General features: G+C 26.4%; 1 protein-coding gene across 1 annotated transcript; it reads right to left on the reverse strand.

The window, feature by feature from the left end:
• Window positions 1–6,063: 6,063 nt before the first annotated feature.
• On the reverse strand, window positions 6,064–19,339 carry LOC145834590 (peptidylprolyl isomerase domain and WD repeat-containing protein 1-like). The gene is made up of 14 exons (XM_082942060.1): window positions 19,183–19,339; window positions 15,833–15,976; window positions 14,762–14,846; window positions 13,135–13,393; window positions 12,425–12,665; window positions 10,957–11,022; window positions 10,727–10,800; window positions 9,926–10,047; window positions 8,941–9,077; window positions 8,640–8,724; window positions 8,196–8,247; window positions 7,771–7,902; window positions 7,011–7,163; window positions 6,064–6,429 (listed from the first exon to the last, which is right to left on the reverse strand). Exons 1-14 carry the CDS (start codon window positions 19,332–19,334, stop codon window positions 6,275–6,277), a joined length of 1,857 nt encoding a protein of 618 aa, XP_082798186.1. The 5' UTR covers window positions 19,335–19,339; the 3' UTR covers window positions 6,064–6,274.
• Window positions 19,340–72,089: the final 52,750 nt, after the last annotated feature.

Consider the following 72,089-nt stretch of genomic DNA (forward strand, 5'->3'; position numbering starts at 1 on the left):
AAGTATTCTTAATAATAGCTTAAAAAACTTTTCATTTTGAAATAACAATTTTTCTACTGCGGAGGTTAAGTTAGTTATTATCAAATTATGTACAAAATATGTTTTTGTTATGTACTTACTAATACTATAGTTTAAGAGTCAATAATATTTATTTAAGTTCTTAAACTTTGAGAAAACTGGCATAAACTTTTTCTCTTGCTTTTACCGGACAAACTGAAACTTATTTACAAAAGAGGAAAATATCAAATGTAATTTTAATTCTTTTGCTGTGTTTTGATGTTTGTCATTAATATTCACGTGTAGAAAGTAAATCTATCTTGAAAAATCTATCTATTCTAGCAAATCAATTTATCCACTTCAGATACATATATAAATTGAAAATAGTTTGAAGGATTTTAGGAACATTCTAACTATATTTTAATCAGTATACAAAAAAAAAGCTTATATAACACTAACAAATTTACCAACAGCTAGTAGTTAATGACTTTTTTATGTGTATATAGATAAACACAACTAACTTTAAAATAATAAAAAAAAACGTCTTTTTAGTTTATTTTGAGATACGTAGAAAGTAGAAATGATTTAAAAAATCACAAAAAAATATACTGTGTAGACGGCTCTCAGATGAATACAAAATAAATAAATTAAAAACAAGGTAAAAAGTAGCTTTCAATACTTAATAATAGCAGTATGACTTTTATTACAAAAAGATTAAATTGAACAAACTAAAACGATATTTTGAATTTATTCGGAGAATTTTAACAAATTATGAAAAATTTATATGAACTATTTACTGTTTATTGAACGACAAAAATAAAAAAGCGCTCAAAAAGTTTTGTCCAAGGACTTGGTGCACGAAAAAACCTTTAGGTTATCGAATCCTACACCACGGATACAGTTTTACGTCTTGTCCAAGACATATTATAAATGATTTCTGTATGATAACTATAGTTTTAATTTAAACTAATACCAAAGCTAAAGTATGTAGTCACAACTCAAAAGTTTATTAAGAATCCTTAACACAAAAAAAATTGCTTAATTTATTTTTAAGCACTAAAAGCTTTGGCCACACAGACATAAAAAAAAACAAACGACTTTAAACTAGATAATTTTAATTTACCAAAGTTTTTATAAAATTCTCACTCAGGGTTTATATGTGGTTTTTTGATGGGTTTCTCGCGCAAAACATCGCTTTTATCATCCTTTGGAGGGGTGTAGTCTACCACGGGTGCTCCGAAGGGACCAAACTTAAAATTGGTGGTGAATTCTAGCGTTTTCTTACATTTTTGTCCTTGTGTGACAGAGTCCATCTTTTTTGTATTAGACCAGGGGTCGGCAAACTTCGGCCCGCGGGCGAAATGCGACCCTCAAATTAAAATCTGCGGCCAGCGAAGTACTTTTTAGCTAAAAGCATACCTTTGAAAAAATATAAAGGTAAAAGGTTTTGCATTAAAAACTTACAACTAGGCTTTTAGTTTGGTAGACACTCTTTTTAGCTGCTATTTTATTGGTTATTTTGAAAAATTTTTGGTTTAAAGTAGTATTTTATTAGTAATTACTTTATTTTTTTTGAAATAACTGCGGCCCTCGAAGTCTTTTTTCTAGATAGTGCGGCCCGCGAGCAATTTTTACTGAAAAAATCGCCCGCGAGTAACAAAAGGCTGCCGACCCCTGATTTAGACTAAACTTTTGGAGCGAACTTTTTGTCGTTAATGAAACAATAGCAATCTTTTCTAATTATTACGGCTTAAAGTTATTCATTTTCAAGTTATACATCTGTTGTGGTAAGATAAAATATTTGTTGTAATTACCACTTGATATTATAAAAGTTTTTCTAAAAATCTATAGTTCCAAATAAAGTAGGTTAGGAATTATGTATCAACTGTTAATACTTATATTTTTGTGTTTGTATAGAAATAAAACATTTTGATGTAAGTATAAAAATAATACAAAGTAAAATTTTACTTTCAAAATATAAAATAATTTATATATTTATGTTGCACAAGGCTCAGCAATAATATTTTTTTTTATTATAAGTTTTTAAATCACAAAAAGGTTTTGTTTGGGTTAAAATATTTTGAACTAAAAAACAGTTTTTGATAAAACTGACTATTTCTAAGAAACAATTTTAAAGAAAGTGTAAAACCAAAATTTAAACTTTGTTGATAAATTTTTTGAGGAAGTTTGAATTTAATATTGATTAAATGAGACACTTACTTTTCTACACGAAATTACCAATTTTTAAATTTTCGATGTTTAACTTCTAAAAAAAATTTTTATAATCTCTTTATAATACAAACATGGTCATAAATGGTAGACTAAGACAAAAATTCTTGAATACTTTTTTATACGACAATAGTAAAAATAAAACAGTAACCTCAGATTTTGAAATAGCCTCACTTTTTAACAGAAGTTTTCAGAAAGTTTTTAAAAATAAAGATAACCACTAAAGTTTTAAAATAGCTTAAAACACTGTAGTAAAATGCTAATTTTTTATAACTTAATAAGGCATTAAAAATTCAGTTGACCACCTAAAATATAAAATCATTACAGCCCAGAAAATACCTCGACCTATTTTTTAAGAATGAAGTTCCATCGAACATTTTTCTACTCTCATTGATTTTCAATTGCTCTATAGAATTAGCTGAATTACCAAAACAATTACAAATGTATTTTGTCATTCCAGTCTATAAGGAAAATAACAAACTCTACGCATTAAACTATAGGCCAATATTTTTAACTAGAGGATTTTTTCGAATTTAGAACAAATTGTATCTGTAAAATATTATTTTTTTTGACTTTAATTTACTATGTGATAAAAAATTTGGTTTTGTTCCTAACCGCTCGTCAAAAAATTCAACTATTAACATGCTTACACTCATGGATAGTTCCTTATCTCAAAAACGAGTATATCAAAGTAGTTTACACTGATATTTAAAAAGCTTTTGATTCAGTATCACACAAACGATTGTTAAAAACATTGAGTCAGTATGGACTACATGAATCCTTAGTGAATGGTTCAATAGTTTTTTAATTGGGTGACAAAAAGTGGTTATTAATGACCCGCTCTCAGACCAGTTATTGATATATAGTAGAGTACCACAAAGTAGTGTAATTGTTTTTTAAGTTTACATTAACGATATTAGTTCAAACTTTGGTATTATAAGTAACTTGAGTCTATTTGCAGATGATACAAAAGTTTTTAGTGAGTCAAATATATTATTACTATCTATCTTTAATTCTAGATAATATCTACAAATGGTTAAAAACAAGAAAACGCGGTTTAAGTCCTTAAAAATGTAAAATTCTGACATTTAAGAAAAACAAACCATTTGACCCGGCTGACCCATTAATCAATAACACTAAGATACCAACAGTTAAAGTTTTTGAGGACTCAGGGATATATGTATCAGAATATTTAAAATGGATCTACACATAAATTATCTATATAATGTTGCACAAGTTTCATTCTATCAAATATCAAAAAGTTTTAGAACAAATTTAGCTACTATTCTGACAAAACTATTTAAAATAGACGTTCGTCATTAGCTTGTATACAATAAACAAATTTGGTCACCCTATTTAAAAAAAAATTAACAAAATTGAGTCTGTGCAAAGAAATTTTGATTGTTTGATATTTAGCCGTTGTAACATATCCAATACATCATATAATGATAGATTGGTTAAACTTGGATTGAAATCTTTAGATAATAGAAGATGGGAATTTTGTTTATTTACGTTTTATCATGTTATTATAGGTAATAAGTTTTTTAAGTCAAGTTTTCAGTTTTTCACATAATAACTATCATTTAAGAGGAAATAATAGAAAATAAAATGTGAACACTATTACAACAACAGTCAGTGGCAAAGTTAATTTTTTTCACAGAGCAAAGACTATGTGGAACAAGTTACCACAGGATGTATAATCGTGTGAGAGGGTGGAAAATTTTTGCTTATAAGTAAAAATACTTATTTTAAATTGTGTAAATATCAGTAACTTTCCACAAAAACAATAAAGAAAAATAAATAAAACTTTTATAACATTTATCCCGTCTAAGTTAAGTAGTGGTTTCATCATTTTTCTATTTGTAATATTAATTAGTTTTATTTCCCTACGCCTCCCCCCAAACTGTTTATTAATTTACTTTTATTGATTTTGTACAAATGTGTTTGTGTGTACTCAGTTATCGCCTTTTATATCAAGCAAAAAAGTTGAAACTTTTTAATGAGATTTTAGTAATTTTAACTTTGTTTAATGTTTATTTTTATGGTGAATATTATGCATTTTATTTTTTCTCATTATGTGTTCTGTTTAAGTGGCTCTGGTTTTGATGCCTTAGTCAAACAGTGCACAATAAACAGTATAATAAATACTTTTCTTTTGCACATTTTTTTTGTAAAGCGTAATAAAAATCATAGTTAAACATTTTGAGTACTGATATATAATAAATATCCTTAGTTACAAATAAGCATAACTTAATTTGTTAAAGTGTGTCTTTTTTTTTTGCAAAGCTAATTTAAGTTCAACTTGAATTGCAAGAAAGCCTTTTAAGGTTTTGTCTCAAAACCACAGCAAATAAAGCGTAGTTTTGATCACAAGGGATTCATAGAAATGAAAGTATTTTATTTTTCACTTAAGTTAGACTCTCTAAAGTAGGGTTTTCAAACAGACAAAACCCTTTTTGGGGATATTTAAGAACTTTAGGGGCCATAATTTGAAACTTACATTAGATATTCTTAAGTTGACGGTGAAGAGCAAAAAAAAGGTCTTAGGCGTGTTTAGCATTGAGAGGGACAAAGCTTTTTTATTTCTTCAAAAGGACCTATTGGAAAATCTGCTCTATAGCATGCTTTCCAAAAACTCATTTTCATAATTGACCTTATTTTTGACTCTTCATTTTTTACAAACTTAAGTATATCTAGTTTAAGGTTCCCTGATAATTGTACATTCAAACTTTTTTTGCTAGATACTTAATAGGGTAAACAGAATCTACCAAAAAATTATGTTTAATTTTAACAATTTCAAAAGTGTGGGTCATTGTATTGCCGAAAATGATAAGTATAATTATTCATATATATTTGACAATTTTTATTTATAATTAGAAAGCTATTTATTTAAAAAATTCAACTTTTGTAAATTTATTTTTCAAATAAACTTTTTTTTGTACAAAATAAGTTTAACTTAAATCAACCAACATAAATCTTTAATTCTTGCTTTATATTACAAATAAATGGTTGACTAAATTTAGCCTATTAAATGACTAACTTTGTTTCAAGTTTGAACAATACAAACTTGTTTGTTGTTTTTTATAAATGATGTGTTTTTTAGAGTGTAAAATTTTCGACTGGCAAGTACTTATTATTAGATATACTATTTTTAAAATATTTTGTTTGATTAGAATAAAATTAAGATTTAAAAAAATTAAAAATTACTTTTCTTCTTTTAACACTTTAAAAAATATAATTTGTAAAAAAAATGACGAATTACTTGTATTTGGTAGTTATATTGACTTATTTATTTTCAAATTACAATTCTTGTTTATATTTAAATCTTGATATAGTTGCTATTTTTTATCTTAACATATTTTTCTAAATAGCAAACAAATACAAAAGTACTACTTAATATGCCATTAAACTATTTCGTTTTTTGTACAAAATGTTGTAAATTTATTTTTTAGTTCTAACTATTTAGAAAAAAGTCAGAAAAAAAATTATATCAAAAACAAGTATTAGGAGTAAAAATTGAATATTTTCCTAACATGTACATAAAAACAGAAAAATCTTATAGTATATAAAAAGTAAAAAAAAATACTGTACTTAGTAACAATATTTCGCAAAAAAAAGTAAACTTTAACCATAAATCTAAGATGAGTTGCTCTTTTATTAAGCAATATAACATCTTAGAAATAATAATATATCAAAAGCTAAATATTTTTTTTGAAGGAACTTAAAAAATGTTGTCGGAAGAAATATTAACTTAAACAATGAACTTGTATAAAATATTTAATTTATTTAACTTCAAATTATTTTTTTTTATTAGTTATTGAAAAATAAAACGTCAAGAATAAGTTTAAAATGGATACATCGAACTAAGCTTTTTTTAAATCTTAAAATACAACTGTTATTAGAAGTGACATTAATCATATATTCACATTTACTTACTAAATCTTTAAATTAATAATAGTGATTTTGTCATAAAAAATAATACTAATTTTATTAACTACTTAATAGAAATATTTCTGCTTAATAGTAATATTAATGATACTGATATCAGCTACTTAATAGTGATATTGATGATGCTGATATCGTCGTAGGGCTGGTCTGTTTTGGGATGTGTTTTGGCTTCTGCTATCTGGTTAACAACGTCCATACCACTGCTTACCACCCCGAATATTGTGTGCTTGTTGTCCAACCATTGACATGGTGCGACTGTTGGTTAATAATTATTGTTTGTTTGTTTATTTTATTACCACGTCGAAGGTAATTATAAACTGCATAATAAAAATTAAACTGTTGGCTAATAAAAGTTATACTGTTTGCTTATTTTATTAAAATATCAAATACAATTTGTTATATATAACATGGATTCAACTACATATAATAATTTCAAACTTTTAGTCGGTTCAATATATCACTTTTAATGAACTTACTTATGTACCAAGTTTAGTACTTTAAATGAAATAAACATAGGTGTATATATTTTATATGAAATTTAAATGTCCAGAAGCTGAATACTTCTAGCATAACAACTTTTTACCGTTTATACAGATTACAAAAACAAAATATATCTGTATTATACTGTGTATACAGGTAATATAAATTAAAGTAATTAGTTTTATTAATATGCAACAACAACAACCATCCTAAAACTGTGCTATTATTTTGGCACAGGGAAACTTCGTAAGTTTTAAGAGATTCTAAAACACTTCTTAAAATAAGTAATAACAATAATTTACATTTAATTTTTAGTACAAGTATGCCAACTAATAATAACAATAACAAAAACCAACCAGTAATAAAGAACTGGCTTCCATTGGTGTTCTTTCCAGCATTAGCCATTGACAGCACATAGGGTCGATCGTGCTTCAAATTGGGGTGGAATTCGTCCTCGAAAGTTCCTCCCCAAATCGACTCGCCACCAACCCCAGTTCCTAGCGGGTCACCTGTTGTTAGGGAAAAGTTGGTTGTTAGGGTGGTGTGTTATTGTTAAGGTAAAAAATGTCAAAACAAATGGGTGAATTGGTTTTATTTAGTATAAAAACTTTCGGAAATGTATGGGAGTCTTTTGTTAGGCAATTTAAATATTATTTTGCGGGTCAACGTTTTTAGGGAACATGTTTGTTGTTATGCTTTTTTTTTTTTTTAAATAAGTTTCAAAATGTACAATGATCATATTCTAAAATAATTTTTTTTTGTTTTTTTTTTTTTTGAATTTAAAACAGTTTAATTTTTTTTTAAGAGGTGCATAGAAAACATTGCTTTAAAAAATATAGACATATATTACAGATACCACTAAAAGCTTGATAGACTCTAGTTTAAATATTAGGCGTTAAATAATTAAATTCCATTTATACCTGCAGATACTACACAAAAACTTTGACAGTTGAAACAAAAGCTTATGTAGTTTTTAAAAGAAATAACTGATTACAACTATCTATGAGCATGATTTACTAATTTAAAGTGTGTTTGTGATATAAAAGGATAAAATTAATACTTATCAGCTATAATCACAAATTTTAAGCAAAATAAAATAGCTTATGTAAAACAAACCAGTTTGTATCATGAAGTCTTTAATGACCCTGTGAAATATGTTTCTGTTGTAGTAATTGTTCCTACTGTGGACGCAGAAATTTTCAACTGTCTTCGGTGCTTCATTGCAATGTAACTTCAGGTGGATGTCTCCTAAAAATACGTTGGTATTTTTTATTGTTATTGTGTGTTTATAAATAAAAATTAACAAAAAAAACATAAAAATTAATGTTATTAATTGTGTTGTTAAGTTTGGTTAATACTGACACTAATTTGCTCGAAAACTATTGTACTATTACTAATTATTGTAAGGAACACTCGATTTATTGTTCAATAATATACCATTAAAAATTTTGCGATTACTTGATAAGTTTTTTTTATTAACTATACTTCACCAAACAAACTTTATAATTTTAACTATATTTAAAATTTTTTATAATAAGTACCTAATGACGTGTGTAAGATAGCTGCATTTGATATTTTCTTTTCTGTTTCAACCTGCGAAAATGTGTTTGAATTTAAATATTAGTTGGTAAACTAGTTAGAGTATAACTATTAAAAAAATAAATATACTCTTATACAATAACTTTAATACTTTACCTGTCCATATACATGTATACTTTTATCTTATGTAAATACACATGAAGCTTTGTAAGTATAAAATCTTAAATTCAAAACATTAAAGTTAGTTTTCCATGATCAGTGGAAAGCGTTTTTGAAGTTTGCGTAGTAAAGACTACAAACTAGTAAAAACATTTTAGAAAGCTTGTTATTTGAGTTTACTGTATCAAGCATTTATAACGCGAGAGTATAAATTGAGACCAGCACAAAACATTTCTGAAGTACAAAATAAACCTTGCACGTAATGAAAATCAAGCAACAATACAAACTTGGGTGCTGGCCATAATTTCCTCTTTAGTGGGTCTTTCGTTGAATACGTCTCTGTCGACATTACCAATGTCTTCTGGTGTAAATCTGTTTATTTATTACATATATTAGTATAAATTAGTTATATCTTAAGAGAAGTACAAAATACCATAAAAAAAAACTATTTTAAACAATATACCATAAAAATTACTATAATATCTTGAAAACTGGTAAAATTCCTTTTTTCAAATACATAATTAAAATGATCACAAAGAGTAACTGCAAAATACGAATTAAAATCAAGTACAATGATAATCAACAGACCTTGAAAACAGGTAGAATCTCTTCTTTTTGAAGGCGGTTGCAAATATCATGGGATCTGGTAGAGCTGGCTTCAATGCCGGATTGTCCGCCGATGCCATTTCTATCGTTAGCTTCTGCTTCATTTTCTGTATTGACCCCTGTGTAAGTGAAAACTGGTTAGTGTATGTGTTGTATATATTTTTATGATGCTTATAATGATAACAAATTTAACCAGTACTCTATCATTATTAAACTAACTCATGTTTCTGTGTGCTAACAAGTTAACACACTTCAACGGAGCTGTTAAAAAAATACTGTAAAGAAAGAGTGGGGAGCCAAAGTAGGCTGAAATTTGTGTTTATAAAAAACAAGAATAAATACTATATACTTTTGTACATTAATGATTGATAATAGAAACCATATATAACTTTAAACTTTAATTTCATAAAACTATTAAGTATATGTAATTATTAAATCTAAGTTATAATAAAGTAAAGTAAAATACAAAATAAAACAATTAATCAAAATGTAAACCACTCACATGAAAGTTGAATAAATACGAATTCATAAGACTATACCGTCGTTAAACGATTATTAGCAAACGATTAACTTTACATTTTGAATAGTTATGATGCTTATATCCACTAAGTTATATCCATCTTAGTGACGGTATTTAGTACTATATACAATTTAAATACACATAGATATTTTTATTGAATAATTGGTTGGCAGGAATTCAAACTATTTCTATTAGTTCTCAAACTTGGTTAATTATTAGTATTTAACAGTCTTCTTAAACAAAAGAGAGGACTGATTTTAAGCATTAGTATTGGTGCTGTTTGTTTTTCAGTATAGAGGGATGAGTTAATATAGTTTTAAACTTTGTAAATAAAGGGCTACATCAAGTCTACTTAGGAATTTGGTATATAACAGACATAAAACAAGATACATAATACTGCTTTGAAAACAATTGATGATTTTATTTACTACATGTTATTCCACAAACCTGGAACATAGCTACGTTGAGAAACCTCAAGTTTTCCATTTTTCCAACGGTTTTGCAAGTTTGGTTTGTTTTTAAGTTTATTAATTTGATTCCCAACATCGTGGAGTATACTAGGAAGTTACCTGTGAAAAATTGCATCAAAAAAAGTAAACTAAAAGCAAGTTGACATTTCTACAACTGAAGTTAACTTTTGTTACTTTACTTCTTTTAACTACTCTCATGAAACAGCTTTAATGGTTACACTTAAATCATTGGTATATGCGTATTGTTTTAATATCACTTCATTAAGTTATACATATTTATATATGACAAGTGGTGTTCAATACACATTTCGCTATAATATATACAAGGTTGCCTCTCGTTTTTTCATTTTTTTTTTCCAGGTTTTCAAATTTCCTCCAGGTTTTTTAAAGTATACATTTTTGGGTCTATTTTTAGTTTAAGGTAAGAAAGTGTGTTAAATAGTATAAAAAATTGAAAAGATACTATTAAGCTACTTTAAATGTGTTTTTTAATAAAAATTTTTTTGATGATGACACTTTTTTTCATCTTTATGATAGGATTTTTTGTATCAAATTGAAATATTACTACTTAACATGTAATACTGTTTTAAATTCCAGGTTTTTCCAGGTAAAGTGGCAACTCTGTATATAGCAAACAAACACCAACCGTTTTGCTTGAAAGATTATTCGTACTAATTGAACAAAAATTAGCACTCACTTCTTTCATAAAAAACAAAAGTTGAACAACTAATACCCCTAGTTTTTAAATAACATTTAATTAATATTTTTTATTACCAACCGCTTTCGTCGAACAGCAAATTGTTCTGCTTGAGTGATTCGGCGTCCTTCTGAACTTCTTTCTCTAGCGCCACTCTGCGACCAAAAAAAAAAAAATTATTAAAACTAAACATACAAAATATTACCACGCAAAAATATATACATAGTTTTGTATTTAAGGTAAATCTTTATTATAATCATGTACACAATTATTTATGGTAATACAGCTTTTTAATAGCTTTGAAATCTAACCTTCTTCCAAACTCCATGTCTGCTAGCTGCCTGTTGGTTTGTTTACTGGTGTGCATGTCGTTGTACCTGAAAAATATTAATAATAAACTTTATGTAAATCTCATACAATGTGTAAAATATTTGTTGGTGTACATTTCATTGTACCTGAATTAAACATTATAAACAATAGAAGTGTTTTCAAATATACCACTGTAGCTGTATAACTAAAAAAAATGTTTTAAATGCCACTGTACTTTGAAATATACCTGGTACAATGCATACATCATTGCATATGACAGGGTTGCCACAGATCAATCTGAGAAAAATTTCCTGACTTTTTGCTAAATTTTTCCTGACTTTTCTAAATCAAACTCTTAATTTAAACTTTTTCTAAGATACACAATCTAACAATTGACACATATAAAGTTTTCAATCTAATTTTAATACAGGTTAAAACAACAGTTTTTTTGCTAAATTCAATCATCGAACTTCCATTACATCACTTGAACCATCTGTGTGTGATAAATACCTCTCTTATAACTTATTTTACAAATTTATACGACTTTTGAAAAATTATCAAGAGGTAAAGTATACACATCAACTTGTTACATAAAATACTAAACTAACTGCTTAAATTATAAAGAACTCAATTATTTACTTAAACAAAAAACACTTTGATTTTAAAATTTTGCTAGATAAACTTATGTGTATATATCACAGTTTCACTATAGAAGTGTCCTTGTTACAGGTCATCAATACTAAAAAGCCTACAAAAACTGCTTGTTTAAGTAGGGTACTTGTTCGATATGTTAATAGAAAAAAATTGCAGTTTTATAAAGGACATCTTATTAATTTATACCAGATAAAGGTACTGGAAATTAATTAGTTTTGTAAATTTTTAGGAAAATTTTGTAACTTTTTTCTGACTTTAAAGGTTTTTAATTAATTCTTCACCATTTGAATGCTTTGGAAAATAAGGAGTTTTGTAAGTTTAAACTGACAAAATCTGACTTTTTTTTATTTTGTAAATTTCCTGATTTTTTTTTCAAAAACCCCTATTTTTTCCCGACTTTTGTCATCTTTTTAGTTTTTCCTGACTTTTCCTGATTTCCTGACCTCGTGGCATGATATGAGTCATTAGGGTAGTGCCAGATGTGCAATCTTTGTATAGATAACTTTCTCATCCCTAGTTCTGAATACTACAATAACAATAATTTTAATTACAGCTTTTAAACTTTAAACCTTCGGAAAATATATAAACACAAAATTTTAGCTTAATCTTATTGTCTTAATAAACCTTAGAAAGCAAAGCAAGTAAATTCTAGAGTTAATTTCTTAAATAGATACAATAAGTTGTAAATTCCAAAACATACACTACAAAATAATCTAATAAAAAAAACTATCATGAAACAAACAGTTCAAATGTAAAAACAATAATTAAAAAAACAAATATACAAAATAACTAGCTATTAAATCATTCAAAACAAACCTCTTAATGCTTTCGTCATACACTCTCGACAATTTCCCGCTCAGCAAATGGTACACCAGTATCTTCTTGTTGTTGGTCAGCAGTGCAAACTTTCCGCTTTTGTCGCACACCTGAAGAGACACAGCGTGAGTTTGAAGTTCTAGTAATTTGTACAAGTCAGTTTGCGACTTCATGGTGAACTTGGTGATCGTGGATGGAAACTTGTAGTCGTGTTCGGTACCGTGCCAGTACTCAATCATGCCTGGGTTTTTTAAATATGTTACTTTTTTTTACAATACCTAAGAAAAAAACTTTGTGTAAAACAGATTTGCAACTAAAAACAAATCAAATGAATTTTTATAGGCTGTTGAAAAGATTCAATTATGCCTGGTTTTGGTTGGATAAAGTTTAACTTCTACTTAACACAATGTTAAAAAAACAACAAACTACTCGTAAAATTAATGTACCTGTTTATAAAAAACACACAATGGGTTTTTTTTAATTGTTAGAAGGTCATTTAAATCAAAAGAAAAACTCAAGCCAAGTTAAAAACAAGATTGATTAAAATGGTTTAAGTCCTTTTTGATGAAATACTTAGTTCTATATTATGTATAAATATTTAAATTAGCACTAATAATGTAGTTGAAAAAAAAAAATTGAAAATACGTATACATATCAGTTGCTTTTTTTTTGGTCAGTTTATTTATCTTAAAACATAAAACACAACCAACCTTGTTCGCATATGGAAACGGCCATCTTGTATTTGGGCGAGTACTTCAAACACACGACGTTTTTCGCATGCTTCTTGATCACTTTTAATTCGACACCAGAGGTCTCCTTCCCGTCGTAAACGTAAATATCGCCTGAAGACCTGGGCACCACTGCTATCGTGTTGAGTATGGATGTTGGTGAGTATATCCATTCGCATATTGAGGGTTCAAAAGGGAGTTTTATCATGTTGATCATGTCGAAATTTATCACATCGAATATCTGTTTGAATAAAAAATTTTGAAAGAAATATTTTTTTTTTCTTAAGCTATCAAAATATATATATCTTTATTATCGTTCGAAACTTCAATGAAAAATTATAAATGTTATCTTTAATTTTTTTCTTTGTTAAAGTTTCAAATTTTGAGTTTGTTGATCATGTCAAAGTTGATGACATCCAATATCTGTTTGGTGGATGAAAACAAAATACTTGTTAATAATGTTAGTTGTTAAACTAACAATTTTTTTAATATGTAACCGTGTTTTACGATTGGACATCAAAGTTGTTTAGATTTAAATATCTATTTATGGGTGTATAAACATTGAAATAAATCAATGAACTTAATTGGTAAACTATCAAACTTTTCAACGTAAGTTTTATGTTTTTATCATATCTCAATTTGCACCTTGTATAAGATTCCTTTAAACTTATTTATTTCCATAAATATAATGGGTAAAAAAGAGTCTAGTAGTTGTGATAAAACTCAACAAAAAAATTGTAAAAAACAAGTTGGTCAGTTTATGGCCCGAACATGCATAATTTTAAGTTAAAAATTGTAGCAGTTTCAAAATAAAAAAATAACAATTTAATTATTAACTAAACATAAATTAAAAACAAAATTTGTGCAAAACAAAGTTAATATTAAAATAAAGTATTTTATCTTTAAACTTGAAGTATCATCATAAATTAATACTTTCATTCAAACTAAAATAAATTATTATGATTTGAACAATGAACGCTTCATTTTGTATTAAAACAGTTTAAAAACTAGATATCAATTGTAAAATACTAATTAATATCTTTAACTAAATCGTCATAAAATATTTAATAGATATCAAACGCTTACATCCAAAATTATTTCACAGTTTAATAACAATGTAAATAAAACATATTTCAACAAAAATATCTACAATGTCTTATATGAGATAAAACCACACATAAAAAACTTTTAAGGGCTAACTAAAATTTAATTAAATCATAGTTGATTTACAAGTTTTATCTAAAAGTTGAAACAAGACCACAAAACTAAATATAAAAAACCAGGGCAGCCACTTTTAAATGGTTACTAAAAGTTTGTCTGCGTTTTTAAATATTTTTAATTAAAATATGAAAGCTCGAATACAAATATTCAAAAAAAATGCAATTAGTATTAAATATACCAACATTAAATTTATCTCAACCACAATAACAATCTCATGTAGAATAAAACAAACTCAATAAAATTCTATAAATGAATCTTTATTGTTTTACCATCTGACACTCGCCGATACAGTAATGTAGTCTACAACAAATAACTAACATTGTTTATAATACTTTTTCGTAATTACTCAAACAACTGTGTATAAAAACAACTTAGAATCAAAATATACCTTCATGGTTTTATCATCTGACACGGTTGCCATCAGACTCCCACAACCGCTGACAGCCATGTAATTTATTTTCTTCATGTGGGCCCTGTGGTGTTAAATTGTAAATTAAAATACAAAACTACTTCACATGTTAAAAAAACAATTACGATCTATTAAGTATTAACAGCAACTTTGCATGTTTGGTAAAAATTTTCTTTTAAGACTTTTATATTTCAGTAGAAGTAAATTCAATAACAATGTAGGCCCTGTAATCAGGCGTTAAATTGTAAAATAAATTAAAAAAAGTACCACAAGTGTTATTATTAATAGTTTTATTATAAGCTTATCTGTGATGTTTAAAAAATAAAAATTAAATACATAAGTGCAACAAGTCTTACTGTTAATAGTTTTGTTATAATTTTACCTGAAGTGTTTGATATTAAAACAAAAAAGAAAAGTACCACAACTATATTGCTAACAGTTTTGCTTGCCTGTAGTGCTTTACAAACTCATCAGTAGATAAGGGCATAGGGAGGTCCGACATTTTTTTTTATACTAAAAGTAACATTGGATCTTATAGGAATGAAAGCTTTAAGTACAAACTACAAACCAGTTTTTATAGAATTAAAAAATATTAGTTGACTTTTGAGATATTGTAATTTTGTAAAGAGTTCTTGATAATGTTGGAATTTTAAAAATAAACATTTTAGATAAAAAATTTTTTTTTTTTTTTTATTAAAGATTTTATTTTTCAAAATTTAAAAAAATCCTTCATTCAATCTTTTTACAATTTAATAATACACTTCTTGCGAAAATTTGAAGAAGATTACTTACAAAATAAAGGAGGAGATAGATTTTCAGTGAAATGGTCTTTGCGTTTTTAGTTTGCGCCTTCCATTAGGAACCTATCAAGGTCACCGACTTTGACTGCTCAAATTTCAAAAAATACTTTGAATTTTTTCAAGCGGTTAAAAATGTCTGATAGCTCAGATAAAACTCCATAAAATAAGATCAACTTGTAAAAATCAAGGTTGATCCCCCTACGCCCATAATTTGTGAAATTAAATAGAAAAGCAACAAATGTTTTATTACCTGTAGTGCTTGACGAACTCAATGCCTCTCTCCTGCTTCTTCCAAAACTTCACGTGACCGTCTATGCTGCAAGTTATTATGAATTCCGTCTTGGTGACAGAAACGTGAGTGATGGTGTCCCGATGCATGAAGCTCTTCTCGTATCTGTTTGCATATTTATTTGTCAAGGTTATGTATGTAATGTTTTTGACTGTGCTGTATAAAGGAAAAAAATGTGAAAAACATAATTTTAGAATTCATGTAAGTGTATGAAACTTTTCTTGTATCTGTTTAAATAAATTGTTTGTTTTATTTAATTTATATGTTTCTAAACCATTTATTTAATACAATTTATCATGAAAATTTACTTATATTTCTTGTGTGTTTATTACATTGATAAGCTTTAAATTGACTTACTCTTATAGTACAATGAGATTCATTACTCTACAAAATTATATATGTGATAAACAAATAAAACAATGGTTTCCTTAAAGACAAATATTTCACTAGCCTATAAAATAGCTTTTCAATATTTAAATAACTCTGTATCTGAAAATAGGTCAACCAAGAAAGAACTTTGAAAAATAAATTAAAACAGCTTTACAGCTATTGTTTTTCTACTTGTTTACTTGTTATTAGATTAACTAAGTATTGATAAATTACACATACATAGAGTTCAGAGTTATGTTCAAAATTAAAACAAACACTGCTTGATGTAAGCCAGGGTTGAAGAAATTTTAAACGTAAATCAACTTAAACTCATTTAAAGCCTAACAAAAAAACTGACCTGAGATAAAAAAAATCAAGCTAGCTTTTTGTGTCTACAAAAAATAATTAACAGTTAAAAATTTAAGTTATTATATAAGAGCCAATGACTTTTGTAGAAAAATGCCTTGAGTCCTGTTGGCATAAATTATTTAGCTACAAATTAATAACAATTAAGTTATAATGCTAAAATTATAGTTATCTAATTTTTTTATAGCTGATGCTTATTTGTTGATCTTTTTATAAATTAAAATGTATATTTGTTTTTTTATTTTTTCTTAAACTAAAATTATTTTATCAATATAACTTTGAACTGTTTATAAAACACTACTTAAAAACATAAAACAAGTTCAAAATTACATAACATATCAAAGCATACATACTTTGATAGTGTTGATACACAAGTAAAAAACTTACTTAATTTAACAGTTTAATAAGTTTAAAGCATAAAAATTACTTTTAGTAACTAAATTAGAAGTAGGCAATGATAAATGATCTCATTAGTTAACATATTTATTAAAATACTATTTAATTCATAATAAACTTAAATAAAATACAAAATATATATCAAAAATTAGTTTAAAACTGTTATACTTTAATTTTTCTATAAGTGAGAACTTTTATTCACCCAGTACTGCAAGTCACCTGCAAACAGTAAGAGGTGCCACTCTTCAAAGCAATAATTCCAACCTGAGGGACCAATAACCAGGATTGCCACAGATCAAGCTGAGAAAAATTTCCTGACTTTTCCTGACTTTATAGTAAAACTTTCATGATTTTTCTAAATCTAAATTCTTAATTTAAACTTGTTCTAAAATGCATAATCAAAAACTTAAAACTATATAAAGCTTTCAATCTTATCTTTATACAGGTAAAAACAACAGTTTTTTTGATAAATTCAATTATCTAACTCCCATTATATCACTTAAACCATTTGAGTATGATTGATGTATTTGCAAGAAACAGCTCTATTAGCAAAATACTTGTATTTTCTAACTTTATACAGTTCTAGTTAGTATACATACATATAAACTTTAATTCCTCTTCTGGATGTAATAGTTTCTTCTGTCATACTGTTTTCAAGCAGAGCTTTATTTATACTAAACTCTCATTCAACCTCAGCCTAGTCATTGTGCAACACAAATAATGGTTGCAACAACTTTCCGTGATAATATTTGACAGGAACCTTCAATGTTTCAAAATAGAATTGGTCCAAATGATCTTCACTTTGCTTGAAGCTTTTGAACTTTAATGCATTCATTGGACAGTTTACCAAAGTTCTAAATTGTTCAATGCTAGCATCACTTTAGATTTGGAACACATTTTTTACTTTGTTAAGGAGTGCACAATGTTGGCAAACCGCTTAACAACAATTGTGACTTCTAATTTTTCAAGGCTGTGCGGATTTAGGCATGACATATTTTTTACAAATCTACTTCCAATAGCCATTTTGCTCAAGAGATTTTAACCACTTTTTTAACAAATACTCTACATTATTTGTTGAAATTTAAGACTAGGTCTTTTTTTCCTCAAATTTGCAAGCAAATTGGTTGCAGCACAACCAAGATAAATGGCAGGTTTTAGGGAAGCTTGATCATTCAATCCAACTTTAAATAACTGGTTAAGGCTTAGCAACGTAACTATCACGTCTTTCATAATGATGCACAGCAATTTAATTACCAAGCACAAAATGTCTTCATCCGTAAAAGCAACAACAGGCTGGGTACTCCGGTACAATGTCAAAAAAGGCTACATGAGATATCACATCACTAAAGAAATACAAGAAAACTTTTGTTTATATATCACAATTCAATATGGAAGTGTCCTTGTCTCAGATCGCCAATACTAGCTTGTTCAAATAGAGTAGTTGTTCAATATGTTAATAGAAAAAATTTGCAGTTTTATACAGGATGTTTTATTAATTTTTACCAGATGAAGGCATTGGAAGTTGAAAAATTTTGTAAATTTCTAGAAAAATTTTGCAATTTTATTCTGACTTGAAAGAATTTTTGATTAATTTTTTATTATTTGAAGGATTTGGAAAATAAGGAGCTTTGTAAATTTAAACTGATGAAATTTGATTTTTTTTTAATTTTGTGACTTTTCCTGACTTTTTTTTTAAAACCCCCATTTTTTCCTGACTTTTGTATTTAAAAAAAAAATTCCTGACTTTTCCTGACCATGTGGCAAGCCTGAATAACCCTGAGTTACATTAAGCCTGAGTTTATGAAAAAATTAAAAACATATATTTGAGGTAAAAACTTAAATTTACATTTAATTTAAAAGCCAAATTACTTAAAAATAGGAAAATAACAACAAAAGACTTAATAAAAACACAATTCTTATGAAAAAAAAACTAGCCTGTGATACCATATCCATACAAGCCTGAGTTATTCTGAGTGTATTGGAATTCTAAATTGTATAAAATTACAAAAACTTAAGACGACCACTTGATTTATTTTATTAACAAAAGGTAGTAAAAACTAATACCTAGTCTTAATTTGATAATAAAAATCAAACTATTTCAATTTGTTTTCACTGCTTAATAAATTAGCATTAAAATTTAGTTTAAATGAATCAAAATAATATTAAAGTCTTTCACCCACCTCTCACTATTAGGCATGTTTTCTAAGTAAACTTCTTCAAACTCAAGGAACTTAATTTTTGCCTTCTTGGCCTCAGCAGGTTTTGGTCCCACCCATTCCCCTGCGTCTTCTTCTTCTTCCTTAATCTCCTGTTCAGCTTCTCTTTTTGACATTTTATTTATTTGTTCTGGAAAAACTATTCTGGTAATGACCTAATTAATAAACTAACAACTTGAATGAAAATTTTAAACAAAAGATTGCAGCATTTTTTGATGAGTTATGATATATGATCATAAGAGCCTTTCTTTTTGACATATCATTTATTTTTTAAAAAAGTTATTTTGATTACTTCAATTTAATTGGACAATACTAGTACTTCAAAAACTCAACATCAAGTATTGTTCTGCTTATCTTGAATTTTTTTTTAACTTGTGTGGTTATAACTTGATTGAAAATGATCATCAACTAGTTTTTTTAATTTAAAATATTATGGCTGTATAGACTTCTTTTTGATATTTTTTATTTGTACTGATCTAAAAATTGAACAGTTTTTAATGAACTTTATTTTTTAATTTTGAATTCTCTTTTAAACATCTTACTTTTTCTAACTGATGTGTGATTGTAATCTTATTGAAAACTTTAAATAATAATAACATAGTGAAAAAAATCATGGCTTAAATACCAAGTATATAATAAAATAACAATTTGTTTTACTTGTATAAATTATTTCCTTTTGACACTTAATGCTTAATTAAAACACAATTTATTCAAAAAAACATTAATTCTGATTTTTTCATTAATCCAAATTTCTTAAATATAAACAACAAACTCCTACCCCAGGTATACAATAAAGTCAGGTAGTTCAAACAATCATTATTTACTAATTTACTAACTACTAATATTATACAAAAGTTAACTTTTCAAACTTAAATCAAATAAACTGGGTAACAAAAAAGACAACTAGCTAGACCTAAAAAAAGAATCAAATATTTAAAATAGCATTTAATGCTGATTTTTATGGTGAATAAGCATAGGAAGTCCATCTTGTTTTTTAAAAATTGATCTTATTTTGAGAGTTTTATCATAGCATCATGGCTAATGGTTTTTTTAATCTTTGTCAGTATTTTTTTTAAGTTCTTTAAATTACAAGCTTTTTGTCCTTTTATAATCAATAATTAAACTTAAGTTAAATAAGTATTAAGTAGTATAAAGTTAGTGAAAGTATTCTGTAATGTGTTTCATAATGTTAGGCTAAAGCTTTATTATTGAAAGTACAGGAATAAAATTAAACTTGTATATTATAAATTAATAAACAAAAACATTTTATTGCTTTTATTTTACAACATAAAGTGATTATATCAATACAATAATATACATTGATTATGATATTGTTGAATAAAATTGATTAAATATTTTAGTCTATAATATATTAATTTAGTTCTTTCTATGAATTAATATAGCTTGTTTAAAATAAAGTATCGTTTTTTTAGCCTAAATTATGGTTAAATAAGACATCAAATGTATTATATTTTCATTTTGATATTGGTGCTCACCTAAAGTTAACCATAACTCAAAAATATTATCTATTTATCTAAATTTTATAGTTAAAAGTTTAAAATTTTAAGTTTTTTTCAGAAAGTATCAAACTACAGGTATTTTGCTTGAATTTAAAAACACTAGGTTTCCATGAAAATTTCCCTGATAACTATTAGATACTTTTTACCATCAAAAACAAAATTAAAACAAAACTTGCATATAAGAAATCCAGGTGTGTCAATTCAACAGGTTTTTTTTGAAGGTTTAAGCAAAAATACAAATAAGATATCCATTTAAGTAAAATAGTCTCCTTTAAGTTTTTACCAATAGTTTTAAAATTCTAACAGATAGTCCCTTAAAAACATTTATTTTGAGCACTAAAAAGAAATTTCCAAAATTAAACAAAAGACCCTTTTGGAATGAAAATTTTTCTAAATTACTTTAAAAATTCAAACTTTTTCTCATTTCCTTGAAAATAATCTAGGAATGTCTTTATTTATAGAAAAATTAATAAGTGAGTAGACATTTAGTTAATTTAAAGTTTCCCAACTGAAATATTGATAACAGTTTTGGTCCAAAAACTTTTATCAGAAACTTTTACAAAAATTATAAAATCTAAAAACTTATAACAATTTTTATGTACTACTTAAAATTACCTGTACAAGGTTACCACTGGTATTTTATAAATTTCTTTCAGACTTAATAAAAGTACAGGCTTTATTTTTGTGTAAAATACTGAGTTACAATCTTGCACTGTTCAGTTCAGACATCAGTTGGATCCTATGCCACCAGGCCATAAATTTTGTTTTTTATTTTAAATTTAAATTTTAGCTTCACTATCTTACACATTAAAAATTCAACATTCACAAAAACATTTGTTTTATCATTATACTTTGACTTTTACATTTTAAAGGACGAGACAAAACTAATCTAAAATAACCTCAACTAGTAATAAAAAAGCAAAGAATAAGAAAAAAAAAATTAATAAACTTAAAATTTAAATTTGTAATCTAGATGACATTCTAATACAAAAAGAAAAAAAAATGCGTGCAGTTTAATTTTAAGGTGAAAATGTTTTAAATAAAATGAAATTGAAGCAAATATACTGTAACAATTTTTTTAATTTTAATTATAAAACATGAAAATGTAAAAACTTTATTTTTTTTTGTTTAAAATAGTGATTTTTTTTCAATTTGTCGCGTTTAATAGCTTTTTTTTTGATTTTCAAGTTTTTTTTTCAAATCTTACTGTGAGTTTTTTTTTCTTAAAAGTATGACAGTTAATTTAAGCATGTGTGTTGACATTTTACCTAAAGCCCAGTAATATCTTGAATTAAAGAAGCTTGGTAGTAAAAACCTAGAAACAAGAACAAAAATAAAAAAATCTGGATTTTTAAACAACTAATATACATTTATTGTAAAACTATTATTAGATAAATAAGTTAAATAAATAATTTTATTGAACACAAACAAAAAAGAGAAAATGGTCTAAAGACCTGGTTAAAAAAAGCCTAGTCATACATCACGACTGTCCTGGACAAGACATTAAAAGACATCCAAGTGGTGTGCAACTCGATAACCGAAAGGTTATTCTTACACGAGGTCCATTTTGAGCGCTTTTTTGTCGTTTAATAAATATAAACAGACTCAACCCTACTTTAAGCTCACATTTATAAGCTAGCGTTAATTTTTATAAAAAAGATAAATTTACAGCTACAATCAAAAAACCTATATTTTTGATTAGAATGATGTTAATAAATTGTAAAACACTCACAATGTGTAGGACAATCCTAAAGTTTAAAATCTTAATCAAGTGAACAAAATTTTTACATTTGATCATTCCATTCAGACTATTAGACCACTAACTTTTGACGGAATAAGGCTTGGGTCTCTGAAACAGTTCAAAACAACTTTTAGTAATCAGCTCAATGGATTACGTTCATAAGTAATTACTTTTAATTTATATAGCATATTCAAATGAAAAGAGAGGTGTACCTATTCAAAAGTTTGTTATAAATTGTGAAATTTGAGAAATCGTAGTTATGCAAATTGTGTTAACATTCAAAAAAAAAGACACAATAACACAACAGTAATTTTTGCGATTGTTATCTTTAATGTAAATATTTATAGAACAAATCTTAAAATTTAGTTTTGTTTAATAAAACAGGTTTCAATAAAAACTTGTTTTTAAAACATGTTTTTATTGTTGTACATAACTATAATGAAGATATGTATTTTTAAAATTGAATCTTTTTTATTAATAAGTAAAAGTTATCTACAAACAATTCCTTTATGTTTGATCTGTCTGTATGAAAACATGAAAAAATATAATATTTCCTTATATAAAAATTATTTTTTTAATGAATGAAGTAAAAAATATTGTAATGAAGTTTTGTGTTCTTTTTAAGCAGATCGTCAAAAGTAAAAGTATAACTAGACTAGAAAACCGTGAAAGTTACTTTTAAAAAACAGTATTTTTTTGTTGTTTGTTTAAAGTCTATCTTTATAGTAAAAAGTAAAAATAAACACACAAATGTGGGAATATATCTTAACGTTTAGTAGTTGTTAATAAGTTTATAGAATATCTTATAAGTAATAATTTAAGTTATTACAAAAAAAAAAGAAAAACTTTATTAAAAAGTGTTCTAGCTTACAAAAGTTTATACCGACTTATCAAAAGTATTGTTTTTAAATACCAGCATATGTATTCAAACTAATGCTATGATTTGACAGTCTAAACATCGTCAAACGTACTAATATTTGACGTACAAAAAAAAATTACATTGTGACCTCATAACAAGTCTAACACCTGATCAACAACGTCAAGTACTCATTTGACGTTTTTAAAAAATAATTAGAATATTATAAGTGCAGTTTAATTTTGATACGAAAAACGCTTGCAAATTGTTTATTCTAAGTTACATGTCAATTTTTGATTATACTTCCGAAGATTTTCCAGATATACTATTACGTAGGAAGGCTAATAAAACTACTTGATTGAAGTTGTTGTTAAAATAAAAAAAATTAAACTGTTTTAGGTGGTTTTTTCTTTTTCAAATTCCAGGTACCATACAGACGATTCTATTTAAGTTGAAATGATAAACAAAGAAATTAAAAGCATTTTAATCTGTCATAATACGTTACAGTGTATGCAATGCATATAATTCATCAAGAGCAAGTATTGTTTGATATAAATTATAAAAGATTCAAAAGCAGTTTGAAAACACTTAGTGCTTTTGTTTGAAATGTAAACTAAACAATTTTTTTGCGAAAACAACATATAACTTGTTTTTTTTGTTTTGTTTTGACCTAATTTTAGTATTTTCTAAAATTTACCAAGCTATACCGTGGAATGAGTTAAAATATTTCGGAACAATAAACTATTTAGTGTTTACAAGCAACCTAAATGTTTATTTTCATTTAAAAGCCGGTCCTAAAAGGATAATATTTTTTTTTGATGTTTAAATTAATAAGTTTTTTTAAAAAAAATAATAGTATAAAAATTTTCATAAAAATTCATATAAACTTTTTTTTTTATAAACGGTTAGATGTTTAAAAACAAAACTGTATTCAAATTTTAAGCCGATAACATGTTTACATAAAATAATCAGTATATTTTTACTCTCAAAGCTCAAAATAACTTAATGCGTTTAAAAAAGTCATTTTATTGCAAATTAGAATTAAAATAGTTCTTTACTGATGTTTTTACATAAAACATATGTAATCTTTAAAATTTTTGACCAAACGTATATTAACTAGTAGGGTGGTACAATTGTAATCTTAGTTTGTTATTTCTGATTTATTTTTTTTAGCTTATTATCTGGTATTGAATTTACATTGTTTTTAAGTCATTTTTCTTTATAAAACGGTTGTAAGGTAAATCATATTTTGAATATCTTTAATGGTCATGTTTGAAACATGATGGCTTCCTAAAAAGTCATTAAAATAAAATTAAAAGTAAATAAATGCTATATTAATGTACTATTCTTGGTTTATTATTTGGTATTGCATTAACATGGTTCGTAAACTATTTGTTTTCTTTAAACAGTTGCAAAGTAAATCATATTTTTTGCCCCTTTAACGATCATACTTATCTAAGTTTATAATAACTTCCTGAAAATTTAATAAATCAAGTTGTGTTCCGGTAAATTGATTAAGCAAGTTATTACAGGTGTGAATAATTTTAAGGTGCTCATATTGTAGCCATGGTAACTAATTTAAGGGTCTATTTCGGACTACTACACTTAATGAACTTTAATACAGACGTGACTTAACAAAGCTGCATAGTTTCAATTACACGGTAGTGTGTTTGAGATGCTAAGTGTTGATTTTTATTTTTATTAAATATTTTTATTTAATACAGACGTTTAATACAGATGTGACTTAACAACGCTGCACAGTTGTAAGTACATGGCAGAAAGTTTGTTTGCTAAGTGTGTTTAAGTTGCTAAAAGTTGAGTTTTATTTTGGTCATAAAATAACACTTAAGGTGTTTTAATTGCAAAATGAGTAATAAAAAAAAAGCTTGAATTTGTTAACAAAACTTGAAATATTTAGAAATACACCATCCTGTAAAAAATATTTCAAAAAGCTATAACTTTGAAAAAAAATGCTGAATAGATTTATTATATTTAAAAAAATAAATTTTAAATTGGTTAACTGTTAAGGTGTTTATCATAATTAAACACATAGACAGAAAAGTTTACTTACTCTCTTTTTATTAACTTTTAAACCCATGTTTTCATCAATCTTATTTAGACTGATCAAAAAAAAAGCATTTTGTTTGAAACGTAATTACAATAAAAAGTATCAAAAGACTTAGATAGTTTTAGTAAACCGTTATAGTTTAAAGATAATTTATTTCATTTCATTTTTTAAAGTGCTTGAATTGTCTTACTTTTATGACTAAAGAGAAAGTATAAAAAAATATCCATTTATCAAACCGTTTTAAATTATCAACTTTTTCTTTTAAAACTGTAATACATCATCACTGCTAAAAGTAGTTTCGAGCGAAAATCTAAACTTACTATCAGGGTGGCCGATTGACAGTTGTATTAATATCTTATTATTGGCGTTGTACGACGAAAAGGTGAAAATAACGCTGGAGGCGACCCGAGGCAATTTTTTTTGAGTTTTCAACGGAAACTAGTTTTTCGCGCGCTTATTTTTGACCAATGAGTTTTCTCGCTACTTACGTTAAAAATAGTATCAATTACTATAAAAAAAACTCTACGAACATCGGTATTACTTGATTTAATGCAAATTATTTGTTTTATTGCTTTTTAAACCTACATCAAGGTTTATAAGTATTTGTTAGACAATTTTAAAGTTTTTAATCTTTAAAATTAAACTTAATAAATGGGTGCTAGGCTAATTCTGACAACTCAAATTCTAATAACTCTTAGTAGTGGTCAATTATCTCTTTTAATAAATTTTCATAAATAAACTATTACTATATAGAAAACAAAACAAATCTTATTAGTTAGACCTAAATGAGCACTTAGAAAGTATTTACTTTACTTTTAGAGATTTTACCGCTTAAATGTCAGAATTTGAATTGTTATGTAACTCAATGATATATACTACATGAAGCATTAACATAACATAATTTTTACCATAAACTCTTTGATGATAACAACTTACTTTAACTTTTTTTAATCAGCTTTAATTTTACTAACTAGATTTGGAACTTTTCTAAACTTTAAGTTAAACAAAGTTTTGCTACAAATTATTGGTTAAAACCAACCCTTTTTGCACCTGTTATTAACCATTACAACGTGAAACTGTAAACAAAAACTGATTAGTCTAGACTCTAGTAGAGATACATACTCCATTTCGTTAGTCAACAGCTTTTTACTTTGCTCGATAATAACCTTTTCTCCTAAAAGCCAGCAAACAAAAACCAATTAAACAACTTTCACAGTCTCTTTTTTTTTATTAACATCACCCCATACTAGCTTTTGGACATAAAAAAGGTAAACAGAAGCTAAATTGGATTAAAACTGTTGATGTTAACGATCAAAGAGAACTGAAACCTGACCAAAAACAATGATCCGGAGTTCTTTTTTCAAAGTTATACATACTTTCACTCGGTACTTATCTCGTTTATTTATTTTCTCGGTAATTGGGTGTTATTATGTATAAGGTGTACTTTTCAGGATTTTTTTTTATTCTCCTTAATTAACACTCAACTGGGTAATTAACAGAGACTTCTGCCCAGCCGCGAATAATATCGTTTGATCTTAAAACCATGAACAAGTCCTTGTTAGGCACATGTGCTAAACAATGTTTTGTAAGTTTTCCTTCAATTAACAATCCATGGGCTAATTAGCATATTTTCGTGCCTGGCCAGGAAAAGATACTACCTGACCGTAAAAATGTAAACAAGAGCCAATTAGACAGGTGTTCTTCAAAGCTTTGTTTCTTTTTTTGTTTTTATAACGGAAGTTAAAAAACGTCATTGGTTTGTAGACTTTTTAAGTACGTTAATGTTACTTTTAAATTTTCTTATATTGAGAAAAAAATGAGTTGATGAGTATAACACATTCTTTGTTTTTATTTTGCGAAATAGCATGTTGTGATTAGTTACTGTTTTAAAAGTTTAAAAGTTGTTGGATAGATTAATTATAGTTATATTTTTCAAACTTAATCCGTTTTCGTTAAAGTTATCTATTGTTGTTCATGAAACTTGAGATAAAACTTTTTATGACATTATAAGAGAAATTTTTGCTTAATAAAACTAAATATAATCGTTCTTGTAGATTTTTCATTCTCATTTTAGTTTATATTAGCGTAGGGTAACTTTTTTAGTGTGCGTGCCAGATTTATAAAATAAAATATTTTCCTTGACCGCGTAGCCTTGAAAAGTTGTGCTATAGAATGAAGAAAAAACCTCCAAACAACATTGATATTTATAATTTATTAACAGGCACTACTGTAAAGTGAAAATTAAATCAAAAGCAGATTTAAAAATAGCTATTGAAAAAAGCTTTTTTTTTTTATTCACACAATCCAAGCTAAATATACGTCGCGGGCAAGAAATATTTGTCAAACTTTACTTCAAACTCTATTACAAAATTCCTAACATGTTTTAACAAGTTTACAGTAAACTTTAATTATGTGCAGCGATCTAACTGTACCGCGTTTATTTAAGAACAACTTTTTCTTTAATTTAAGGGATATAAACACGGTTACAAGTTTTGTTGAAACTTTAATTAAAGCTATATACCTGGACTTCAAAAAAGTATGCTTAGTTTAAACTTTTTTGATGTAATTTAGACAGAATATGACTTATTTAAACTAATTATTATCAAAATAATGTCCACCAGCGTAAAAGGAGAGAAGTGAAATAAAAAGAAAAAAAAGCTTCAAAGTTTGAGAGAATAGAAAAAAAATACTTAGATACCTTACCTGCAAACAAGTACAATTCAAATCACTTAAATATTGGTGTAAAAAGCAGTATTAAAATAGTCGATGATGGACCGACAATTAGCTGCTTTTTATCATTTGCAGTTCCAGCAAGCTGTAAACAGTATGAGGCAACAATCAGGCCATGTAACAGGTATGGAGCTAACAACACAGTTAGGTGATCACAGGTTTGGTTTTAACGATCCGAAGTATGAGGGTACCAGAGTTGAAAACGTTACTCACAACAACAAAGGTTTGTATTTATTTGAATATTATTTTTATTGATTAAAGTTGTTTAATAGATATAAAGCTAATAATTACATCGTTGACTAACAATATATTTTATTTTAATTTTAATTTATATTTTATTTTAATAACTTATAATTTATTAAAACCATTAAGGAATCTTTATACGAGTAAACTTAATGAAAAGGAAATATATTAATTTATTGTTTTTGTTTAATTACAAAATATGAACTTAAATTAATTATTTTCATAATACTTTCTTAAAAGGTCAGATTAACAGTAAATCTAGTCAAGCATTAACGGTTGTTTATACCACTAATCTTAATTTAATCTATACAAATAAACAAAAACTATTGTAATTAGATCAGTTGCTAATTGTATAATTAGTTTGTTGCTAATAGTTTTAGTTATATCAAAAGTTTTACGTTAATTTGAATGAAATTCTTTTTTTTACTGACATTGTACTCTGCGTAGGCGTTTATATAATTCCATCTGTAGCTTATCACACTTTATGTATAAATTGAAATTTATAGCTTTTTATATAAAAAAGTTTTAGTTTTAATTTGGAACGAAAAGGTTATAATTAAAATGTTTATCTGCTAATTATCTAATGTTTCACAACTACAAGCTGTAGTACTGGTTAATTACAATATACCGGTCTGATTTTATTAGTTTAAGTTTCTTTTAAAAATTCATAATTTTTAAAATTTAGCTAAATTGATAGTTAATATGTGCTATTAACAATTAAACCAAACTGAAGTGTTACAATGTTTAAACGAGTATTCTAAGTACTCTGCTTTTAAAAATCTTATTTCAAATTATAAAATAACAGTCACTTGAAAAATTCAATGCAATCAAAGCATTTTACTCGTATTTAAATTAAATTTGTCTCAACGCATATGAAATGCCTTTAAGCAACTAAAAAATAAGAATCTGTCATTTTAAATGATCTCAAAAGTAGATAAAAGTTAACTAGCGTCAATGAACAGAATTTTATATTAGATCTGTCAAAAACGGCTATTATTAGATTAATATGCAACTAGAAAAATTTAAATGTTAGAGATAATCTTATGTAAAAAACTGAAGCCTATTATGATGTTTACATGTAAACGAAAAGACAAAAATAAAATTTAGTTAAAATATTTACCTTTATATTAAAGCCTTATAATTGAGACAGATTATTAATTTCATTAATTCTTAGTTGGTTAGGCTTAAATTTGAATACAACTAATATAAATTATCGGCAACTTAATATATTGTTCTACAGTTTTTTAATGACAATGAATTTACTGCATTTTTTGAAAACTGACCACAAAAACACAGATATAGATTTAAATTAAACGTTTAAGATTGCTTTTTGACGTGTTATTTGGGAGTTAAAGGATTTTAATGAGTTGACATTCAAATGAATAAAATAATATCAAAGCAGCTTTATACAATGTTCTCTAGTAACATCAACATAAATGACATTTTGTATTTTTTCTAAATGACTGCTTACAATTGCAATGAAACTAAAAATAAGTAAAACACACTTAACAACTTATAAAACCATTTATTAAACAAACGTAACAATTTATAAAACCATTTATGAAACCAAAGAAAAAGTATAATCGAAGTCTTTATGTTTACATAGCTTTGGTATTCTTAAAATCATATAGCTTCAAGTTTAATTAAAACAAAAATGCTATAATAATTTTTAAATAAATTTTAGTCTTTTCAAATTATAAATACTTGCACAATCAGGGTTATTAACTATATGTTCTGGAGTAGCAGATCGTTTTGAAACATTTACTACTCTTTTAGATTTATTATTTTTAATACTTATTTTAGAAAATTCTTCAATAATTTTTGGAATATGTTATTTTATCTTTTATCAAACTGCCCTGAAGTCCTTTCGACGTAACTATTTTCACAGAAGCAGTTAAACTGGTAAACTACCGTACTTTTTTATAACTCTTAAAGTAAGTTTAGACCAGGGTTTCCCAAACTTTTTTGCAAATGGCCCCCTTTAAAGAGTTTGAAAAAGCAATGGCCCCCTTCAACATATAGGTTACTCATAAACTATTAAAAAGGTATAACCTATTTTTTGCTCTTCATCTGCAACCCAAAAATATCTAGTGTAAGTTTCTAAACTACCATAAAATACACATAAGACCTTTTTTTTTTGTTTTTTGCTCTTCATCTGCAACTCAAGAATATCTAGTGTAAGTTTCTAAACTACCATAAAATACACATAAGACCTTTTTTTTTGTTTTTTGCTCTTCATCTGCAACTCAAGAATATCTAGTGTAAGTTTCTAAACTAACATAAAATGCACATAAGACTTTTTTTTTGCTCTTCATCTGCAACTCAAGAATATCTAGTGTAAGTTTCAAGTTATGGCCTCATGGCCCCCCTGTGGCTCCTTTACTGCTCATGGCCCCCTTCTTCCCCCTTTGCTGCTCATGGCCCCCTGAGTATATGTCATGGCACCCTAGGGGGCCACTTGGCCCACTTTGGGAAACCCTGGTTTAGACCATGAAAAATGGTTACTTATATCAATTTTTAAGCAACAAACTTTAACACAAGATAAACATACATTAATTAGCTAAACTCAATATTTAATAATTTTATACAGTTGCAAGTGAGCAGAGTAAGAATGATATGTTTATGATGTCACAAGGCAAAGGTGAAACTGTGACTTTACAAAATGTCTTTACCAGGATGAACAGTTAGTAAAAGTTGTTAATTAGTCCATAAAAATTTTGTTAACAGTTAAAGATTTTATTAATCTTGGTGTATGCTTCGTACTCTACGAAAATGTTAATTTTTTTTTATTTTATTTGTTTTTTGATTAAATTACACAGCACACAATTGAAAGGTTTATGTTTAAAGGTATGTTTAAAATAACTAATTCAGTATATTTTTTTGAATATGTTTAGATAAGTTTAAAACATTTAGGAACATTTATTTTAACATTCTGAAAACTGAACACCTAACAAATAATATGCAATATAAGAGCTTATTAGACATTGCGTCGTTATGTTCCTCATGGTATAATCCCTTTTAAATACATTTAATAAATACAATAAGACCTACTTATCCAATCGAAATTCAAACTCTTAATTAAGCACTTGAAACTAGAACACTTAAAAGTTAAAAATTGATTATCAAATAGTTAAAGCTTCTTAATTTGAACAATAACCTTGTGTTTAATATTGATGTAATACGGAACAAAAAAAAAAAAAACTGAGCTTAATATAGCTACGGTTGTCAGCAAAAACTTCAAGTACTTTCTACGGACTTTATGGGTGGCTTTTAAGTTTATCGTTTGTCGCTAAAACAACGATACAATCAAACCAATAAATCGCGTATTAAAATGCGGAAAATTATGTTCCTAAGCGATGGAAACCCTTAGGGGTTATAGATTTGATGCTATGTACCTTATTAGTAGTGGTGAATGAATGGAGTCTATAGTTTATGATGTGTGGTCTGAAAAGTAAAAATAGAAAATAGTTCAAATTAACTAACAGTTAAAAAACTTGTTGTTCATTGGCGGGGTTTATTTTTAGAATTTTTTATTTGCGTAAACCATGTTTTCATAAAAAAGTTTTATTTTGGTAGAGTATATAAAAAGATCAAATTGATAGCAGTTTATCTTTACGAATCTATAGAGTGTTTGTGTGGTCTTCAATTTTACACATGCAACTTTTTCAAAGAGATTTAACACATGCTTTTAAAAGTTTTATATGAGTAAAAACTGTTCATACCAGGAAGTTATTTCAGTGTGGCCGTCAAAAGTAAATAAAATTTTATTTCCATTAGTTTAGTATGTCTGACTTTTAAATAAATATTCGTTTCTTTATTAGTTTCGGGTTATCGATATAAACAAAAATGTTTCTATACTTTTTTAAGTAACGATTTTTTTTTTAATTAATATTTTTGTGTTATGCGATTTTCAGTTTTTGTTATTACTCGTTTAAAAAATAGTTGCACAAAAGTTTCAAAAAAGAATAGTTATAAAATAATTTAAGTTGTTTTTACCTAAAGTTCTTTAACTTTTAAAGTTGTTCGGTAAGTGTTTGGTTAAACCATTTAGTTTTCGTAGTTATGTTGTTAGACGTTAAAAAAATAATAAATATATTATATATAATTAATATATATTATTTAAATGTTTGTTTTATTTATTGTCAAAACAAATTAGCAATCTCTCATTTTTTTTTTAATTTATCAAAACAAAATTAAATATTTCAATACAAAAGTTATACAAACATAAGTTGTTGAATAAACTAAATTTAATATTGGTTTGAAAATCCTCAGTCGAAGATGTTAAAGTTTAAATAAATGTCAAAATGTAACTTATAATTTAATGTAGATATTTTCAAAAAGATCGCCCTGAAAAATTTACTAATTGGTTGAAACTTTAAGCGGTGTTTTGATTAACAGCATAAACAATCATAATGAGTTCACAAGTGTTGGATTAAAAATAATTAATTACAATTTAACTCACAAACAACTGAAACTGAATCTTTTTGTCTGTTTACACCAATACAAGCTAACCAATTTACAAACTACTAAATCACAGTTTAAAACAGCGTTTTGGTTAAAAGCATAAACAGTTTTGTAAAGTTCATAAGCATTAGACTGAAACAGTTATTTAAATTTAACTTACAAACAACGAAACTGTATCTTTTTGACAGTTCACACTAAAACAACAAAACTGTTGAAACTGTCAATATTCTAATTTTAAACTTTTACTTTTTATACAAAATTTCATTCAGTTTTAAACAATGTTTTGAAATTTTCAAAAATTCACATATAGATTTGCTTAATTAGTTTTATCTCTACGCGGAACTAACCGATTGTTTAATATAAGCTTTTTTTGAAGGTGTTAAAACCTGTAATCAACTATGCGAATAAAAGTTGTTTATTTGGTGATTTACCCGTTTATCGTCGTTAAAAATGCTTCAAGCTGTATGAATTTGGTGATTCGGCAGTATTGAGTTGATTTTGTTTGAAAAATATTATTGTGTGGTGAGAAAATTTGAGTTTTTAGCATTTTAAAGTTCTTTTTCAATTAATATTCATTGAAAACTGTGGAATGAAAGTTGTTTTGTCTGAGTTTTGTTAAACTTGATTAAGAATTTTTAATGTGGTTAATTTCAAACTCAAAAATTGTTCAAGAAAATTTTGTAGATTTATTGTTTATCTTAACATATATGATAAAAAAGAATTGAAAATCTTTTAAAAATAAAAACGAAAGCTTAAAAATACCTAAAAAAAATTCAAAACATACCATTATTGAGAAATTCAAACTAATAGTTTTCAATTGTAAGTGATCAACTAATTGACTTAATAATTAAACGTTAATCACTTGCAACTTAATTAAGTAAAACAATACACCGATACTAAACACCTTATAAGTGCTTATATTAAAAGAAGGTATTATAATTATTAGTCAATATATAAGGAAGTTAAATAGATTAAAATATTGCATTTGCTATATGGACAGCAAGTTAAAAGCTTATTTAACTGGTAAGGAATTAAAAGACACCAACTTTATTGTGTTTTTAGGTTTGTCAAGTTTTTTGTTATTTTTTTTAAACATTACCTACTTAATTGTGAATACTTAATTTGTAGCAGAGTTCGTATTTGTTTCCTAGGTTATAAATAAACATTATGTGTTTAAGCTGTTTTAGTATTTTGAATTTTTCGTTAAGGTTTTGTTAGTTGTTAACATGTTAATTTGTAGGTTGTCCCTAAAAAAGAAACAATCAAATTTGTTATATCTGCGCTTTAAAAATGTTTATATAATACCATTTGTATTCGTTTTTTGTTAGTTATTTCATAGTTTAACTATTTCATAGTTCTTCTACTTCTAGCTGGAAATAAGTAGTATGATATATCAAAACAATTAAAATATAATGTATAAAGTCTAAATAATCAAGCTTAAATTGGAAACATAAATAAAAAATATTTAAGAATCTTAAAACTACTAATAAGGTAGTTCTAGACACCATGTAAAAAATTATGTGTAATATAAACACTAAAAGTGATTATAAAAAATACAAGCTTAACTCGTAGGTTTGTAATATAGTTTTTTTTTGTTAAGTATAAAGCAACAAGAACTTAGTTTTAAGAAGCGAAGAAATAAAATTGTATTTTTTTAAGTAACCTAAATGACTAAAGCAAGTAAAGTAGTTTAACAGTTTCTATTTTTATAATTGGAAGTTTTTGATAGCAAGGAAATATCATTTTTCTATTCACTTAACATATATTGCTTAAGTAGTTGAGTTAATTAAAATTAATTATAAAAGTGATTAAGTGAAGTGGTTCTTATTACATTAAGGTTCTTTAACTTCCTGGTACTTTAACTTTAATTACTAGAATATCAAACGTGTTTATTAGCTCGTAGAAATAGCACCTACTTTGATTAGTTAATTTAACAATTATTTATTAAATATATATATATATATATAAAATAAGTTAAAAAAGGAAGGTTGTTTAAATAAGCGAAGCGAATTTATATCGTCATGTAGACATATAAAAAAGCTTCTTTTAAAACACAACAAATTTTGAAGCATTTTATAGTCAATTAACTGTTGTTTTCGTTAATTTTAGTTGTTTAATTAGTTAGAAGGTAGATCGATTTTTGTACTGAATATTTGTAATGTACAATATTACGTCATACTGTTTTTTGTTTTTTTGCATAACTTTTGTATCTTTGTTTAGTACAGTGCTTTGTATTTTGAATTTAACTGGCTGATGATCAAAGCTTTATGAAAAATTAAGGCTTTGTGAAACATATGTTCCAGAATTTTTAAAATCGCCATTTGAATAAATTATTTAAAAGCCCTTCAAGTGGGCTCAGTTGAAAGTGTTTACGTTTAAACATTAACCTTATTTTATATATATATATATATATATATATGTATACCTTCATTTGCTTTAATCATTTTATGCTATACAAACTGTTTAATTAAAAATATTATACTTATATATATAAATAAACCTTTTTATTAATAAAGCCCTTGAGTTGGGCTCAGTGTGAAAGATTTGATTTATCAAGTTAAATAACTTAACTTAATATACATAATTTTTATATAAAATTGAACAAAATATGTTTTTAAATTTAATACAAAACGTTTAAATGTCAAAATTTTTATCGTTTTTAATAATTTTTATTCTCAAAAAAAGTTTTAATTTAATGTTTTTAATAGTTCATTTATTAATTTTTATTTTACAATCATAATAAGTTTTTTTCAAGTTTAATTTTATTTTTCCTATAATAATAAAAATCATCAATCCAGCTTCAAAGTATGTCTAATATCTTAAAAACTAAAATATTAGAATATTGTTATATGTTTTCGATACAATCACTTACCATTTTACGAGTTAAATGTTTGTTTAAGAGTATTGTTAAACATTTGTTAAAGAGTAACTTAAGTTAAACAAAGCCTTCTGCGTTTATTTACAAGTTTAGTTTGTATAAAAAAGCTATGTGCTTATTACTAATTGTTATTTTAGACAAGAATCCTGCAATGGAATCCGAAGAGTCGAGACCTGTACGTGACGTAAAAAGTGACGTCAGACACGATCTAAGACGTGACGTAATGGCCGTAGAGAGGTGTGACGCAAGACATGGTATGAGCCCTAACGTTAAACCTGAAGTAAACGTCAGGAGCAACCAGCTGAAGTCCGACTTTGCTTTCAACATATCTAAGCAACGTTCAAGAGCGCAAAAGTCCCAGCGCTCAGAGTTCAGATCAGGCTTCTCCGAAAACTCCGAGTTCACACCGCACGCTTCTGAAAACTCTGAACCTGTTGTGTTCAACAACCCTGGGTTTAGATCTGATGTTTCTGAGTGTAGAACTCCGGCCTCTACTTGCAACGGTAGAAGTTACGAACCTGCAGTACAGCGTGCTGAACACCGGCCTGAGTCGGCATCTGAAAACGAGAGAAGAGGCGTGAAAAACGAGAGACAGTGCGTAAAAAGCGAAAGCGTAGAGAGAAGAGACATGCAATCTGGCAAAAGGTGTTACGAGAGCGAGGCAAGAGGGAGCAGAGCAACCGTAGAAGGTCAAAGAAGATTTTCCGTTGAAGGGATGCTGAGTAGATCTGATGCGGAAGAAAGAAACATCAGAGAAATGTATGAGAGCGAAAGTAGTGAAGCAACAAGCAGAACTGTTGAAGAGACCGAAAGCAACAGTTCATCTCGAGTGGCAGAATTAAAGTGTGAAAGCAAACAGTTAAGTGATGGTATGAGAAGCGGCTTTCAAGGTGAATGCAACAGAACACGTGATGTGAGCGATTCGCCTGTTGGTAAAAGACCTGCATGTGAAAGCTCTTCAAGGAAGAGGAGCAGGGAAGATCAGGCGCGCGTGGAGCCCACGAAGCGACCCAGGACGAATTTCACTCCTGAGCAGCTCATGACTTTGGAGTTGGCGTTCAGCAGAAACAGGTTCCTTGTTGGTAATACGAGACGAGAGCTGGCAGTTGAACTCGATGTCACGGAAGAGCAAGTTTGTATTTTGTTTAAATACTGAACTATAGTTTTTATTGTTTAGTTGAAAAGGGTTGTAAACTCTAATACAAAACTTTTACCAAAAAAAACATTATAGTAACATTTCTCATAAAGTTTTTCACTGTTACAGCTTACAGTTATTGCGTGTTTTTTTTGCGTACTAAAAGAACTTTGATTTAATTTGAGAATATTTTCCAAAAAAAATTATTTATATAAAAATCTTACCAACGCAGTTTTTATTTTTCACAGGTAAAGACTTGGTTTCAGAACAGGAGGTCGAAAAACAAACGGGAATATTCGAGCCAATTGGAGATCCTCAAACACCAGAGTTTTACTCAGATGGCTCAAATGTACCAGCAAGCAGCCGGCAGGGACTTCCATAGCAACTTGCTGCCCCAACATCTAGCTGGTGTCCTCTGCAACAACAACTTACCTAGCAACCCTTCACTGCCTGGCAATGCCTCGTTCCCTAGCAACGGAAGTATCAACCCTATGATGCCAGTCAACCACTACACTGGACCCGGCAAGGATTTTTCAAAAATGCATTAACTACATTAAAATTTGTTGTGTGATTTTTCAGTTTGGTGTCGATATTGTTTGACTTTAGAATAAATACCTTTCTGGAAAGAACTATTTATTATCTACTTACAAGAGTTTATATATTCTGATCATTAAGTGTACAATTAGTTAAAATCAGAATGAAAGTATAAAAAAAAACTGACAACACTAGACAATAATTAAAAAGACTTAAAAAAGTTAAAATAAATTTTGATATTATAAATTAATTGTCCTTGTAAAAGTAAAAAAAGTAAAATTATTATCTAGCTACGAGAGTTTATATATCCTGATCATTGATAGTACAATTAATTAAAATCTCTCCACAGAATATTAGTGTAAAAATTCTTAGAACGCTAGATATAAAATATGTTTAAAAGTAATTTCGCTAACTTAAACTAATTGTCCTTGTAAAAGTGAAGTGTACAGCAGAACTTGTTATGATCAATATAATTACAGGCCCTAAACATTTTTTAATTCAATACAACGTTAGTCAATCTAATTTATGACCCATTAAGTGGAATTCTTAAATAATTGGTAAGAAAAAATATTATTTTTGTTTTGTAAAGAAACGTATTAGTTTTACACTCTACAAGTTTTTTTTTAACGAAAACATAGTCTTTAATTTCGTCTTAATGTTTAAGTGCACAATTTTGAAAACAGCCAAGCAGTTTTAGAAAAATAAATTATTTAAACAAGTTGTTTAAGTTTATAAAATTTAACAGTTAAAGTACTTAAATTAAATGATAGTTGTATTTCTCCTTAAAGCTACTATGCTTATGAAGTTCTACAAGTTTTGTGGCTAGTTTGACACAAAATTGCTTATTCTTTATAGTGTTTAGGTATAGTTACGCGATCAAAAGCAGTTATGAAAAGGGTTAAGCTATTTTTTTTGGTCTGTTAATGAAATTTAGCTAATATTAAGACATTAGCAAATTGAAAAAGAAACAAAATAAATTACTGACGTAAAAAATTACTAAGAAGTTTCTGAGACAGAAAGACATTTTATACGTAGTATTATGTTGTTTAATTCAAAAGTGTTATTAAAAAACACGCATTTAATATCACTCTAGAACAATTATGTACTTAATTTATTAAATCTCAAATTAAAATTGCGTATGTAAGGTACTTAAGTTGTAGTTTAGAAACATGGTCGCAGTAAAGTAGTTACTTTGGGTAAATTTTACGTTAAATGTGTTAGGAAAATATGTTTTATAAAAGTACTCAGTAAGTTAAACTTGTAATTAGTATTTTTATGGAGTAAAAATTATATGTTTACATATATTATATTTTTAAAAATGAACATTAAAAACTTAAAAAAGCTTTATCATTATCAAGGAAAAATTTTCAAGCTGAGTTTTTTAAATGTAAATACTAGTATCTTCGTTTTAAAGGAACAAAATTGACACAGTATTGTATTTTACTCAGTAGTTACTAATGTAAATACAAAATAAATCTAATAAAGCTCTCGTAAATATACAATTATCTTTATGTTTAAAACATTGTATGATGAAACTTCTTTATAAAAAAGTAATTTCTTTGTTATAAAAAATTTCAAATTAAAAAAAAAAAAGGTTAAAAAGGTTTTAAACTTTTTGTCTACCAATAAGGTTGCCCTAGTATTAAACCAATGCAACTTACTTGATCCAAGTAGTTTTGTATTAAATGCTATTTTCAAAATAGCTGCTATAATAACATGTAGAAGCACATATCAATAACAAAAGAATAATGTTTTTTTTTTCAATTTTTAAAACTTAAACTACACTCTGTTAGTAATAAATAGGGTAAAAACCACAGCATTTTGTAACTAGTTTTCGAAAAATGAAAACTAACTAAGTTCTGGACAAGACGTTAAAAGGTACCCGTGGTGTGCGACTCGATAACCGAAAGGTTTTTTGTGCACTAGGTTCTAGAACAAAATATTTTGAGCGTATTTTTTGTCATTCAATAAACTATATATATAAGTAAGTGCATTTAGTATTTATGGTATTATTATTTAATTAATGTATGTGTGAGATTTTTTTTAGTCTGTGGTCCTGATCTAACCAAAAAAAAATTGTCTTGTAATTTGAAGAGACTATTGTATAAAAGTTAATAACATTTACTAAAAGTAAACATGTAATCAAAAGCTAATATAATAAGCACTATGGAGCAGATTTTTATTACATACGTAATTTTGTATGGTTCTCACAAATCGGTTTTAACATGAAAAACTTGCAGGCCAGATATATATGTTAGTGGGCTTACAAATTCTAGCCCTAGTATTATAACTTAAAGTTTTTTACCTTAAGATTAATTAGGGGTAAACCTATTTCTTTATTAAACTAGAGTTTATTGAGTGCCAATATCTATGTAAGTCGGTTGCTGATTAATTACTTTACGTAATATAATTGTTATCATAAAATAACAACTTCAGAATTACTATGCTTAGAATACCTAAATAATTTAACATTTTGTTTACGAAGGAGTATTTACAAATAAACTTAATTAACACCAAAATTACAAAAGAAAAATAAGTGAGACTTTTGTTTCTAATAATAGTCAGAGATAGATGAAGTAATAAAAAAAGAAAAAGTAAATTACAAAACTTTTTTTATCAACTCTTTAAGTTGTGTCAAACTTAAATGTTAAACCAATAATTACAAACGATTTTATTTCAACTTGCACAAATTTAGTGTAAAGTTAATTCAATTAATTTTTTACATCAAATTTAATCAAAAAAAAGTTTTATAAAGCAAGCATGTACCAATAAAGTCAATCACACGCAACATGACTATATATTTAGTTTGTTTTAGATTGCATGTTTTCATTGTTGTAGTCCTTGTAAGCTATAAGTACTTTTTATTTATATTTAGAAACCACCCTTTAGTTGTTAATTACATATAAGATTTATTTGATCAATAATTAGATTACTATTTTAAAACCGATAAAAGTTCTGTGAGAGCAAAAATTAAATACTTTAATTTTATAATACTTTTGATTAGGCGGAAAATGGCTATTTAAACTTGTTTTGTATTTATAGTTTAGTTTTGCAAACATAATTTAAAAATATCTTTAGATTAAATTCTTTTTTAAAACTTAGTTTCTGTTAAAGAAAGTTTTTAGGTTAATATATGTTTTGTTATTAATTTTGAACAATAACTTTAAAAAGGTAGTTATTTTGAAATATATTTGTAGATGCTTCAAATTTTAAACTCTAAAAATAAACTAAAGCTTAGTTTACTCTATAAACACATTAAAAACTCTTTTAATTGAAAACTGAAATTTCAAAACGTTTATTTACTCATGAAAACTTGGAGATTGAAATTTACTTTGATTTTACAGTCTACAGTCAATAAAATCATATAATAAGCAAAATATGTAGATAACTTATCTTTTAGTTTTAAAATAAACAAATAACAATTTTAATTGGTTTTGTTAATTGTTTTTAAACTTAATATAGTTTTAAAATATCAAAAACTTGAAACAATTGTCTAATCAAGAAAACAGAGACTAGCATCTGATAAAAAAACTTTTTTTTAAAGTAATTCACTTTAAAATTTTTTTAAATATACTGTCAATATGTTTATGGTTTATTAAAAGATAAATTTTTTTTTTTTAATTGTATTTTATATTAAAGATACTATTACTGAGTATTTTCTCCAAAATTTATTGGATGTTAAACGTTTAAGTCAATGTTTTTATTAAATGTAATTATTCATGTCAACTATACATTCTTGTGGTTTCTAATATGTTAAATAACAAGTTTTAAGCATGATGAAGATACAATCAAAAACATTTAATGTTGAGTGTGTATAATTTTAAAATAGCGAAGCTAATTTAATTTCAGATAATTTGATCGTTTCTCATGACAGTTGTTTCTATAAACGGCGTATTAATTTCAATGATTATTTTAAAATCGTATTTCAATGACACATTTCTTCCTAAATAAAAAAATAAGATGAAGTCATTGCTAATATATAACACAACTACTTTTATTTGTTCACCATTAGTTTAAAGTTTCGATTAATCTGTATATTATACAACATTAAAATAATTTTATTGATGCAACAACAAATATTCATTTAATATAACTTCCCTAGCGTGGTATGTTTTTTTTTTAATATTTACAAGAAATTTGTTTCAAACAAATTAGCATTAACTTTCAAAAATACTCTTTACTAAGACGTACTAAAACTTTAATGTACACTTTGGTAGATTTGAAAAGACTAACTGATTGGAAGTAAAAATTGTACGTGATAGTAAAATTCTATAACTAATAAATTTTACAATTAGCTAACAATCTCTTAAATGTTTAGTTATTTACTTATGAAAAGCCTTTACTAAACAAGGTATCTTTCTGATGCTAAGTTTATGTTTTTTAAGTTTTATCACATATTGTATCTGTTTTTACTTTTAGACTTTTACAACTAGTCTAATACATTAACAAATCTGTAGTACAGTGCTTCCTCGCTAATCCGGTCCTCGCTAATCCGGTTCCTCGCTAATCCGGCCGGTTTTAGTCGAGAAGTCGACTTATTTACTTTAGCGTTTTTAGCGTTTAATTTCATTTTACTTCGAAAAAGTATTCAATTTACTTTATATAAGTATGCAAACAATATATTGTTACGTCATAATAAAGTATCATTTGTATAATTTTAAATTTTTTTTTCATACCTTTCCCGCTCAGTTGTAACAAACTTGTTTATTATTCATTTGCAAGTTTTCTGTCTTTGCTAAGCAAGTTACACTTTAATATACTACAATCAAAATACCTGGTTAAGAAATGGATAAGACAGCAAAGAAACGAAAACGCGTTCAACTAACAATTGAAAACAAGTTAAAAGTTTGCGAAATGCTGTTATAATAACCAGTTTAACATTGGTAAGTCAACTTTAAATGACATTTTGAGAGGCGAAGAAAAGTTCAAAAAGTTTAAAGCCGAAAAGGAGGAGCTGGGACTAATTGGAGCTGCTAAAACGGCAAAAAAAAGTAGAGGGAGGCGTCTTTGACAAGCTAGACAGCGCCCTTTACATTTGGTTTCGTCAGGAACGTATTTTTGCGATATTTAGTTATTATCCGGCCAAAGGCAAATCCGGCCGTATTTTCAAAAAAATCTTGCCCAACTTGGCCGGATTAGCGAGGAAGCACTGTAATACTTTTAGTAGCATTGAAGTTACAGTTGACAAAAACAAGTTATTAAAGTTTGTCTTTTTTCTACTGGTGTTTTTATATTTTTACTTTAAAGGACCGTTTTGTAATTGATGTCCAGCTTCTTATTGCTTCCTATTGACCTTTAAAATATAAAAGCTGTGTAAATTATATTTATTAATTGTGTTTTATTTATTTTTTATTCTAAAACGTTTTTAAAACAATAAATAACAAAAATGAAAACTTTTAGGAGTTACAGAAATAGATTTTATTAAAACAGTTTCACATTTAAAAATGATATGAGTACAGCCTTCTGCATTTATATTTAAAACTTGTAAGATAACCTTATAAACTTGTAAACAAAGTTGATTTGTAACCTAATATTTTTATATTTTAATTCAACTCTATTTTTATAAAATTTTTATAAAAGTCTGCTAACCAATATGTGTATGTACACTTACAGTCATGTCAAAAATAAGTTTTAGGTTTCAGACACATTCACAACATTTATCTAACTGGTAGTCGTGTGAAACAGACATTCATTCTAATTTATTACAACAACAAATCTGCAGAAATATTTCTAGTAACATTGAATTTATAATTGACAAAAACACTTAATTAAAGCTTGTATTTAGAATTCTATTTTAAAGGACTGTTTTGCAATAGATTTTCATATTTTTATTGACATTTAATTAAAGTATAAAAACTGTGTAAATATTAAAGTATCTTAGTTTTTATTGTTTTATTTTTCTCTTATACTAGAAGGCTTTTAGAACAATGAATAGCAAAACTTTTAGGGAGTTACAAACACAGATTTTATATAAAAATATGTTGCGTCTTCTCATTTAAAAAATGATATGAATACAGCCTTCTGCATTTATATTTAAAACTTGTAAGATAACCTTATAAACTTGTAAACAATGTTAATTTGTAACCCTAATTTTTTTATCTTTTTACTCAACTATGTTTTTATACAAGTTTGCTATTCAACATGTGTATGCATACATAAAATTATGTCAAAAGAATAATCTTTAGGTTCCAAACACCTTTATTAAACTGGTATTTGCGTAAAAAACACATTCATTCTAATCTTAAGAAAGTTAGTCACAGAGTTTTTTTTTCTACTTTTTACATAGCACCTTTTAAAAAAAGCTGTAAAATTGACCTTGTGTAAATGCATTTAATAAATTCTAACATCAAAACTTATACACGTCGATTTACAAAAAAAATTAAAATTTTAGTGTTGAAATTTTGAGAAGCATCGTGGTTCATACTTTCTAACCTTCTTAGTTACCGTTGCTACGATCGTGTTGCTACAAATGAGATTTTTTTTTCGGAATTATTACGAAAATATTATTTCAAATCGAGTTATTGTTTTAATTGCTTGTATAATTGCTAACATTTAGATTACCATTCATTTATTTTTTACAAATGAAGCGCAAAATATAACAACAACTAGATTTCAAAAACATAAATACTTGGCATTGTTGCTTTCTGGCTTCTTAGTATTATAAACTACTTTTCATTTTACGCTAAATTTTTAACATAGAACATTGAACAGAATCTAAGTTGCCTTAATTCCTACTATTCTGTGCTAAAAGACTTTAGTATTACTTAAACTACATCTTTACACCGTATAGTGTATATTATAATTTGAATAAAATTGAGAGAAGAATTAATATACAGTTTTTACCGAGTAGTTCGTTTCTTATTAGAAGTAATATGTACAAATTTCTAAGTATAACTTTAAACCAAACACGCACAAAACTTTCATAAGTCTTGTATTTGCACGTTTATAAGTATAATTGGTCTTCACTAATAAATATATTAGGTTAATTTTTTAAATATTCTTAAATTTTACACGAACATTTAACGTTTAAGCTGTCTTAAAAAATAACTTGCAACTGAATCTACTTTTTAGGTTTTATATAACTTATTCATAGCTTATTGTATATACACTTGGCCCAAATTTTATATCAATTTTTTTAGTCTTTTACAACCTTGTTTAAATGTGTGGACTTCATCGAATTATACTTAAATGTTAGTTATAGATATAATACCTTCTTTAAAAAAAAAACTAAAAAAAAAAAAGCTTTCATAACTTTTTAAAAATCGAAACCAACTTTCAACAATAACATTTTAAAACATTAAACATTAAAAATTACTAACTTGGTATATACTTTGTAGAAAATTTTTATAAACACTTTTTATACTTTTTATAAGTTTCATCACGCTTTTAACTTAAAAGTGCCACTGAGTCATAAAAAACCGGGTAGCTGTCAAATTTGCACGAGCGTACAAAATTGCACGAGGGCACAAAATTGCACAAAGATACTTTTACACGAAGACACTTTTGCACGGAGACATTTTTGCACGGGTTTAATTTTCTATTATTAATTTTTTTTTCAATCACTGTTACCCCAAACCCTTATCCTCGGTCAGTAACTTTTTGTTTTTCTTTTGGTTTTTTTATTAATTTATCTTTCAGTTTTTTTTCTGATTTATCTATATATATATATATTTTTGTGTTTCTTTTTTTAACTTTCGTGCAAAAATGCCTCCTCATGCAAATTTGTCTCCTAGTGCAACTTTGTGCACTCGTGCAATATTGTCTTTGTGCAATTTAGTAACCTCGTGCAATTTTGTCTTCGTGCAATTTTGACCCGTTGCCTAAAAATCTAGAGGTAAACTTAAACAATTTCAATTTTGTATTAAGCACATAACTTACTTTAGTTACCTTTTACTTAAGTTTGATTTTATAGAGTGTCAAAACTTTTTAAACTAAATATAAAATTTGTCATCTAGAGAGGTATTTATTCTAAAACCAAACAACGTCGACACCAAACAGAAAAATCAAGCAGCAAATTATAAACGTTTTCATTGCATATTAAAAAAATTTTTGTCGGTGAAGAGTAGCGGTGGACTGGCATCATTGGCTGAAACTTCCGTTGCCAGGGTACAAAGCGTTGCCAGGCAGTGAAGGGTTGGTAGGTAACAAATTGTTGCTGCCATGGACACCAGCTAGATGTTGGGGCAGCAAGTTGCTATGGAAGTCCCTGCCGGCTGCTTGCTGGTACATTTGAGCCGTCTGAGCAAACTTCATTTCGTTCTGCATGGCAACTAACGGCACGTTGCTAAGCAAGTTGTTGCTAGGGAGGTTGCTGTTGTCAGGAGTTTCACCCGCGTTGTTGATACTGGTAGAAGTGGAACTCAAACTGTTCTGCGTACTTCCAGCTAGAGCACTAGAGGGCATCGATGATGACGTCATCAAGTTTTTTCCCATTAATCCGCCGGCAGCGCTCATGAACGGATTCCAAAAGGGAAAACCCCCGATTGCCGCCCCGAAGTAAGGATAAACGGATAATTGCGGCAACATGTTGTTTTGTGACGTCATAGAAAACTGGGGGTTCCCGACTAAAGCAGCCGTCTGCATCATCTTGCAAAAATCAATCTGGTTTGCTTGCTGCATAACGGGGGAAAACCCTGCGGTGGGAGTTGGGAAAGCCCCCATTAGCTGGTTTCCATCGGGTTGGTTGCCATAAAAGTTTTGCGTGGCGATGGTTTTCTGTTGGTTTAAGATCTTCCATTGGCTCGAATAGACCCGCTTGTACTTTGTTCTCCTATTCTGAAACCAAGTCTTCACCTGTCGATAAATTAAAAACATTCACAACAAATACAACATTGAAATGATACTTGCGAAAAGTATAACATTTATTTTAAAGTTGTAAAAGATGTAAGTAAAAATAAGTTTTGATTAAGTCTACATGAGTTTGTTAAATATATTGCTCTAGTGATTTTATTTTGATCTGACAAGAGTAATTAAAACTATAATAGTATATTTTCACAATATAAGAGAATATTTTAAAACATATGAATAAGATATAAACCAAATACAAACTTGCTTTTCATTCAGATCGAGTTCACCTGCCAGCTCTCGTCTCGTCTTACCAGCCACGAACCTGTTCTTGCTGAACTCCTCTTCCAACGCTCTCACCTGCTCAGGAGTGTAGTTCGTCCTGGGTCTCTTGTGAACCTGCTGGTCCCCGGAATCCGACGAGCTTCTGCTCCTTTTCCCGGAATCATTGTTTGAACTGCTTGAAGAGCTCTCACGTGCCGACCTTCCGTCAGTTGACGAGTTCCCGTGCTGTGGTCTTCTATCACTTGATGATGCGCTCGCACCATGTCTTCTGTTGTATTCACCTTGAGAACCGCTTCTCATACCTTCAGTCAAGTGCTTGCTTTCACTCTCAAATTCTGCCACTCGAGATGCACTGCTGCTTTCGGTCTCTTCAACAGTTCTGCTTGTTGTCTCACTACTTTCGCTCTCATACATTTCTCTGATGTTTCTTTCTTCCGCATCAGATCTACTCAGCATCCCTTCAACGGAAAACCTTCTGTGATCTTCCATGGACGCTCTGCTCTTCCCTCTTGCCTCGCTCTCGTAATACCTTTTGCCAGTCAGCATGTCTCTTCTCTCAAAAGAAACATCTCTTTCCTCGATGCTCCCCTTAAATACGCCTATTCTCTCGTTTTGCACGTATCTTCTCTCGTTTTCAGATGCCATCTCGGGCCGGTACCCAACGCGTTGCACCGGACCTTTGTAGCTGTTTTGGTTGTAACCGACCATTTCAGGTCTGAAACCAAAACACTTGGTTGCCGAAGGTTCAAAGTTTTTATGAGCATTTGATCTGAGCTTTGAGTCTTGAGGAGTTTGCGGCCTCGGACCTCGTTCAAATCTGTCATAAACAAAGTCAGATCTAGGCTGGTTGTCCCTGGCTTTTTCAAGTCCTTCGTCACGCCTTACTTCAGAGCTAACACCACGGCCAGCACCAGACCTGAAATCAGGTATGAGTTCTTCGGATTCCATTACAGTTAGCACGTCTAATATATGATAGTATGTTTTAAAAAATTCTGAAAAAAACAAGCTGAATATAAAAAAGTATGTCTATAATCAAAATGTAAATAAAATACTTTAAGTGCTAAATTATATTTTAGCGAACTATTCTTATAGAACAATCGTTCGCATAAAATTTTAGTTTTTACTAACATACCAGAACATTTTTAGTTGGTTATGTGCCAAAAAACAGCCATACCTTATTAAGTTTGAGTATCTGTTCATCGATGTCTTATTAAATTATAAACAAAGATAATAAAAGAGACAAATCAAAAAAAAAGATTTATAAACAAATAAGTTTCGATATACTATATCTTAGAACTAAATACTTTCCCAAAATACTTCTACAAAAACTTATGTTTTAATTTTTTTTAAACAAACTGCTTAACTTAAGCAAGTTTTTTCTAGCTTAAAAGCAGTAATAAAACTAATTAATTAACAACTATATTAAGCTTAGTAGTTTCGAAAAAACAAATTCATACGTCCTTGTTATTTAATAAATTCATAATATATTAAAAACCATAATAATGTATAGCTAAATTAAACTTTACAAATAACAAACGTTACCTGCAAGCGATCTAAACATAATGAAAATGTTTGCCACTCTAAAATTAATATAATATTAATAACCAGGAAGTACTAGTTTTAACATACAAGAGTGGCTACTTAATAGCGATTTTTAATTATTTTTAATTACAAAAATACTTATCGACAGAAGTATGCAACACAATAGAAATATGATATTTCCTTCAGTTGAAATATTGAAGCTACAAAGATACTTGCGTTGATTATATAGATTGTTTAAGTCATTTTAATTATACTTAAACGCTTCTTAAGTATAAGTTTTTGTTGTTTTCTTTAAGCTTTTTGAAAAAAAAAATTATTATAAAATTACAAATTACAGCACTACGAGCTAAGCCTGTCTTATCAAAAACGAATTTTTATGAACTATTTTCTTAAATGGTTGCTAATAATATACTTATTTATTTAAAGTATAAAGTACAAGTATTGCAGGAAATTTTTTACTCACAGTTTGAATTATAATAAGATGATTTATAGTCGTTTACTTGTAAATATTCTGCTATAGCTTTAAATAAAAAAGTTCACTAAATAAAGGAATTTTTTCTAGGAATGAAGTATAACTTTTATAAGTTAAAGTTTAAACGATTCAAAAAAAACATTTTAAGCTCAAAAAATAATCTAGAACTTATAAAGTTTTTCATTTCAACTATTTACTTACTGTAAATAAAAAAAATAACGTTTTACAAAAGGATACTACGCATGTTAATTTAATTAAAAGCTGACAATGTTGATCAAAATTCTGCTAGTATTACTTAAATACTTGATTTTATACAACAAGTGTTAAAAAAAAACTTTACAACTTTTTTAAATTAAAGAAAGATGACTCAGTAACTTTTTCTAAACCCCAAAAATTAAAGATAGATTATTTATAGTGTAATAACCTAATATAAACTCTAATACAAACTTAAGTTTTCTAACTTAGTACATTTATGTGAAACAAACAGACAAAAAAAACTTTACAAGCCTAAAATCACAGAGTTGTAATCTTGTTTCTAATAGTTTACTGATGAAACAAGCTGTTAGCTTGCTGTCCAGAGAGCATATGAAGTATTTAATCTAAGTAACTTCCTTATATGTGGTCCATTAATTATAATACCTTGTTTTATTTGAAACACTTATAAGGTGTTTAGTTTCGTTGTATTATCTTACTTTGGGAGATTATATGTGGTTGTAATTATAATTATAAGATAACTTAATTAAACATGTAAGAGGTTATAACTTTTGAAATTAAAACATATACTTAATACGATATACTTTTCTTTACATTTAAGTTTTATTCAAGTTAATAAACTTAACATATTTAATATATACTTTTTTAAATGAAATAAACAAAAAAATCTTTTCCGACATAGAATACTGTGTTTGCTAGTTTATTTCACTACAGAACTCTAACAGTACAGCGGTCAACATAAATTCTAAAACTTATCAACTTTATGAAGAACAACAAAGACTTTAAAACAAGTATTTATAAACTCATTTCAAGTTAAATAAGTTCCAAAGACACCAAAAAATACTTTTTAAAACTTTAAACAACGTGTGAGTTAAACTTAGCCTTAACTCAACTTTAAAATAATATGAAAATAATTTTATGTACAACTTGGAAAAAGTTGAAGTATTAAATATTGCCAGTTCGAGGCGTTTATACTGCTTTTAATTTGAATGCCTTATTTGTTGGTAAGTTTGTTTTGTGCAAAGTGGCCAGTAGATTTAGTTTCAGTTACACCTGTGAAATTTTTTTATTTTTTTTATTTGATGTTCATGAACTCTGCTTCGTTGTTTTGGCTTCTAGTAAAATAAATTAACTCTTCTTGTGATGATTTTGAAGCATTCAACAAAACTTTGAGCTTTTACAAATTCTTGTTGTATTGTCAAAGTTACTTAGGTTTGTTAGTTAGAACAAAAACATTTCGATAGAACGCTAATTTTTTATATAAAGATACTCAAACTGATCAATTCTGCTTTGTGTGTAAAGACTTGAACTATTTATGACGAAAGTTCGCTATAATAAATAAAGTATAAAAATGCTTTTAATCTAAACAAAATTAATGTTAAAACAGATTTATTTATTTAAAGCTTATTAAAGTAAAAATATTAACTTAGAGTTCGCATTACTCTCCATATTAAAAGTTATAGTTGTAACGATAATTAGCACTTAATAGCTCTTGTAATTTTAAAAGCTTTAAAACCATTATCAAATTACTCTAATATTTCACATGTTTATATTTCCAGAAAATACCATTTTGCAGTGTTTAAAAAATAAAATCTTCTACAATTTTAAACATGTATAAAAACATCTAAGAGTTTGTATTTTACTGTTCTAAAAAACAAATAAACTTTTGTAACGTATATAGAAATTATAATTTCTAAAATTAGTTTCACAAGGATTTAAAACTTGGCAAAAATTAATCGAGAAACTTCGTTTAGCAAAACATATAAAGCCAAAAAATAAATTTTAAAACAAGTAATTATTATTTTTCTGTCATTAACCTTTTTGTCTTGGATAAAGTTGACTAATGTGAGGTCACTGCTTCTGTTTTTTGTTGTGACGTCATAACCGTGACTTCATAGTTACCCTGTGACGTCATACACATACAGTCCATGTTCTGCTGACTTCCTACTGTGGAGAGTTAGCTACATTTTTTAATGACTTTTGTTTGTGGAGTGTTTATTAAACAGTTTTACGCTATTGAAAATAAAAGTACTTAAGTTATATGGTTTAAGTAAAAATTATTTATTTTAGCTAGTTTACTCATTGAAAGAGTAGTAGCCAAAACATCAAGTTAGTTTATTTAAAGTAAACAGTAGTTTTATACTAAAAAAATAGTTTTCGATAAAGTTAAAACTTAGAGACTTAGATACAAACAAAAACCAATAAAAATTTCAACAGTATATAGCGTTAGACAATTATTAAATCAATGATACTTAAAAAACATAACACTCATGAAAACGAAGCAATGATAATTTTTTAATGAATAAAAATGATAATTCAAATAATAACATTCTTATTTGAATATAAGTTTAAATATTTTAACTTAGGCTTTTATTCATCTTTGTCAAAAAAGTAAATGTTGCCTTGTAACTCAAAATTTATCAATTTTTTCCTTTAATTTGCATGTAAACAGCATTATACACCGAACGCCTCGAATAAAAGATTACTGAATTTTACATTTTCTAGAAAAACATTGTTTCCTTGTGTGTATTGAGATATAAATATCCAATTTTTGACAGCTCTAATAAAAAATTTATATTCATTGACGCCAGTTATTTTTTATCAGCTTTTGAGATCAATATAAAATGACTGATTCTTGATAAATTGTTGCTTAAAGGAATTTTTTAATGCGGTGAGAAATTATTTGATTTAGTACAACTAAAACGTTTTGATTGGTTAGTTCAAGAACCATTTTTTTGTTAAACAAATTAATTTATTCAAGTGCTCAAGATGAACAGTTTAAAATTATGAATATTGATTTTGATCAGTTTATCAATTGTATATACCAGTTTCAAATACAGTTTTAAAATATTAAATTATAACAATAATAGGCTGGCATTAGTCGTTTGCGTTTCATTATTTTACTTAATTATTGGGGTTAGACTACAAATATAAGTTAGTTTTTCAAAAGCTTTAAGTACCAACTTGAATTTAAATGTGAATAAGTTAGAAATAAGATATAAAAATTCTACGCTGATTTAAAATGTCAATATAAATTATAATGTTCATCTAAGTTGTAAATTTGTAATCCTATTTATTATAGCTGAAACTATTACCATTATTGTTTGAAATAGTTAGTAATTAAATAGACTTCAGTATTTTTTACTATGTTTATACATAGTTTGTAGGAACTATAACTTAGACTTATAAGATTACCGTCGTAATAGAAAAGATAAAATAACAAGTGTCTAACGAGGACTTGTTTATGGTTTTGAGATCAAACAATATTATTCCCGGATGGGCACAAATCTGTGTTAATTACCTAATTAAGTATTAATAAAGAAAAAAAAATCCTATATGGTTCACCTTATGCATAATAAGGCCCAATTGCCAAGATAGTAAATAAACAAAAAAATTGGAAGTTGTAGCTTAGTTAAACAAACTGTAGGTCACTTTTTTTGGTTTTGCCCCCTTCTGAGCATTAAGACTATTAGTGCTAAATAAAAATAATCTGTGTTTATGTTTTAAATGTTTGCAAGTCTGTAGTAAAGCTTAAAAAGTAGAAAATAGATTAGTACTCAATGTCAAAATAGTTTATATTTACTGTTTTTTAAATAAAAGCTTATTATGGGGCAATAAATAATGCTTATTTACTAAATATGCGATATATTTTCAAGTTCAATTATTTTCCATTGTTTTGCGAGTTATAAGTCAGAAACAAGTGTTAGAAGCGATGCATGAATATTCAAATAGTGAAAATTCAAATTCTTAAAAAAGTTTTGAAGGACCAAAATTTGTAAGGTAATACATACTTAAAAAAGTTTTAAAAAAATGGTTGTAAGATTAATTTTAGTTTAGACGTAACTGGTATGACTATATGAAAAAGTTTGTTAATTTTTTTAAACATCAAAAGTTGTATAAAACTACTTAAGCTACCTGATTAATTTTTTGCGCAAATACTTTTAAGTATTTTATTAAATCAATACAATCAAATGTCTTAACGAGAAAAAAATCAAACATCGTTCTCTTGCTGATTTAATAAAACTTACTGATCAATTGTCTACACCAGTAAAATATCTTTAAATAGTCAGAAGTGTTATAATGCGAAGCATAAAAGTTCTTTTTTGTTATTATCACTTCAAACACGAGAAAAATTCTTCTAAATAAGCATAAAAAAGTTAATCGACGCTAAATTTAAATAATGTCAATAGACATGATAAGAAAAAAGAGCTTTAGGTCATCAAGTTTTTCCTGGGTAAAACTTGCGTCATTCATTCCTTTGTGATGTCACTCTGATTATTACTTTGTTAGTACAGTTATTTTTCACTTAAAAATGATCAAAGTATATCATTGGCATTTAAATGTACTCTTGCAAAAAACTTTATAGGCTTCGTGAAAATTCTTATTATAATTTTGTATGTATTTTGAATCGAGTTGAAAAAGAACTTTTATGTCAACGATACTTTATGTTTTTATACAAAAAATTGATAACACAGGTATTTTCTAAAGCGTTAAATTTAAAAAAGTCTCTCCAAGTTAAGAAAAATACGTTTAATACTGTAAAACTCATACAAATGTAAATATATGTTCTCCAAAAGAACATCAAAAACATCAAAAAAAGTGTTAAAGTACAAGATATTTATTTATTTTATTTATTACGTATTTTTAAAGTGATCAATTACCACATACTTAATTTAGAGCTGTGAACAACTTAAATTTTGTTATATTATTAGTAGATATATTCTTTAATAATTAAACTTTATGTAAACCTTTTTTTATTAAAAAACTATACAACAACATTATTTTTTTTAAAAGGTATTATGTGTAAAAGTAGATTATATTTATTTAACTTCTAGCTTAAGACACTTTAATGAACTATTTCAATATGTAGTACATAATTCCAAAATTGTACTTTGACATGTTATTAGCAATGATTAGAAAAAAAGTTTCATCAAAGCAAATAAGTTACGTCAAATCAAACAAAACGTAGCAAACATTTCAGCTTAATGTTTTACTAATCAAATATGGGCGTTCACTAATGTATTTCTAGAATATACTTCGAATGTAGTGTTTTAGATTTTTTTTTACTAGCTGACTTTTGAACATTATTGTTATTTTACTATGTAACTTTTTTTTTCAGTTGTTTCGAACTGTATTGTTGATATTCGTTTTTAATATTTTTTTTGCTTAAAAGTTTTTTTTTAATTTAAAAAGTTTATAAAAGTTATTTTCTTTTGTAAGTATTTTCATATAATTTAAATAAAGGAATATAAAATTTTATGTTTTTGCAGTAATGTTTAAAGTTTTCGTCGATAGTGCTCGGCAAATGAATTAGTAATAAAATTTATATAAATATACAATATATTATACGTTTTACATATGCTTTATATATGAAATAAGTAAAGTTTTGTGAAGGTCATATGAATTAGAAACATTTCATATATGAAACACATGCAAAAAACTATGGTTTATTGTATAGTTAGTCTGTTAAAGTATATACTAATTATAAAAATAAACTGTTTTATTTATAATTACAATTTATATTTAATACGATAAAACATTTCTTTTTCTTATATTGTCAAATAAGTTCATACAATAAGTGCTTATACAGTGATAAAACAAAAAATAAGTATAATAAAGATGGCAGCACAAGGAAGAAATTCTTCAGAAAGTTGGTAAGTATTACCCTCAACACATGTTTTTTTTTTTTAATTGTTATGTTATAAAACTATCTTTTGTAATAGAATTAAAATAAAACTTTATATTAATGCTATGTTGTAAAATCTCTAAATTGAGCACGATAATTTAATTAGCTATAATTAAAAAACATGTGAAGTATAAACAAGGTCTAATATTATGTTTTTTTTTTACTTTTAACTTTTAGTTGTTGTTATTAATCAAACTTCAAAATTAAAGTTAAAAAAGACAATACAAAATTTTTGTTTGTACTTCTGCACCTAGAATTTATAAAACATGCTATCTAAACTAAAAAACACACTGGAAGCTATACAAATTGTTAGCTGTTAAATTTGCACGAACGTACAAAATTTCACGAGGGATAAAATTGCACGAAATCATTTTTGCACGAGCAGACAATTTTGCACGGGTTGAATTTTTTTTGATGAAATTTATTAACTTTTTTTATTTATTTTTTATTCTCGTTCGGTAGTTTTATTTCTTTTAAATTAATTAATATCTATTTGTTTACTTTTATAATTATTATAATAATTTTTATTAGTTATTGATTTTTACTATCACTGAAACCCTTAACCCTTACCCTCGGTTTTTTTTTAAATAAAATTTTATTATTTTTTTTGATTTTAAAAATATTTTTTAATGTTATCATTTCTACTCTCGTTCAAAAATGACCCGTTGTGCAATCATGTCTTCGTGCAATTTTGTTCCCTAGTGCAGTTTTGTGCCCTCGTGCAAATTTGGCTTCGTGCAATTTTGTGCACGAGTGCAGTTTCGTGCACGAGTGCAATTTTGTTTTCGTGCAGATTAGACCCGTTCCCGTTTAAAAGAGGTGCATGACCATTTAAATTTTTTACATTTCACATTCAAACGATTTAAATTCTTAAAAACTGTTAAAGGACCACAATTTGTAAGGTAATACATACTTGAAAAAAGTTCTAAAAAAATGGTTGTAAGACTAATTCAAGTTTAGACGTAACTGGTATGACTATATGAAATAGTGTGTTAGTTTTTTTTAAACATTAAAAGTTGTATAAAACTACTTAAGCTACCTGGTTAATTTTTTGCGCAAATACACTTAAGTTTGTTATTAAATCAATACAATCAAATATCTTAACGAGAAAAAAATCAAAAACTTTCCCTTGCTGATTTGATAAAGCTTACTGATCAATTGTCTACACCAGTAAAATATCTTTAAACAGTCGGAAGTTTTATAATGCGAAGCATAAAAGTTCTTATTTTGTTATTATCACTTCGAACACGAGAAAAATTCTTCTAAATAAGCATAAAAAAGTTAATCGACGCTAAATGTAAATAATGTCAATAGACATGATAAGAAAAAAGAGCTTTCGGTCATCAAGCTTTTCCTGGGTAAAACTTGCGTCATTCATTCCTTTGTGATGTCACTCTGATTATAACTTTGTTAGTATAGTAAGTTTTTACTTAAAAATGATCAAAATATATCATTAGCATTTAAATGTACTCTTGCAAAAAACTTTATAGGCTTCGTGAAAATTCTTATTATAATTTTGTATGTATTTTGAATCGAGTTGAAAAAGAACTTTTATGTCAACGATACTTTATGTTTTTTTATGAAAAAATAACAACAAAGGTATTTTTTAAAGCGTTAAATTCAAAAGTGCCTCTCCAAGTTAAGAAAAATACGTTTTATACTGTAAAACTCATACAAATGTAAATATATGTTCTCCAAAAAAACATCAAAAACATCAAACAAAGTGTTAAAGTACAAGATATTTATTTATTATATTTATTACGTATTTTTAAAGTGATCAATTACCACATACTTAATTTAGAGCTGTGAACAACTTTAATTTTGTTATATTATTAGTAAATATATTATTTAATAATTAAACTTTATGTAAACCTTTTTTTATTAAAAAACTATACAACAACATTATTTTTTTTAAAAGGTATTATGTGTAAAAGTAGATTATATTTATTTAATTTCTAGCTTAAGACACTTTAACAAACTATTTCAATAAGTAGTACATAATTCCAAAATTGTACTTTGACATGTTATTAGCAACGATTAGAAAAAAAGTATCATCTAAGCAAATAAGTTACGTCAAATCAAACAATACGTAGCTAACATTTCAGCTTAATGTTTTACTAGTCAGTTATGGGCGTTTACTAATGTATTTCTAGAATATACTTTGAATTTAGTGTTTTAAAATGCTTTTTACTAGCTGAATTTTAAACATTATTGTTATTTTACTATGTAACCTTTTTTTGAGTTGTTTCGATTTGTTTTGTTGATATTCGTTTTTAAGATATTTTTTTATCTTAAAAGTTTTTTAAAAATTTAAAAAGTTTATAAAAGTTATTTTTTTTTGTAAGTATTTTCATATAATTAAATAAGGGAATATAAAATTTTATATTTGTAGTATTATTATAAAGTTTTTGTCGATAGTGCTCGAAAAATGAATTAGTAATAAAAACTTATATAAATATACAACATACTATAGGTTTTACATATGCTTCATATATGAAATAAATAAAGATTTTTGAAGGTCATATGAATAAGAAACATTTCATATATGAAACACATGCAAAAAACTATGGTTTATTGTATAAGATATAAAGTATATATATATATATATATATATATATATATATATCTTAAATGCAAGTATGTCACAATGCAAAAATTACTAAATATATCTTTCATATAAAGTTATTCTGTTTTAATTCTATAATAGTGTAAAGAGTTTTAAACGTTTTTTATTTGAAGATAGTTAGATTTTAAGTTAAAAGTATATACTAATTATAAAAATAAAATGTTTTATTAAAATTACAATTTACATTTAGTAAATTTTTTTTTCTTTTTCTTATATTGTCAAATAACTTCATAAAGTAGTGCTTATACAGTGATAAAAAAAAATAAGTATAATAAAGATGGCTGTACAAGAAATAGGTTCTTCAGAAAGTTGGTAAGTATTACCCTCAACAAATATCAATTTTTCTTAATTGTTATGTTTTTAAATTATCTTTTGTAATAGAATAAAAATAAAACTTTATATTGATGCTATGTTATAAAATCTTTAAATTGAGCACGATAATTTAAGTTTAGCTATAGTTAAAAAACATATGAACTAAAAAAAAAAGACTAATATTATGTTTTTTTTTTACTTTTAACTTTTAGTTGTTGTTATTAAACAAACTTCAAAATTAAAGTTAAAAAAAGACAATACAAAATTCTTGTTTATACTTCTGCACCTAGAATTTATAAAACATTCTTACTAACCTAAAACTATACTGATAGCTGTACAAATGGGTAGCTGTTGAATTTGCACGAACGTACAAAATTGCACGAAGACACTTTTGCACGAGCAGACATTTTTGCATTGGTTGAGTTTTTTTTTATGAACTTTATTAAATTTTTTTTTACTTCCTTTTTTTGTTACTATTACTGTTACCCCTAACCTTTACCCTTGTTGAGTAGTTTTTTTCTTTTAAATTAATTTCGATATTTTATTTTATTTATCGGTATAATAACTTTTGTTATTTATTTTGTATCTTACTATCGCTGTAACGCCTAACCCTTACCCTCGGTCAGTAACTTTTTTTTCTTTTTTTTCTTATCTTTTAGTGTTTTTTTTAGCTTCTTTTTTAATATCTTTTACTTTTTTTACTACTCTCGTGCAAAATCGACTCTTGGTACAAAATTGTCTTCGTGCATTTTTGTCTTCATGCAATTTTGACCTGTTCCCAAACAAAAAGCTAAAATAGCTCGCAAAATTTAATTTCTGGCATACTGTTTACTGAATGACATAAAAAGCGCTCAAAAGTTTGGTCTAAGGATTTAGTAACGAGTTATATACTACGTGTATGTAATAGTTTTCCGGGACATGACTATTAATAAATAACTAATTAAAATTTTATAAAAATTTATAATTTAGTAAATTTCAAAGTACTAACTACCAGATATAGTTTCTTTTCGTATTTTTACATTTAATGTATTATTATCTTTTAAATAAAAGTTAGTTTTGCGTACTTTTAGAATTATACTTAGTTTTCGTTTTATTCTTTTTATCCTATATATAAAAAACAAATAAATACTAACTTAATATTACCAGTTAATATATTTTTACCACTAAAGATCATTTAAAAATTTTTAATATTAAATTTAAGGCCGAACAAACTTCATGATGAAGTTTTCTTGCACAAGCTCGATTCAGATATTCCCCTAAACAGAGATTTCGTCGAGCGTTTTGACTTGTTCTCTACCGGAAGCACCATAGGGATGCCCAGAGAAACTTTCGTGAGTTTTATTTATACAAAGAATTCTATAGAGCAAGTACTCAACTACTGCAGTTTGGCGTTTATTTTGTGAAGATAATAAAACTTTAATTATCATAACTCTATTTAGTTTACGAGTATTTTAAATTTATATAATTTTCTAAATAAGGACAAATTTTATAAGTTTATCCAACAAATTTCAAATTGATCTTCATAGTTAAAAAACGAGAAAAAAACAGCATAACAAAAAAAAAATTGCAGGTCGCATTTGCAAACAAGTACAATTCTGAAAACTCGGTAAGAGCTGTCCTGGACTATTTGCTGCACGCCAGGGGCAACAAATTAGTTGACGGGTGGTCCAGGACTTTACTTGAGGTCATGAACAACAATTTTCAATGTGAACTTGCCAGCAGGCTTAAACCAAGTTTGTCTTTTAAAATATTAGTTTAAAAATGTATGTGTCCGCAAAACAATTATTAACCTGAACTTTGACCTAGTTTGTATAAATTTGATAAGTTTAGATATTGTCTTAATAAAATTTATTAAACTGAATTATCAAAACAACTAAAAGATTTTGTTTAAATTTAATATTTATAAAAATTTTACCATCAGAAGTTGCTCACGGTTTGTTTGTTTTTCAATTTTAGTATTTATTAATTGTATTATTATCAACAGTTGATACTTTTAGCTGAAATTTTACTTACTTTTTATGTGTATAATACAACTTTTACCTTTTATTTAACAACCTTAAAGCTGTCATTAAAAAAAAAGTTTAATAACCTTAGAGTAAATTCTTTTTGTTTTATTTTTAGAGTGTTTTTATTATAAACATCTTTGTGCGAATTTAGTAAGTAATATATACTAAACAAATTTAGCTGAAGCAGACAAGATCTTATATGAAGAACATGAAGAAAGAGAAAGATTGAGAAGGCTAAGACTGAGATCAACTGATAGTTCTGACAAGTTAATAATTTGTTTTTAATAAATTAGATTTATCACTAAGAGACAACTGAAAACGTTTTTGTATCACAAGTTTTAACTTTTATAGAATAAAAAAATTCGTATTACTGTCTCGGTACACAGATGTTAAAGGGGGGTAACAGGGATTAATAAAGTAGATTAGTACAACAATCAAAACAACACTTATATTTTATTTACATAAACTAAACAACACAAAGATACAATTACATCACTCTATACGAGAACTAAAGTTAAACACACAAGAAAACATTAGTTCTTAAATCTAACGTGCTTAAAATGTATCTTAACTTAAAGCACACTTGCCGAATGCTCTGCCGAAACTGCTACTGCAAGTAAATGCAAGTAAAATTCCGTTTTATAAGCACTGAAACAAATGTAACTCCTAACAAAAAAAAATGTTTTTGTTTTCAATACTGGAAGTACGTCACGAAATCTGCGTAAAACAGTTTACAACATCCACTTTTGAATAAATTTGGAAAAGCTTGTTTTGAGAATAATGAAAAATATTTTTATTGTTACAAAAAATTACATATTTACTCACGAGCTTTAAAATATTTAAATGAAATGTTAGTTTCATTACATTACTTATTTTATTTTTTTTTAAATTAGTATTAAAAGCCTGGTTTTAAATAGTTTAAATCCTTAAAATCCTACTTAACTTTAAACTTTTTTAACAGTGTTAAAAGTCCGGTTTAAAAAAAGTAAGAAAAAGAAACTGTATTTCTTATTATCTCAAAAATTACATAATTTACAAAAACTTAGATAAAACACAACATAAAGTAAGTAACAATGATAGTCATTTAGTGGCTTCTGGCTGGTTGTCCTCGGGGTTCTTGTCCTTGGGCTTGTTGTCCTCGGGCTTATCGTCCTCGGGCTTGTCGTCCTCGGGCTTGTGTCCTCAGGCTTGCTATCCTTGGGCTTGTCCTTGGGCTTGTTGTCCTCGGGCTTGTCGTCCTCGGGCTTGTCGTCCTCGGGCTTGTTGTCCTTGGGCTTGTTCTTCACTGGTGGTTAATAGAGGCTTATGAAACATCAATTGGATCATTGACAACGTTTTGTTTCTTTTAGGAAACATTTGACTTTCTGTCTTCTAGCTGGTTTGTTGAATCAGCAAAACATTACATCGATCGGCTTTGGAAACAATGACAGCAGCAATTTTGATTGTGACGTCATAGAATTAACACAAAATCTTCATTCTATATTTTGTCTATTGTCATACAGTAACCTCTCGGATCTTTACGCACCCGTGACGTTACGCTTTCTCGTTTAGTTACGCATTTCAGAATTCTATAAAATTCAGAAAATAATTTTTTTTTTTTTGATATTGCACAAATTAGGTTTAATGTATATTTTCAAATTAAAATATGTTTTTGAATGCAAACACACCTGTCTATATCTTTAGACTTTGTAAATTTATGTTCCTTGACTAATTGATAAACATTTAGTTATACCTCAGTATATCAGAAATTTTGTAAACAATAAGAGATTAAATCCAAATTTTGAAATAAACATGACTTTTTTTAATAATGATAGTATAATGAAATAATGAGAGTTTAAAACACAAAGAAATGATACAGCAGTCTTGCATTATATATTAATAAACACCATTTTATAATTGTAAGAAAATGCTTAATTATAAATTGAATTTGCTAAGTAGAATAGAATATAAATGTCACATATAAATAAAGATAAAGAATATTTCTACTTATTATTAAAACAGTAAAATTATTTCTACTCGTATTATTATTTTATAGAAATTCAAATCCTTTTTTTTAATATATGTATAGTTTTATCTGTTATTTTCATATTTGAAATAAAGTAAACAAATTGTTAAAAGTGGGAAAGTGCCCAGTCTGCTTTTAACTAGAAGCAATATTAAAAAACAGCTATTTTAGTGAGTATATTTGGTACCTCTCATTTCTTTACGACCTCTCATATCTTTACGCACTTTTTCTGTGGACACAATGTTCATAAATAAGCGAGAGGTTACTGTACTTATAAACAAAAAAAAAACTTTTAAAGTTTCATGCAGTAGCAAGGTGTTAGGTGTGCTTAAATGACAATCAATTATTTGCTTCAACAACGTTCAAAAAGATACAAACGCAACAATTTATTTAACAAACGACGACTGCTAAATTTAAGGGGAGTTTATTTTTGGTTTCTTTCAAAGGGAAAATTTTAACACAATTTTATACTTGAACTTGAAATGAGTAATAAAATGTGGCAAACGATAAGCCATTTAACGACTAAGAAAGATGAATACTCATTCAAACATATTTTTAAACTTCAGAAACATTCTAATTTAAAACAAATACAATCTATACTTTAATACAATCAATCAGCAGATCAAAACAATAAACTAGTAGTAGTAAACACATAGGAAAATTAGTCTTATCAGCTAAAACTCCGACGTTATTAAGAACAACTATTCTGCTGTTGTAATTCTAAATTTTATTGCGGTTCTTACTTTACATTTCTATGCTTAGAAAAATATAGTAACTGCGCTCTCTTGGCAACTTATAAAATGCAATTTTGCACTAAAATACTGCGTCCCCCGACGACTTATGTAAATTGCAACATCTTCAAAGAACATTGTGCACTAGAGTAAAAAGACTGTGCTTTTTATAATCGAAATACTGCGCCCCCATGCGACTTATATTAGTTGCAACTTATATTGTGCCCTTAGCTAAAAAGATTAAGCTTTTTAGGATCCAAATACTGCGCACCCATGCGACTTATGTTAGTTGCAACATATATTGTGCACTAAGAAGAAGAAATATTATGCTCGTTAGCAAATAAAATGTGCACCTAAGCACTAAAAAAGCATATATAAAACTATACATAGAAATAACCGCAAAAATTATATAGTACTTCCAGCAAAAAATCCTTGACATCAAGCTTCTCTTTTAACAAAACTAAATAAACCCCTACCACACACTTGTATTATAATTGTAGACTTGCTGTTTCAAAGTAGAAAGTTATTCACACAATTTTTCTCACTATTATCATAGTAAAATGTCGCAAAGTAAAGTATTATCGCAAATTATACTGTCAAAATTTTAAACTCGTTGAAAAGTTGTTTAGTAATAAACTAAAGTTTTACTTTCCGCTGCGTTTTTTGATTGATAAGGCACCTAATTCCTAATCAGAAGATTTCTAAAATTCAGGCCACTAATGGTCTCCAATGTCTCGGTACACAGATGTTAAAGGGGGGTAATAGGGATTAATAAAGTAGATTAGTACAACAATCAAAACAACACTTATATTTTATTTACATAAACTAAAAAACACAAAGATACAATTACATCACTCTATATGAGAACTAAAGTTAAACACACAAGAAAACATTAGTTCTTAAATCTAACGTGCTTAAAATGTATCTTAACTTAAAGCACACTTGCCGAATGCTCTGCCGAAACTGCTACTGCAAGTAAATGCAAGTAAAATTCCGTTTTATAAGCACTGAAACAAATGTAACTCCTAACAATAAAAAATGTTTTTGTTTTCAATACTGGAAGTACGTCACGAAATCTGCGTAAAACAGTTTACAACATCCGCTTTTAAATAAATTTGGAAAAGCTTGTTTTGAGAATAATGAAAAATATTTTTATTGTTACAAAAAATTACATGTTTATTCACGAGCTTTAAAATATTTAAATGAAATGTTAGTTTCATTACATTACAAAAAAAATATCATTATAATTTATATCAAATTTTTGTTTGTCTTTTACGATATTTTTGTTCACTTTATGCTTCAAAAATAATGTGTTTTTGATGAAACTTCAATATCTAAAATTAAATTAGTTTTAACTCGGCTAAAAGTTAATTTCTTATGCATTAATTGCAAACTTATTATTAGAGTACAAATCTAACTAATCTAAAAAAAATGTTTTAAAACAAAATAGAATTGTAAAACTTGAGTTAGTAAAATATAAACATTGCAAATTTACTACTGTAAATTTTTTGTAGTTCACAGTCCAACATAGATGATGACGAAATTGAAATAACTCCAGCCATTTCCATAAACGTTGTAAGTTGATTTCATTTTTGTTTTATACATATCAAAATAACATCATTACATTTTATTTTTCTTATAAACATAAATAAATCAAAAAAAAAGTTAATTAGTCTGTTCAAAACTTCATGAAAAAAGCGCTAAGCGTGAAACAATTGTAAAGTAGTGTTTGATTCATTAATTACACGAAAGTGGAATGATAGGTTGATTTATAATATAATCATACTTTAGAAATTTGAGAGAATGTTTAAATATTTTTAAGGCTACAATAGTGTCTCTTCCTCACAAAGAATTCGAATGTAAATGTAAAGAGATGTTTGAAAAAGACCAGTTTGAAAATAATGCTATTTACAGGCGTATCTTAGTTGATCAGTTGAAGCTAAACATTCTTCCCAAAGGTTACTAAATGTTTTTATTATGAAAAATAAGTTCAAAATGTGCAAATGTTTTAATACGGTAAACAACTGACTTTCTTTTATATAACTTTTATTACATTTTAGAAAAGGCAAAAATACTTTGTGAAGAAATTGTTAAGATGATTCACAAAGAGGACGAAGAATATTCAGGTATTATAAAATATTAAAATTATAATTAGTTGAAGGCTACATTTTGTTTTAAGTACTGTCTAAAGCTTTTTTTTTTCTAAAAAACAAAAAACTGTAGTCTTTTTTAATTAAAAAAAAGGTTAAAAAATGTACTTTTTTAGTTGTTATCTTAAATTAATCTCCTTCTTTTTGTTTTTTTTTTATGTTTGACCAAAGTTTAAAATTTTAAGGTACGAAGTAGAATTAAACTTTGTTAACTCTATTATCATTTTCAAAGAGATTTGAACAAATATTATTTTTTCGAGTTCTAAAAACAAACTTGTTCTTTTACTTAAAATCTAAAGTTTTACTCAAATTATCTATTTTTTTTAATTAATTACAAATTTCGTTTACGTCTATAACTTTACTAAATAACTATCTTTGTAGCTGAAGTTCTACAAACAATGAAACTTACGCTTAGAATAAAAGAAAATGAATCACTAAAAACTAAGATTAAGAACAAAAAAAAGTATTACGAATTGCTACCTGAAAACAACGAAGACCTTGAAATAATTTCACAGTTTCTAGCAAGTTTTCATGTAAAATCTTTTTGGTTTGTAATAAGATTACCTGAAAATACACAAGATACGAAGCTTTTAGCTTTAACTGAAAGTATTGGAAAATCAAGTCACAAGGTAAGTTTTATTTCGATTAACTTTCGAACTACTAGTTTTATTACTTCTCTAAAACATAAAAATAATGTTTATTAATTAAATTATAAATTTAGATATAAGCTGTCTAAAAATTATGTTTTAGTAATTTTTAACACTCATTTTGTTTATTTTTTGCTTTAAATAACTTGTATAAGATAAAATAAAACTTTTATATATAACACTTTGCATATATTTATAAAAACTATTGATTTTATTCAATTTTGAGCAAAGGCTTTATGTAATTAAGTTATTGCAGATCAAATACTTGACTCTTAAAAATATTGAAACTAAAAACAAAGATGCTTTTTCAAAAGAACTTCCGAAAACAACTAGAAGAAAAATATATCTATATTTCAAAAATGTTTTTACTTCTGATGAGCTTCATTCAATGAAAACCAGTTTAATTGATTCATTAAACTGCAGTCAATTGGTTAGTCTCAACAACTTTTTAAATTTATTTTATAATGAGATTTATTTATAAATAGTTTATATTTACTTATAGATCATGAATATTGATTACAGAGGTTTGAAGTGTTGATAAAAGTGTTTGTACTTGAATTTTTTGATTTAATTAAACTTATTATGTAAAAAAATATTAATAATAGTCAGATTTTAACTTAAACATGAAAAATATAATCTAAATTAAACAAAACTTCCTTTTTATCACAAAAAAATTTTGTTTTAACGGTATATATACAAGTATTAAAAATTAAAACTTATTTTTTGTATTTACTTTATAGTATATTCATTTTAGGTATGTCAAAGTTAATGTGCTGTGTTTAAACTAATTAGAGCCTTGAACACTAAAATTATATTTTGCTATTAGTTTTATCTTTTACATTGATTTGAATATAACTTAACACAAAATAAAGTAAGCGAAATATTTTTATTAGTGCTGTAGTTGTTTATTATCGTACTTATACATATTAAACAACCGTACAAACAAGTTTAAAGTAAAAACAAATTTGTTTATTAAACAGTTACTAAAATTATATTTTTTTATACATTTGTAAAATATATTATATTTAAAACAGGTTGAACAATCTGATACTTTTAATATGAAACACAAGTTTTTGATTTTGTTAAGTAATTTTTCCAAATTGTAATTTATTTGAGCAATTAAAATGTTCATACTAATGGCTGATAGCTTTTTATAAACAGAGTATTAACGTGTTTATATAATATTAAGTAGTGCTATTTAAAATGGATAACTTAAAAACGTAAATTAAGAAAAACAAAAACATGAAAATTTTGTAGAATTCTCCTCCTATTTACGCAATAACAAAGAGGAGACGATTATTGTTGCGAAGGAATTTTATTTCCGGATCAAGATATTATGAATGGCGTTAGTAAGATTTATTGCTTTGTTTAAAGTATCTTGCTAAAACAAAAAGACTAAAGTTAATATAATTTTTAAATATATTCTTGTGTATAAATATTTTTATTACTTAATTAACGTTTTAGTCAAATGTACATTTTAATTTTGAATATTATTTTTGTAAATTAAGTACCTTTTTTACATTACTTTTTCTTACTTTTAGGAAAACAAATAAACGTATTACAATCATGTAAAAAATATTAAAGTTTCAAAAAAAGAAAATTTTTTACTCAAAAAGAATAATGTGCAAATTGAACGGCATTGAACTTGTGTGAATAAACTTAATTTGTCTTTGCAGCTGAATCTGGTGGTAAACCATTTAATAATATTGATATACGAAACTTGAAATCAGAAGAACTCACAGAAGTTGTTGAAAAAGTTTCAAAACTTGGATATGTTCGGATTACAATTTCAACCAAAGAAGAAGTTGTTAACATGGATAAAATAATTCGAAAGTTATGTAAACAAACTAAAATTTGGATGGTAACAATATTTTTGGACGATGAAATTTTTGATGAGTACTCTCTTTACTTTCTCTTCACAACCCTTACACGTGAAAATTTCAAAGTAATTGTTTCTTGATATTAATTTCAAAACTAAATAGTAAACCTTATGTTTTCACATACAAGTAACGATTAGGAAGTTTATAAAAATACCGCATTTTCTATCTAACAACAAATATAACTTTTTAGTTTAAAACATCTATTTTTAAAGTTAAATATGAGTTATTTACTATCATTTCACACTATATATTATCAATATATTTCATAATGTTTATTTACCTACTGCACATAAATAACAACTATTTCACATTAATAACAGACAAGTTTTCTCAAATTGTACAATGTCAAGTTTAATGAGACGTTTTACGATGGAATAGAGCAAGTTACGAATAATGTTACAATAGGAATCAAAATTTACACGGAAGATAAATTTACTAGCGAACAGAAAGAAGTAATAATAAGAAAACTGAAAAACTTAGATAAAAATAACGTTAGTTTATGATTTAATTTATAACCTTCTGAAATTTAACTAGTTTACTTTACGAATGTTGTTAATTTGAAAACAATTGTGTTTAGAGGTTTTCTAAGTTTAAAACTATTACTTTTTAAGATATTTTTTAATAACTGTGTTTAGTTGTTTATATGTTTTGAATACATACAAGTGGAAGTGTTACATGAAATTTAAAAACAATAATTTTTAAAATAGTAGATTTCAAACTAATTAATTTTTATTTAGAAAGTTTATCTTTAAATTAGTAGTTTATTAATAATAAGTATTATTTAAACATATGACTTGCAAAAAAAGTTGAAAATTGTTTAAAATGTTTTTAACAACAAACTTAAAACTTTATAAAATCCTAATTCTAATTTATGAAGAACTCTAAATGTAAAGATAAAATTATCTAAATTCTGATTAAAGTTTGTAATAAAAGCTTAAATACAATTAATATTGTAAAGTGTAAACGGATATCTTTTTGTTTTTACTTTTAAAATTAATAGTAATCATTACTTTCTTAGACATGCAGGTTATTTGTTCACTTTCAAAATGAAGAAACGAATATTTGGTGATGGAATAAGAAAAATTTATAAAATATGAAGAATGGGTTAATACTTAGATGTAAACAATATTTTAAGCTGTGTTTGTAATTCATTTTTACGAATTTATTTCAAATATTTATAATTTGTTTTTTGTTATTTTGTAAAGACCTAAGATTTTGTTTTATAAAACCAAAACTTTATCTATTTTTTTATATAAAGTTGTTTAGCATGTTAATTATTTGTTAAACTGTAAAAAGTCTTAAAGTAGTATTTGTATAGTGAAAACTGTTTTTATACAACAATTGTTTTACTTAAAACTTTCGGCAACATTTATGTTTAAAGCAAGTCAAATTACCACAACTACGATTATTGTTTTTAAATATTAGAACAGACTTAATAAAAAATTTAAAAGAACTTTACGGATTTTACTAATTTTCTTTTATTTTTATTATAGCTAATGCTTTCTTTAAAGTGCTTAATGAATGTTTGCTTTGAAAGATATTGCGTTAATGTAATTAAAACTATTATTTTCAAATAAATACATAGAACTCTGAATTTTCAATTTTTTAATATTTTGTTTTGAATTTGATCTTTTATCAAAATATTTTCAGCAGCGCAAATTTTTAGATTTTTTAATCTTTTCATCGATTTCATTTATCAGTTTACTTTATTCATTTGAACTTATTTAGAAGATATAAGTATTAAATATTTAGATTCTAAAATTCTTACTAAAGGACTTTTTATAAAATTTTACCAAGAAAAAAAATATTGTGTTAGTTTCAAACTAACTATAACAAACATATTATGAAAAACTAATGTTTTTCCATTAGTTCTCGGCCAAACTAAAAAAGTGTTCACTGTGAGTTTTTATTTTGACTTAAGATTTCCACTTTACAAAAGTATAACAGGTTTAAAACATATGTACATTTACTGTTTCAACAATTAGCTAAACAGTCTAGAACTAACTTATCGATTTATTTGTGTGTAATGATAAATTATGTACATTTTTATTTTTTTGTAGAAAATAAATACATACTTTTTGTAGTTTTCATGTTTGTATTTTAGTAACAATATCCTTTTTTTTAAGCAATTTTACCTGTTTGGTTATTGACTATTAATACTAATTTATTTAGTCTCAATTTATATATTTTTTCTTTAAAGCCGTTTAAAACTTAAATGTCATATTTTACTTTAACTTAAAACTTAATTCCCAATAGTAGTTTACCTGGTCAAAACTTAAAATGTTTAATATGGGTTAATCTTTTAGTATAGTATAAATTTACCTAGTAATTAATCGTTCAAAGTCTAGATTTAATTACTACACTAAAAGTTTTCACATAAAAATCAACACAATTCTTTCAAAAGTTTTTAGCTACGAACTAATTTATATAGAAAACTCTGTATTTCATATTATTAAGTTTTATTATTTCAAATTGACTTAAATTAAGTACACATAATATTTCATTTATTATCATATAATAAGCATTTTTATGTATAATATATTAGAATAGTATTTACTATAGATCTAAACATAAGCTTATTGCAAAAAACTAGTAATTCATAAATTTAATAATAAATATTTATCGACGTTGTAATGTTTAAAACTCTGAAAATGTTTTTAAATAGTTAAAATTTTAAGGTATGTAAGAGGGGTGACGTGTGATGACGTCATAGGGGTTCGAAGCAACATAAACTAGTTTAAATGCCATTGTGTTTTACATTTAGTTCTGCATTTTCAGTTAAAATTTCGAAAACACTTAAAACAGAGTGTTTAAGCATGGTACCAATCTATACTTAGAAGTTTATTTTTCTCTACAACCCCTATGGCCTCATCTTGCGTTTCCACTGGTAAGTGCACACTTTTAGAAATTGTGTGCACACTTAAACGGTATAAAATGATAACAATAAGTTTGTATTGTTTTTTATGTATTTTTGTGCAGATTTTTCACTTCTCAAGTACTTTAACACTTTTTAGAATAAGTAAACTCTTATTTTCATTCTTTATATTAAGAAAACTGTAAGAAACCATTCTAATACTACATACAAGTTTGAATTATTTCATTACTATTTGATATCAGTTTATATAAATTGCAAACAAAATAGAAAATTCCGAGTGCAACACTACACAGACTCCAATAACCAAAATTAATTTTAAAAAATTCAGAAAACATATCTCTAAAGTAATGTATATTTATTTAAATATAAGAAATGCTTGTGTAACCTTATTAGTTACCTATAACGATTTTTTTCTGCAAAGTATTAGTATTTCTTGAGATATGGCTAACTAATTCTTTAAATAAAATTATTAAGCAATTATGAAAGTTAACTATTAACAAACTGTTCTTTCTATTTACTATCATAGTATTATCAATTAGACCTACAAAAGTTTTTTCAATTTTTTAAAGTATGTGTTGTGGCCTTTTAAACAATTTTTTAAGGATTTGAATTGTCAGAAATTGAATTGTCAAAGTTTAAATTATAAACTAACCGAAAATTATTATAAAGACGTAATTGTGCAAAGATATGCTTCAATTTATATTTTTAGAGTTTAAATGTAATATAAAGTGTTTTTACAAAATATTCTTTATGAACACATATTAACTTTAATTTAAATCATATGAATTGTATGAAAAAATAAAACATGTAAACTTAACATGCATAATGATAAAACTGTGTAAAGTTTTTAATATTTCGAACTTAAAATGTTGTGTATAAGATTTTTATGAAATAAGGGTAAGCTTTCAAATAAGTTGTTAAAATACTATTATGAATTCATATGATTAAGTATAGTTTATTGAAAGTTTTAGAATAGCAGAAATGTACAAAATTTTTATAAAATACGACTTTTGGTTCTAATTACATTTTTCAATTAATTTTTATTAAAATTTATATTTTATTTCTTTGTGCATACCATAAAAATAACGCTATAAAAAACTTATAACTTCAATTTATTTAGCTACATAGCAAACGAATTATTTCCTAGTGTTCTTCAAAATAATTGAATTATAAAATTGGCGTGTAAACATACTGTTGCAGGCAAAATTAAGCGACTGTATGGGCTTCGTGGAAAGACTTATTATCTTAATGTATGTACTTTGAATCAAATTTAAAATTCACTTTTAAGCGATGCTTTATGTTTGTACTAAAAAATTAATATTGAAGTTCATAGTCAAAAACTATTTCATGGTATTCTACTACGAAACATATAGTTTGGAAATTTAAAAAATTAAATTTCAACTTTACAACTAACTTGCTTATAATATATCTTAGCATTGAAATAAACAATTTTACTGCATTAACTGAAGCCATTGATGAAACCACTTTTCATGTGAGATAATCAACCAGACGGTCAAATTTCCTCAAACTAGATCAGAAATTATGTTTTAATATTTATTTATTATTTAAGTATATTTATTTCATTATGTGTGAAACTAACTGTTCATTCTATTGTAGTATTTTTAAACTCTAGTATAACAATTTTATGTTATGCCTATTTATAAAATAATTTAAGTATATTGTGCTGCTTAAATAAGTTACTTAGCATTAACTTCATAGTGTCCGAAAATTGTTATATGAGAGATTATAATAATATCAGGTTTCAGTTAGGATTTCGATGGGTATTGTACAGTCCAGATCCAGTCAAATTTCGGCGCGCTTAATAACTTAAAATCTACTTGTGCAAAACAAATAAAATTTAGTTTTTTGATACTTATTATTTTAAAATACGCTTTCAATTTGGTTTTCAGTTCACAGTAGTACTTCCTAGATCACAATAATACTAAATTATTTTATTAGAATTTTGCTCGAGTTTTTTTAATTTTCTTATGTTTTAGATTTTTGAATTATGCAGCCAGGCAAGTACAGTTTTTTAACAAGTCAACACTAAAAAGAATTTTTAGTAGACATGACTTGCTGACTAAAAAATTTGTCAACTACTAACCTAGAGGTTTCATTAGTTTCAAACCAAATCATATTTAAACACAATTAATTACAGATTACACAAGGCATTTAATAATAAAGTATTTTAATACTTTTTACTGGGCTTATAAGAAAGTAACTTTAAATCATTTCAAATTTACTTTAAACACAGCCCAAAAAGCGTGCATAAGAATTACCAGACTAAATAACACATTTCGAACACAACTTTTTTAGCTCTAAAAAGCATACTCAAGAGAAAAATTACTTTATAAAACCATGGGGGGCAATTTTTTTTTTCAAGTTTCTGAAAAGGGGGCGATTTAGTAAATGAGTTTGGGAAATTGACTAATACGAATTCTAAATTTATACTTAATTTATTTTTTTATAATACGAAAGTGTTAGAGTT

Source organism: Thalia democratica, chromosome 4 (assembly GCF_965202585.1).
Source record: "Thalia democratica chromosome 4, ktThaDemo2.hap1.1, whole genome shotgun sequence".
NCBI lineage: Eukaryota > Metazoa > Chordata > Thaliacea > Salpida > Salpidae > Thalia > Thalia democratica.

What these genes read in the sequence shown, in the direction of transcription:
- LOC145834590 (XM_082942060.1), bottom strand. Translation starts at nt 19,334, where the DNA reads ATGTCAAAAAGAGAAGCTGAACAGGAGATTAAGGAAGAAGAAGAAGAC. An exon ending in CAGATGATAAAACCATGAAG is followed by an intron (nt 13,394 to 14,761) that starts GTATATTTTGAT and finishes TTATTCAAACAG; the next exon opens with ATATTCGATGTGATAAATTT. An exon ending in CGTTTCCATATGCGAACAAG is followed by an intron (nt 12,666 to 13,134) that starts GTTGGTTGTGTT and finishes TAAAAAACCCAG; the next exon opens with GCATGATTGAGTACTGGCAC.